The following is a 71,773-nucleotide window of genomic DNA, read 5'->3' as shown; positions in this document are numbered from 1 at the left end:
CAGTTAAAATCTACATCAGAAATTGTTTTCCTCAGGTTATTCAACATGTAAATGATGTGAACGAAAATTTACTGAAATGACTCCTTAGTTCTTTTCAGAATTCCAGTTCTGCCAGCTGTTTACTGCTTTCTGATCCTCCTCCACACACACAGGAATAAGTAAAGCTATTCCACATTCCTCTTTTTCCAAGTGTGTTGTACAGTCTGTAAGTTCACCAGAGAATTGAACAACCCCTTCAATGGTTAGCCACCAAATAGTGGTTTCAATTTAGGAGGCCAAGAAGAACAGCATGGACGAGTCAACAGTTGGCTTCTCCTTCCGCCCCAACTGCTTTCCTTCTCTACTTCAAACTTCTAAGCACAGGGATTCCCAACCCCTCCATCATATCCAGGAGAGAAGTTTTAATATTTATTCAAGAAAGTAACAAAACATTAGAGGTAGAGAATTTTATTTTGCAATAACCCTATGAGCCAATTAAAAAAAATCTCAGTCTTCACTAAGGTCATGTAATTGCGGAAGCTGCTATCGTCTCACAGAACTGGTGTGAGCTGAGCGTGATGGAAGGCGCATCTGAGGGGACTTTGGTCATGCTTAACTTCCTCCTGTATTCTGACTGGGTGGTCCTTTATGAGTCAACAGGTTTTCAAATGCCTTTGCCCAGCTAAAAGCTCTGAATTGGAGTGTTTCTCTTTTCTGCTCCTAATACCAATTGCTCTCTCATTCTTTTCTCTCTCCTCCTCCTGGGAACAACATAGGATATTTGGAGGAATTCATTAGCAGGGAATGGTTGCTGTTTACCAATTAAACTGGAGACAAAGTGTTCAGAAAATCCACTGAGGGCCCTTGAATCTCTCACCCAAGATATGTCTTCCTGTTCCATCTTCCTCCTCCAACTTTGCTGGAGGATAACGATGAAGCAGTGATTGCGATTCTTCCAACCCTAAAGCACTTATCAATTTATATTTAAATTACATCTTGGGGAGTAAACTCTTAACTAGAAGCAACCCTGAATTATCATAAACTTCCCAGAGTCTGATGCTGTCACATATATACATGCACTGATGATGAAATTAAAATGCAGAATAAGAGATATGAGTGTCAGGAATAAAACAAAAGAAACCTATGGTCAGTAAAGACCAATTGTTTTTCTGGGGAGCTGTTTTTAGTGTGTCCTCACACCGATGGCTGCTGACCAGCTGCTCAACAGTCTACTTACTCCCTACCAGGAACATTTCACATTTAACTCAAGTTAACATGCAGAGGTAGGGACAGGTGCTAGTGTCCCATGCCTGTAATCCTAGCTACTCAAGAGACTGAAATTTAAGGATCTGGGTTTAAGGCCAGCCTAGGCAGGAAAATATGTGAGATTCTTAGCTCCAGTTACCTACAAAAAGCCAAAAGTGGAGCAGTGGTTCAAATGGAAGAGCACTAGCCTTGAGCATAAAATTTCAGGGACAGCACCCAGGACCAGCACACACACATGTGTACACACACACACACACACACACACACACACACACACACACAAACACACACAATAGAGTTAGGGTAAATTTTCTTTTCCTCCCCCCCCTTTTCTTTTCTTTTTCCTGGTCTTCAGGCCTGGGCACTATCCCAAGGCTTTTGTTTGTTCAAGGTTAGAACTCTACCACTTGAGCCACAGCTCCACTTTTGGCTTCCTTTGGTGGTTAATTGGAGATAAGAGTCTCATGGAGTTTCCTATCTGGGCGGGCTTGGAACTGAGATTCTCAGATCTCAGTCTCCTGAGTAACAATCCAGAATAAGCCATCAGCGTCTAGCTGGTAGATTTTCTATTGCTCATATTTGGAAATGAACTGTGATCTTAAATAAGGCCAATTGTTTGATCAATTTGAGGCTGTATGGGAGCAGAGATAACTGAATGGAGATCTCAAAATTTTGTTGTCCAGCAGAAACTACAAGAAAACTCAATCTCTTCACTGAACTGTAAGCGATAGAAAAGTGAATATGTTCTCAAATGTAACAGGCATTCCTAACAGCCAAGTTCAAATTGTATTTTAATTGATATTAATTATATCACTCTGCACACATGCATATAACACACATTAAAGTTGGTGTGATGATTTGGGAAACGTGTTCTTCTTAAAGAGAAAGAAAATCTATGATTTATAAGTCTACTTATCAGACTTATATGGGCTAGACATTTTATTTTTCTCATTCTGAAAATGGCATCTTCTCTTCATAAGCCAATAAAGAAGTGACAGAACCAGGTACATAAGCTATGTTTCTAAGTCTTGTATTCATAATGACACGTGATTTGTTGTTACGAGAACACTGATATAATGAATAGGAGACTTGAGTAAACTACTAAAGAGCACAGCGGAAATCTTTTGTAAATGAATGCAAACTAGAGGCACAAGGAGAAGTGATTGAGATAATGTTGCTTTAGAAAGAATTATTCTATTTTATCCTTCACTTTCTTCTTCTCAATAACATCAGACAGTTCCCATCTACCAAGAACTACAGTGGGGTTCTGACACTAACAAGGTAAAAACCAAACTAGGGAGAAAGAGAGGACTTAGAAGAAAGAGGACTTAGAAGCAGCCATTGTTCATTTCTTACTTGGCTGGACTCATGAGTTTGATCAAGACTATATAAGGTTTCTTGAAAACTCTACTTCACTAGCGGCTGAACTATCATGGACTTCTGAAACCTGTCTGTCTGACCTTAGCACATAGGTGAACAATTAATTCTAAATTGCCTTTAGAATATTTTTGTTACCTTCAATCTATTTGGACCTTGAGAGCTTGTTTGGAGGGTCTAGCAGGGGAGCGCAGCTACTGGTATACCCTTGACCGAAGACCGGTCCTCCTCTATCGGGGATGGTCGTCCTCTTCGACCTGCACATGGAGCGGTAAGGGAGGAAGGGGACACCCGCCTAGCCAGCCAGCTCAGCCGAATCAACCCTGGCGATCAATGGGGTGACAGATGTCGCAGCCAGATCGCCCTCACATCCACCTTCCATCTATTTGGAAGGTACCATTGAAGTATATGTATCATGAACTTTCTCCAGTCATTGTCTCCATATCATATGACTCCTTCCCCAAACTATTTACAGACTTCACAGGAAGGGTCAGAAATATGTTAAGCTTAGAAACTAGGGGTCCGAAGTCATTTGGACTCCAAGAAGAGTGAGAACCCTATCTTCTTAGCAGCTCATAATGCCTTGTAGGTGTAGGAAGATTTTAAAAACTCGTTTTTAATTTTTCTCTCTCAGATGAGGTAGAGTAGAAGAAAGGAATTTGTGAGCAGTTTGGGTGCCAGTGGCTCATGCCTGTAATCCTAGTAGCTTGGAAGGGTGAGATTGTTGAGCCTGTGGTTTGAGGCCAGCCTTAATAGGAAAAGATTTGCAAGACCCTTTGTCAATGAAGTGGAAGGCATGGTGGCAACCCCCTGTTATCTTAGCCACAGGGGTGGACTAACCCACTCATTCCCTAGAAAAGAAGCAAAACCTTACTTCAAAAGTAATCAGCCGAGAACTAACAATAACAATTGTTGGAGGGGATGTGGCCAAAAGGGAACCCTACTTCATTGTTGGTGGGAATGTAAACTGGTTCAGCCACTCTGGCAAGCAGTATGGAGATTCCTCAGAAGGCTAAATATAGAACTCCCCTATGACCCAGCAGCCCCACTTTTGGGTATCTATCCGAAAGACCAAAAACAAAATCACAGTAATGCCACCAGCACAACAATGTTCATCGCAGCACAATTTGTCATAGCTAGAATCTGGAACCAACCCAGATGCCCCTCAGTAGACGAATGGATTAGGAAAATGTGGTACATATACACAATGGAATTTTATGCCTCTATCAGAAAGAATGACATTGTCCCATTTGTAAGGAAATGGAAGGACTTGGAAAAAATTATACTAAGTGAAGTGAGCCAGACCCAAAGAAACATGGAGTCTATGGTCTCCCTTATTGGGAATAATTAGTACAGGTTTAGGCAAGTCATAGCAGAGCATCACAAGGCCCAATAGCTACACCCTTATGAACACATACGATGATGCTAAGTGAAATGAACTCCATGTTATGGAGACAATTGTTACATCACAGTTGTAACTACTTTCAACGTCCCATGTGTATCTGTAGCTTCTATTATTGATGATGTTCTTGTATCACCTTCCTGTGGTTGTACCTACACTATGTCTGTAATCTTATCTGAGTATATTGGAAACCGTGTATACTGGTATTGGAAGTAGGAAATTGAAAGGGAATACCAAAATTGACAGACACAGGGTAAAGAAAAAGACAAACAACTACAAAAGCAATACTTGCAAAACTGTTTGGTGTAAGTGAACTGAAGACCTCAGGGGGGAAAAGGGTAAAGGGGAGGGGGGAGGGGGGTATGAGGGACAAGGTAACAAACAGTACAAGAAATATATCAATGCCTAACGTATGAAACTGTAACCTCTCTGTACATCAGTTTGATAATAAAAAGTGGAAAAAAAACAAAAATAATCAACCAAAGTCAAGGCTGGAGATGTGGTTTAACAGTAAAAGCATCAGTCTAACGAGTACAAAGACCAGAGTTCAAATCACAGTACTGCCAAAAAAGAAAAAAAAAAAAGGAACGAGAAAGTAACTTGTGCAAAGACGTGACAGTAATTCATCATCACATATGGGAAACAATCGAGAAAATGAAAAAGGCTCTTACACAATGGGAGAGCATTTCTACAAGTCACATATGTAATCAGATTAGTATCCTCAATAATGCGAGGAACTCACACATCTCAATATTCTCCCCCCAAATCAACCAAACAATAACAAAACACAAAAATCCAATAAAGTATACACCCCCCCCCATAATTCTATTTAAGAATGGGCAAAGGACTTGAATTGACATCCTCCACCAAAGAAAAGATGGCCAACGGATATGTGAAAAGGTACTCAATATTATTATTACCAGAGAATTATAAATCAAACCCAGTGAAATATCATCTCATGTCTAGTAGGATGAGTATACATTGAAACTATGAGCAATAACTATTGGTTAGAATGCAAAGGGGAGGAGAGGGTAAGCTGTTGGTAGAGAAGTGTTAATTAGTAAACCCATCATGGAAAACAGTATGGAAGTTCCTTAAAAACTTGAAACTAAGGGTTGGGGATATGGCCTAGTGGCAGGAGTGCTTGCCTTGTATACATGAGGCCCTGTGTTCGATTCCCCAGCACCACATATACAGAAAACGGCCAGAAGTGGCGCTGTGGCTCAAGTGGCAGAGTGCTAACCTTGAGCAAAAAGAAGCCAGGGACAGTGCTCAGACCTTGAGTTCAAGGCCCAGGACTGGACAAAAAAAAAACACACACACACAAAAAAAAAACTTGAAACTAAGCTGGGAGCTGGTGGTTCAGACCCATAATACAACTTCTCAAGAGGTTGAGATCTGAGAATAGCAGTTTGAATCTAGTTGGGTCAGGAAAGTCCTTGAATCTCTCTCTCTCTCTCTCTCTCTCTCTCTCTCTCTCTCTCTCTCTCTCTCTCTCTCTCTCTCTCACTCTCTCTCTCTCTCTCTCTCTCTCTGGCCTTGGACTTAGGGCCTGAGCACTGTCCCTGGCTTCTTTTTGCTCAAGGCTAGCACTCTGCCACTTGAGCCACAGCTCCACTTCTGGCCATTTTCTATATATGTGGTGCTGGGGAATCAAAGCCAGGGCTTCATGTATACAAGTCAATCACTCTTGCCACTAGGGCGTATTCCCAGCCCTAAAACTCTTATCTCCAATTACATCCCAGAACAGTCAGAAGTGGAGCTGTTGCTCAAATGGGAAAAGTGCTAGCCTTGAGCATAAAAGCTCATGGACAGTGCCCATGTCTTATGTTCGAGCAAAGAAAAAAGTGTGTTTTTTTTTTTAATAAAGGCCAGAATACTCATCCAAATAAAATTTAATATGAGTCTCTTATTCTTTCAATTGAGCCTAATCCTACAAGCCCTATCTTTGATTGCGTTTAGCAGGCTCTGTGTTCCCAGAACCTCATAGCTGTTGTTCAAAACTTTCCTTCAGAGGTTGGCGTTGTAGTTCATGGGTCCAGTGTGTACTAGCATGCAAGAGGCTTTAACTTCAATCCCAGTACACAAAGCCCAAACTCTTCCTTCATCCTATTCTAGAATGACATCTGTTCACTTTTTCCTTCATTTGTTTCTTCCTCTCTTCCTTTTCATTCGTTCATTTTAAGATAAAGTCTTGCTATCAAGCCCAAACTGGCTTCAAACCCTCAATCTTTCTACCTCAGCCTCTCAAGTGCCAGGACTATAGCATGTTCCATCAACTCTGGCTATTCTCATATTTCTTCATGTACCAAAACTTGGGGCCCTCGGACCACGCCCCAGAAACCTGCTAAGCTTCATCCTCCAGCCATCACATTCTGGTCTTGGAAGTTTTTAAGTCATATTTTACAGGGCAGTGCCCACCTTTACCAAACTCTTAGACTTTCTGCAAAGGATTTTAGTTTCAGAACTCCTCCTCTGTGTACAGAGTATTCCTTAACTAGTTGGAAGTGAAGTTAAAAAAAAAAAAAACATTCCCATAGGTTCATATTGCCTAAAGCTTCTTCTTCTTTTTGTCTGTCATGGGGCTTGAACTCTGGACCTGGGCACTGTCTCTGAGCTTTTATGCTCAAGGCTAACACTCTACCACTTTGAACCAGCAATTCATTCCCAGTTTTCTGGTGGTTAATTAGAGATAAGAGTCTCAAGGACTTTGCTGCCCTAGTTGGATTCGAACCATAATCTTCAGATCTTAGCCTTCTGAATAGCTGAGATTACAAGCCTGAGCCACTAGCACCCAGCTCTGAAGTTGCAACTTCTAATTCAAGAGTGCATAATTACTCCCATCTCATTGGTTAAAGCAATATGCATGAACCAAGCTTTATATCTATAGGCAGATACAGGCAGTGGCGATCTTAAATAATACAATCTATGACAGTCATGTTTTTAAATCTTAGCAGTTAAATATATGAATACTTACAATGCTAATTATTTCGTTAAACTTGTATTTGTGATATGTCTCTATCACAAAGAGGAGAATGACCATCACCCAGCTTTACAAACAGAATGACACTTGAACATGCCATGAGCAGTGACCATAGGAATGAGCAAGAACAGTGAGTTTACCTCTTAAGTCAAGAGCTGTTCCTGTGAAGACTATTCTGCCATGACATCGTCAGTAAACTTTTATTTATTTATTTATTTTGCTAGTTCAGGGCCTTGGATTCAGGGCCTGAGCACTGTCCCTGGCTTCTTTTTGCTCAAGGCTAGCACTCTGCCACTTGAGCCACAGTGCCACTTCTGGCCTTTTCTATATATGTGGTGCTGGGGAATCGAACCCAGGGCTTCATGTATACTAGGTGAGCACTCTTGCCACTAGGCCATATTCCCAGCCCCTTCAGTATACTTTTATTATTTATTTATTTATTTTTGGCCAGTCCTGGGGCTTGTACTCAGGGCCTGAGCACTGTCCCTGGCTTCTTTTTGCTCAAGGCTAGCACTCTACCACTTGAGCCACAGCGCCACTTCTGGCTGTTTTCTGTATATGTGGTGCTGAGGAATCAAACCCAGAGCTTCATGTATACGAGGCAAGCACTCTTGCCACTAGGCCATATCCTCAGTCCCTCAGTATACTTTTAAAAAGCAAGCTGGATGCTGGTGGCTCATGCCTGAAATCCTAGCTACTCAGGAGGCTGAGATCTGAGGATTACAATTTGAACCCAGCCCGGGCAGAAAAGTCTGTGAGACTTTATCTCAAATAAACTACACTGAAAAATCTGGAAGTGCTGCTGTGGCTCAAGTGGTAGAACACTACCCCTGAGCACAAAGAGGCTCCGAGACAGCACTCAGGCCGCGAGTTCAAGCTCCAGGTCTGGCAAAAAGAAAAAAAAAAGACCAAAAATTAGGTGGGTGCTAGTGGCTCATGCCTGTGAGCCTAGCTATTCAGAAGACTGAGATCTAAGGATAATAGCTCGAAGCTAGCCCCAGAAGGAAAATCCATGAGATTCCTATCTCCAATTAGCTACCCAAAAAGCTGAAGTGCAGCTCTGGCTCAAATGGTAGTGCAATAACCTTGAGCATAAAAAGCCCAGGGACAGTGCCAGGCTCTGAATCCGAGTCCCAGGACCAGCACAAAGCAAAAACAAAAACACTTCAAGGACTCACCTGCCTTTTTATTACTTATCATTTTAGGTAGTTCAGAATGGTGTTAGAACAATGCAAGGGTAAGCAAGTATAACATGAAATGTCAGTAAATTTGTCCGTCTAGCTCTCAAATCAAACCACAGAACAGCGAGCGTCATGTAAAACCCAATTGATAACACACAGCCCCAAAGGCTGTGTTTAATTTAGGAACATAACTCATTTAATCAAGTCTCAAATGACAAATTTTTATAATTATATAATTTTTGCTATATGAAATATTGAAATAAAATTCTCATAGGTATTATGCATTTTATAATGCATACAATATTTACATACAATATACATGGGGAATTGAGCCAGGGCTTCATCCCTACTAGAGAAGTGCTTGAGCACTTGAGCTATGTGCCCCTCCCCCTTTTTCTGAACTCCAAAGGTTGTGCAAGGGATTATAATTTAGCATGTCTATCTGATCCAGATCATACTTCTATCATTCTCCCCATCCCAGCTGTTCCTTCCCTCTAGATTAATTTCCCATTTCCTTGATCACATATGTACATTGAATATTTTTTTGAACCCTACAGCTTCCTGGTACTATTTTTTAACTGTCTGTTAATTGCTTAAAAGGTTTATTCCATGCAATTTCACCCATATATACATTACACTTTAGTCATCTAAATTGTATATGCAGCAGGTCTCTTTTGTTTTTGAGATGATATCTGGCTATTTTTTCCTGGGCTGACCTGACCTCAAACTCACGATCCTTCTGTCTCTGCCTCCAACTAAGCTGGATTTCAAGCAGGCAACATCATTCCAAATATTTCATAATTAAATAGAATTGTTCACTGAAGTGCTATATACACCTTTAAGGCTTTTTTTTTTTTTTTTGGTACTAGTTCTAGAGTCTGAACTCAGGACCTGGGTGCTGTCCCTGAGGTTGTTTTGTTGTTGTTGTTGTTTTGTTTTTGTTTGCTAAAGGCTAGTGCTCTACCACTTGAGCCACAGCTCAAGTAAATTGGAGATAAGAGTCTCACAGGCTTTCCTGCTTAGGCTGGCTTTAAACTGAGATTCGCAGTTCTCAGCCTCCTGAGTAACTAGGATTACAGGCATGAGCCACTGGTACCTGGCTCTTTAAGGCCTTTGTTAAATTAAATTCACTATCTCCTAATTCGTAAATGCTCACTTACCTCCTTACCCAACTTAGGTTCTATAAGTCATTATAAAAGCTGCCTAGACAAGCCTTTAGTCCCATAACCCCTTCTTACATCACCGTGCTTGTGGCAAAATTATACATCTTATTAAACTCAACTCTTCCCACGACTCTGCCCTTCAATCAGGCAATACAACATGGCTAGAGAAACACCCACATTGGTTAGTCTCACTTGAACTTGCAACACGTCTTCAATATTACCAGACCATCATCGGCCTAGATGGCTGGAGACTTTTTCTCACTATCCTCTTGGACTATTTTACACCAGTTAATTTCTTCTCAATCCTCCTCTTCATCCTTCTCAGGTTTCTATCTCACTGTGAAAACTAATGCAACTAGAAGATGGAATTTTTGCAGGCTCTGCTGCTGCATTACTGTCTTGACAGTTTTGATAATGTGAAGTCATGTGAACAACCACCAAAATGAAAACATAGAACATTTCTATCACTCCCAAAAGGTGCCATTTATTATCAGTTCCCTCTCCTTGGGCCCAGCTTTGGTGATCACTCATCCTCTTTCTGTAACTGTACTTCTGCTCCCCCACCCCCACCCCGATTTTTATTCAAATGGAATCACAAGACACGTAGTCTTTTTGTAAGACTTCTTTCAGTCAGTATAATACTTTGTGATTTATTTATGTGGTTTACCCCATTTTAATTGCAGAGGATTATTCTACTGTGTTGCTGGGGTACAATTTGCTTTTCAGTTCACTAGTTCATAGGTATTTGAGTCATTACCAGTTTTTAGCTATTATGAATAAAGCTTCAATGAACATTCAAAAACAAGTCTTTGACTGTACACATGCTTCTGTTTCTCTTGGGTAAATGTTTACAAATGCAATTGGTGGGTCATATAAGTATCCATTTAATTATAAAAGAAACCTCTAAGCTGTTTTCCCATTTGACAGTACCATTTTGTATTTCTGGTACAAATAAAAACTAGAATGATAGTTATTCATGCTCTTCATACTCAATAACATCAAGATTGACAATTTTTAAAAATTGTATCTATTCTAGGAAGTGATATATCTCATAATGCTTTCTTTTTCATTCAGCTACTGAGTAATGATTTTTTGGGCTTATTCAGCATAACACACTTTCTTTGGTTAAATGTCTCTTCAAACCCTATCAGCATTAAAAAGTGTTGCCTTATTGTTCTTCAATGATTAAAATTTTATGAGGTATGGACTAAAATCCTCTCATCAGACATGAGATTTTGTAGCTATCTTCTCTCAATAACTTATATTTTCACTTTCTTAGTGACATATTTTTAAATTGTTCATATGTTTAAATGTTTGTGAAGTCTAATTTATGGATCATTTCATTTTATTCAACCTTATTATGCTCTAAGAAAATTTTTATTAACTCTAAGGTCATGAAAATATTCTTCTGGAAGCTTCATGGTTTTAGCCTACAATTTTAAGTCTAGAATTCATTTAATTTTTGTTGAGAAATAAGAGTTGTGGTTCTCTTTTTCATCTATATATTGAGTTGCTTTATCAGTGTTACTTCCAAACATACCACAATTTACTATTAAACATTATCATTTCTTTTTTAATATCTTAGTAACTTTGGTATTAAAGTTTAAAATGATAATACTTGTAGATCTGTTATTGGACAGGATGCATACTTCTGTATTTGGACCAATACTATGCTTCTTTGATAATCTGGCTTTACAGTAAGACATACAGTTAGGTAATAGAAATCCTAAAATTTGATTTGATTTTCTCACAAATGTTTTTTATACAGGTAAATTCTAGTTAATTTTTTCTTTTAAAAATACATTTTAGAATAAATTTGTATTTTTAAAAGTGTATTAAGACTTTGACTGAGATGACTTTGAATTTATAGAACAAATCAGAAGAATTGGGATAGTGATAATAATACAGTGATAATAGTGATGATAATCCAGTATGCTTGTTTGAATATGTTTTCAACAACTTTGCAATGAAGGTAAAGGCACAGAGATTTCCTCAAGATACCAATTTCATTTTCTTCAGCTATAAAAGTCAAAGTGGAATGGCTGGATCATATATTTTAAATTTTTGAGGAAATTTTGTACTATTTTCCATAATGACTATATTAATTTATAGTCCTACCAATAGTGCACAAGAGTTCCCTTTCCCCATCTTTGCCTACTCTTGGTTTCTCTTGTGCAGTTGACAATAGCCATCTTATCAGGTGGTAGCTCACTGTGGTTGATTAGCAGTTCCCTGATGATTTTATCAGTACCATTTATTTATTAGCTATGTGCATTTTGTCTTTCTAAAAACGGTGGTTTTCACATACATTTTAAACTTATTTCAGTCTACTTCTTTCCTGTATAATTTAGAAGTTCACAACAGTATATATCTAAATCCCCCTTTTGCTTTATGCTATTGTTCTCAGACATTTTGCTTTTTTGTTGTTCTTGTTGTTGGTTGTGGGGCTTGAACTCCAGGCCTGGGTATGGTCCCTGAGCCTCTTTGTGCTCAGAACTAGTGCTCTACTACTTGAGCCACAGCACTCTTTCTGGTTTGTGAGTGGCTAATTGGAGGAAAGGGTCTCATGGGAACTTTCTGCTCCAGCTGGCTTTGACCCTTGATCCTCAGATCTCAGCCTCCTGAATAGATAGGATTACAGGTGTGAGCCACCAGACCCCAATTCTTTATATGCTACAAACTATGTTTTCAGTTTTACTTTAAATAATCAATTATCTTTTAGACATGTTTTCTAGATGGAAAAAAATCTTCCACACTTACCTACATAATTACCAGTTCTTCATTTTGTGTATGTCTAAATTCAGATAATTCTTTATTATTTATCATATGGTGCTACTGACAATAACCTTTCTCACTTTTAAAAAAATTGTGGTAACGTTACTTAACACAGGATCTACCACCATCTTTACATAAAATTTTAAGTGTACACTGTACTATTGTTCTCTGTAGGCACACAACTGTACAACTAAACTCTAGATCTTCATTTTTCATAACTCATTTTATACTCTTTGGATAGGGTTGCTTTCCCTTCCTTCTTGATGGTCTTATTGGATTTTATAACAGTTTATTTTTGTTTTAAAATATATTTGTATTATAGACTCTATGGTTTCCCTTATTGGTATATATCTAGGATAGTCCTAGCAGAGGATCACAATAGCTCAATAACTATGTACATATGATCACATAAGATGATTCTAAGTGAAATGAACTCCAAGTTAAGGAAATAAGTGGTTTATCATTGTTGTTGTTAGTTTCAATGTATTATGTGAAATTATGCGTTTTCCTTTTGTTTTTCTTCTCTATGATTTTTCCCCTGTTGTCACTGTATTCAATTTTGGTAACCTGGTATTGTATATATGTTTCTTGGAACTAGGAAAGGGAAGGGGAACATCAAAATGGTGAGTCAAAGGGTAAAATGTGAACCAATGCAACAGCAATACTTAACACTTACAAGACAATATGCTGTAAACCAACTGTAAACCAAACTTGGGGTGGGGGGGACATTGGAGGAGGAGAGAAGGTGGGAGAAAAATGAGAGAGGAGGTAACAAGTTTGACAAGAAATGTACTCACTGCCTTACACACATAAATGTAACCCCTCTGTACCCCACCTTTTTTTTTTTTTTTGGCAGTCCTGAGGCTTGGACTCAGGGCCTGAGCGCTGTCCCTGGCTTCTTTTTGCTCAAGGCTAGCACTCTGCCACTTGAGCCACAGCACCACTTCTGGCCGTTTTCTATATATGTGGTGCTGGGGAATCGAACCCAGGGCTTCATGTATAGGAGGCGAGCACTCTTGCCACTAGGCCATATTCCCAGCCCTCTGTACCCCACCTTGACAATAAAAAAATCTTTAAAAAAATCACAGAAGTAACATTCGATCAAGTAAATTATTCCATGATTATACCTCAGAGTTGAGTGTTAGTGAGACTTTTCATGTTTCTTTGATCTTGACTGTTTCTTTTTCATTATACTACCTTCTTCCAAAAGCCAAATACAAGACTGTAATCCTCTATTTAAAAAGTAAATAAAATATTATGGAGCTGAAATACACACACACACACACACACACACACACACACACATAGACAGACATACATACATGTATATATTTACATGGGCATGGGACTCTGGATTAACAGGATTTTTAAAAATTTTATCATGTTAAGGATGCTCAATAATCTTCTGACTATGATTACTAATACATCTGTTGTCATCAATAGGTTTCACTAATTTGATTATGGTGTGCCTAAAGTTGTTCAATTTATACTTATTCTGTTTGGGGATTTCTAAGACACTTGGACTCGTTGGTCATTTGGGGAAGGTGTACCAGGCTCATCTCAAACAGATGCTTCGTCCTGCTTCGTCCTCGTGATTACCTGCACCTGCCACCACAGCTGGCGCCAATTCTTCAACTGTATTTTATGTTCTTTTTCTCAAAGTCTCCTCTCTCACTAGAACTCCAGTTATATGCACTTAAACACTTTAGTGCTCACAAGTTGTGAGATGCAGCTTGTTTGAAAATGTACCTGGGATTATTATTATTAATTCATCTATCTAGGGCGAAGATAGGAACATATCGGGAAACAATTGCCATTGAAAAGGCAGTTTGTTCCTCACAATTTCCAAGAGGAGTCCAGTTCTACCACCCAGGGCTATGGGAGGAAGCACGGGAGTGATAGGAAAGAATGAGCAGGACCCTTCATTGTGCTCTTTGTGAGTAGGAATGAGAGAGGAAGGGTAAGTGGCTCTCCAGGATAATAAATGGATATGTTTGTAATTGCAGTGGCTGTTGACTTTTGGGGGGGTAGTTCCTAGTGGCCCACTACATAGCCCTGGGGTTATTAGGGTAGACAATATTGTTCTCTGGAGTATACAGTCCAAATAGAGAAGGTGGTTTGGAGTACTTCGGCTGGTTTGCATATAAGAGATATGCTCGCAGGCCTTAAAGCATCATAAAATACAGATGAAAAAAGATGCAAATACATACACAACTGCAACAAAAACCTCTGCATCTCACAGAGATTTGTCTTCAGCAGGGAATGAAAAAGAGAGATGTGGTGATTCTTGAAGGCTTGGTCCAGCCATGGTCCATGCGTCCTGCCTCTTCTCGGCTGGGGTGTTGCAGTCTCCTCCTTGCTTCTAGTTTTACTGTCCCTCCCCACACTGCAGTCACAGTGATGTTTCTATAATGCATGCCCAATGTGTCATTTGCTTGCCCAAACCCAGCGGTGGCTCCCTACTACTTGGAGAATCAAGTAGGGAATAGAGCTGCTAGTTCATTGCTGCTTACAAGTCTCTCAGCTAAACAAGAAGTTCTCCTTCTTCACAGATTTACTAAATGTAGTTTTCACCAAGCATGGTCAAAGAATAAACAAACATTTAAAACAAAATTATCCAGGAGCCTGTAATCCTAGCTACTCAGGAGGCTAAGATCTGAGGATTCTAGTATGAAGGTAGGACAGGCAGGAAAATCTGTGAGCTTCTTTTCTCCAATTAGCTACCAAAAAGCCAAAACTAGAGGTATGGTTCCAGTGGTAGAATGCTAACATTGAACAAAAAGACTCAGGGACAGTGCCCAGGACACACACACACACACACACACACACACACACACACACACACACACACACACGCGCAAATTCAAATTCCCATGGAGCTCAGTTGATGCCTAGAAGTTAGTTGTCATCTCAGCTGGAATCATTTTGTGATCTCCTAAGTGTCTCTCTGCTCTTTATCTTGTGAAAATCTGCTTCCCAAAAAGCAAGTGGTAAACCCCAAAGTAAGATAAAAGTGATTGTGCTTAAAGTGATACAAACTTTGCAAATTCTAGATTTGTTCAAGGTGATGTGTGGTTAGCAGAAGTTGGGTGGTGCTATGGGAAAAATTATTCTCCCATTTGCGGTACAGCACTGAACTCTGGATCCTGAGCCTTTTTGGATTTCCTTGGTGGTGGACTCCTTGAAGTCTTATACCTGTGGATATCAAGAGTCTACTGTGGTTCCCCATTTCTTTCAAAATATCAAGCTTTCCTTCCCAGTTTTTCACACTTATTCCATCTTGTCCTAACTTCAAAGGTCCTTTAGATCAGATTCTACTGTGTGCTGCTATGGTCAGAGAAATTTGATTGACTTTCTCCAAGCAGGCCAACATCAGGAGACCCCCGCCCCCCACCCCCAGTCCCCACATGGCACTCTCTTGTGTCCCTGGCCTGGCACTTTGCACTCTTCTATCATTGCCTATTTATGTCTCTCATTTGCCATAATGACAAGGACCATGGAAGTAATACACATACTCACCTCTGTGTTACGAGGGAGAGAAAGAATAAGAAAAAATTTTTTTCATTTTCTTGGGAAATATCCTCTAAGTAAGTTCATTCTGGGTCATTTGGTTCTTTACTGTTATTATTATTGTTATTATTACTACTATTATTTGGTGTCTGTCCTGGGGCTTGAACTCAGGGCCTGGGTGCTGTCCCTGAGGTTTTCAGTTGCTTTCTTTCTTTTCTTTCTTTTTTCCCCCTCAAGGCCGGTGATCCTAAGTGAAATGAACTCCATGTTATGGAAACGATTGTTATATCACAGTTGTAACTACTTTCAACGTCCTATCTGTATCTGTAGCTTCTATTATTGATGATGTTCTTGTATCACCTTCCTGTGATTGTATATACACTATCTCTGTAATCTTATCTGAGTATTTTGGAAACCGTGTATACTGGTATTAGAAGTAGGAAATTGAAAGGGAATACCAAAATTGAGAGACACAGGGTAAAAAAAGACAAACAACTACAAAAGCAATACTTGCAAAACTGTTTGGTGTAAGTGAACTGAACACCTCAGGGGGGGAAAAGGAAAGGGGGAGGAGGGAGGGGGGGTATGAGGGACAAGGTAACAAACAGTACAAGAAATGTATCCAATGCCTAATGTATGAAACTGTAACCTCTCTGTATATCAGTTTGATAATAAAATTTTGAAAAAAAAAAAAAAAAAGGCCAGTGCTCTGCCACTTGAGCCACAGCTTCACTTGATTAATTGAAGATAAGAATCTCAGACTTTCTTGCCTGGGTTGTCTTTGAACCATGATCCTCAGATCTCAGCCTCCTGAGTGGCTAGGATTACAGGCGTGAGCCAATGATGCCAGGCTTACTTCTTTATTCTTAAACAAGTTATGATGCCCATCAGTATTAATGAGTGCTCTGATTTTCAGTTGATATACAAGGAAAGTAGGGATGACTACAGTTGACAAACGAGTTAAAAGAAATCCATTGTTCAATCCTATTATATACCACAAATATCTTTATGGATGCTGTGATGTTTCGTTTTATTTTCAGTATTAGATAGAGGTGACAACTATCACATCCTCATCTTTCTGAATTTATAACTGAAGCCATATTTTCAGAAGAAAAATTAAATGTATTTGATTATCATTATGATGGATGATTCTCGAAGCTCAGGATTGAACCTGGGGACTTGGGAAAACACCCAACCATTCCCTTGGGCCTTTTAGTTTTTGAGATCTTGGGTTTCCCTAACTTTGCCTGGACTTCAAACGGTCCTCCTGCCTTACTTCATGAGTAGTTGAGATTATAGGCTCACACCAGCACTTCTGGCCTAAGGAGCAACTGTGTGAAAGACTTCAGACAGAAACCTTGACAGTCTAAAGGATTAGAAAGGAAGTTTCCTCAGAAAACGACAAAGGAACCAGAAGGAAGAGGTGTGGAGGGGCTGAGTAACCGTGACACATGTTCACTGAGGGCTGAGCTAGAAAATGGACTGACATAGAAGCAGGATACACTTGGTTAGGGAGCAGGAAAAGTGAGCTTGGCAATCATGGCTGTTGCAGACCCGTGTCCTGTCTGTGTCTGTGGCCTCTGTCTCTCTAGTTCTCTCTCCTCTCCCTACTGTTCTCTCTTCTCCCCTTTCTCCTTTTTCCTCTCTCTTCTTTCATCTCTCTCCTTTCCTGTCTCTCCTCTCTTTTTCTCTTACACACACACCCAAACACACACCACACCACCACCACCCCTATCACCATTACCACCACCACCACCACCACCACCACCAATAAATTTGTACATTTTTGGCGGTAGGAGTTGGTTGGTCATGGATCTTGAACTCAGGGCTTGGGTGCTGTCCCTGAGCTTTTGTGCTCAAGGCGAGTGGACCACTATTTTGAGCCACACCTCCATATCAGGTTTTCCTGGTGGCTAATTGGAGATTCGAGTCTCGTGGACTTGTCTCCTGGCTTCAAACTGCAATCCTCAGATCTCAGCCTCCTGAGTAGCTAGGATTACAGGTGTGAGCCACCAGGGCCCGCCCAGCTCTACACTGTTGTTTTAAGAGCACCCCCTATTCAAAGAGCCACTTGACACTTTTGAGACAACTTGAAGCAACTCACAATGTGTTTTTCTCCCTCCTTCCAGTAGTTTCTTATTCAGAAGAAGGGGATCTTACACTTTAGGATTCATGCTCTCTGGAGCCTTCTCAGCACTGCTTCACTGCACTAAGGACGCATTTCCAGAAAATGCCAACCTCACTGGTGACATCAGCTCTCACCAGAAGAGCATGCACGCTGGCACGCACGCACTGGACACGTGGGGTGAGCATGGAAAGAATCTATGGTGGAGGGGAGGAGGATCACCCCCAAGTGTGGGAGGAGGTCTAATGAACCAGAATTTAAGGAAGTTTTAAGTAACCAGCTAGCACAGGAACTAGTAGGTGTGGAGGAGAGGGCCGATTTAAGAGAATGGAATCAGCAAGAACTTGCTAAAAGTCAGAGATTGCTAGGAAATTCTTTTTTCATATAAATTTATTTTTATTGTATTCATTTATTTTGCCAGTCCTGGGGCTTGAACTCAGGGCCTGAGCACTGTCCCTGGCTTCCTTTTGCTCAAGGCTAGCACTCTACCACTTGAGCCACAGCGCCACTTCTGGCCTGTTTTCTGTATATGTGGTGCTGGGGAATTGAACCCAGGGCTTCATGTATGGGAGGCGAGCACTCTTGCCACTAGGCCATCTTCCCAGCCCTGCTAGGAAATTCTTTTTGGATGGTTCTATTTCAAAACCCGTTGGGCAAGTCCTTTTCAAGGTGAAGACTCCGCCATGCTGTTTGTTATTTACTCGTGTGGGCTGCCGACAGTGTGTCAAGCGACAGCTGCGGCTGTTTGCTCCTCTGAGCATGGCTTCTGTCCCCTGAGCCCTGCCTTCCTCTCTCTGCATTCTGTCCCGAAACAGCATCGGCAGCAGCAGAGGGCTTTGCAGCCTTCCCTGCCCTTTGGGTGGTGCTGGACATTGTTCTGGGGAGGGAGGCAAGAGGACAGGCAGGGGACTGTTAGTAACACTCTCCAGGGAGAGAACATCCTACCTAGAAAGATCCAGAATGTTCTCATCGGTCCTCCAGTGGTGTATAAAGCACCTGGCTGCAGGGGTCTCATTGCCTTATTTATTTTATGTCACCTTTTGTAGTTTGCCCTGTGTTTCCAGTTTTATTTTTCTGTGATAGTAAATTTTTGTTTTATCACTAGACTAGGGAGGAGTGTGTATTTGTGCTTGTGTGTGTGTGTGTGTGTGTGTGCCAGTCCTGAGTCTTGAACTTAGGCCCTGGATCCCTTAGCTTTTTTCCCCTCAAGGCTAGCACTCTGCTACTTGAGCTACAGCTCCACTTCTGGTTTGGGGGTAGTTAATTGGAGGTAAGAGTCTTTAAGACTTGAATTTGTCTCTAGTGCTTGGTCTTTGCTACAGATCTAATGTTTGTATTTGGTTTTCTCTCTTGGGTAGGTTAACAAAGTTGAAAATTAGGAGTATGTGTTGACAAATATTAAAATGCATGGTCATTACGTGTATTTTTTATCTATGAAACCTTTCATTTATTTTTTAAAAACATGAGATCATGACTTATGTACAAAATCTGAAGCATTCAGTGGAAAGAAATAGGCAGTCATTTAAAAAGCTTTGTAATAGCCACTTTGTTTTTCTAGAGGCAAAATGGAAAGTGCACTGACTCTGGAATAAGGAAAACAAAGCTCAAACCCTGCCCCTGCATTTGCTGGCTTTGTGGTTTTTAACAGTAAGCCATAGAAATAGTTAGAAAGCTAAAAAAAAAAAAAAAAACCAGCCATAGACCCCACTCCAGCATGGGTATCAGCAAAAGAGTTCGAAAGGTCAAGAGTTTGTGGACAGCGTCCTATTTCTTCAGGCACCCAAGTGAAATAAATCGAATCAGAAAGCATCAATCTAGTGAGATGCAGGATGAAGGAAGGTTTGTTATTGTGATATACTAGTTCCTGATTGAATGTCAAGTGCTTTCCATTTATTCACATAAAAAAACCCTCTGTAAACTGGAGGCAACAGTTCAATGTAGCATGCACCTGGAAGAGCCTCCTGGAACTAGCCACCCAATAACGGTTAAGAAATTGTGAGCTGGACTCCAGTGACTCAGACCTGTAATCTTAGCTACTGAAGAGCTAAGGGCCAGAAGATCATGGTTCAAGGCCATCTCTGGCAGGAAAGTCTTTGAGGTTCCATCTCCAAAATAACTAGCAAAAAGCTGGTCTGGAGGCATGGTTCAAGAATCCAGAGTTCAGGCTGGGAATATGGCCTAGTGGCAAGAGTGCTTGCCTCCTACACATGAAGCTCTAGGTTCGATTCCCCAGCACCACATATATGGAAAACGGCAAGAAGGGGCGCTGTGGCTCAGGTGGCAGAGTGCTAGCCTTGAGCAGGAAGAAGCCAGGGAAGGTGCTCAGGCCCTGAGTCCAAGGCCCAGGACTGGCCAAAAAAAAAAAAAAAATAGAATCCAGAGTTCAAATATTGATACAGAGGAAGGAAGGAAGGAAGGAAGGAAGGAAGGAAGGAAGGAAGGAAGGAAGGAAGGAAGGAAGGAAGGAAGGAAGGAAGGAAAGGGAAATTATTGTAACTGTTGTTGCTGTAGTTGCACTGAATAGTCAGGAATTGAAGGTACTGGCTTTTGAAATGTCTGTGCATTGTCACGCAGTCCCTATTCTACCTTGTAATAGATTCATTGGTTGCTTTGTTGGTTTGTTTCTGTGGTGCTGGAGGTCTGACTAGAACCTCTTACACACTGGGCAAGCACTCTGGAGTTACATCCCTAGCCTTACTTGGCAGACCTTAAGAAGAGAAAAAAGTAGCAAGGCAATAGTGGCTCACACCTATAATCCTAGTTATTCAGGAGCCATCTGGGCAGGAAAGTCTGTGAGACTCTTATCCTCAATTAACCACTAAAAAGCCAAGTGGTCAAGTACCAGCTTTGAGCACAAAAAAAGCTCAGAGCCAGCACCCATGCTTTTAGTTCAAGTCCCAGGACTGGCATGGATGGCGGGGGGGAGAATATACTGATACGTTGATACATATTAAGTTGATATGCCAGGTGCTGGTGGCTCATGTCTGTAATTCTAGCTACTCAGGAAGCTGAGATTTGAGGATCATGGTTCAAAGCCAACCTGGGCAGGAAAGTCTCCAATTAACCACCAGAAAACCTGAAGTGGTGCTGTGGTAGAGGGGTAGTGTAGCCCAGGCCCTGAGTTCAAAATCTACCACTGACAAAATACAAACAAACAAAAAACAACAACAAAGAGAATAGTTGATACTTTCTATGAAACAATTATTATTCAACAGAGTTGAACTTCCATTGGCTAAATGATTGAACCATTTTTGTAAATAAGCAAACAAGTCTGGGAAACTGCTTTCTTCTGTCCAAGGACCTCCTTCCCACCTCTTCTGAAATCCTCTGCTCCGCTCTTTGCTTCGACCCCTAGAGGGCAGCATGCCCTCAAAGAACCGCACCAAGGGCCCCAGGAGAACCCATCCCAATTGCCATTTACTAACAGCCAATTGTTTTCCATCCTCCCTAAAAAAAAAAAAAAAAAAAAGACCCTAGAAAATCTGATTAAGGCATATTGTCAGAGATTTAAGACAGTACTCCTGTAACTTCTAGTAACTACCACTGTACTGTTTCATTGAGACTATCAAACAAATTGTATTAAACACGGGAAATGAAGAAACTTGGTGAATATATATTGTGCTATGGAAAGAATTCTGCTCCAGAAGCAGGAAATGACATCTCAGGTGAACTTGTGCCTTCCAAAGTTGTTTGCAGTCATAACCTCTCCTTTCCAGACTCTCCTCAAACTCCCGAGTGTCAAGGCCAGAAGCCAGAGACCCCTGCTCTTCCTACCCAACTCACCAGCTTCCTTGGCTTCCCTTCATTCTTGGCCCGTGAAGCATAAGGTCTTATGGAACCTTGACTGCTGGTTTTCATTTGTTTGTTGGTTTCTAGAATCAACTCCTCCTTCCTTCCTAGCACTGCAGTAACTACATCATACATAATGGAAAAGACACAGACCCACCCAAACCCAGACCACAATGCCACCCCCACCAGGATACAAGGAAACCCTCTGTACACACAATGCCTTGGGATCCCCACCCCAGTTCTTCTTCCAGGCTTTCTGGACTTTCACCATGGATCTTACCCCTGAGTCTCCATTCTGCTTCCTCTGGGTTTGCTTTCTTCAAGAGCTTCAGCATTGCAAGCTAGGCTCAACTGCTAATTCGATGTTTGTAGTTCTAATAGGTCAAAAGTTGGGGCTGGGAATATGGCCTAGTGGCAAGAGTGCTTGCCTCCTACACATGAAGCTCTTGGTTCGATTCTCCAGCACCACATATATGGAAAACGGCCAGAAGGGGCGCTGTGGCTCAGGTGGCAGAGTGCTAGCCTTGAGCGGGAAGAAGCCAGGGACAGTGCTCAGGCCCTGAGTCCAAGGCCCAGGACTGGCAAAAAAAAAAAAAAAAAAAAAAAGTAAAGGATGCCAAGTGCCTTTGCAACCACATGGTAGTGTGGCAGAAAAAGGGTTGTCAGGCACTTGGATGCTAAAAGGGTTGTGCGCAAATCTAACACCATTTTTTCTATTCATCCAGACCTGCTACTGAGGTTTCTATCCTAATTCTGGTTGACTTGGAATTCCAGTGACTCCTGTCTTTCTCAGACGATATCTGGGATTAGATGGATAAAACAGCTTTCATCTATATATGAGTTGTTGTCAAAACAGGACACTAGAGGGATTTTTTAATGAAAAATAAGTTTTCCGATATTGAAAGGCAGTATCCATTAATTCGATCGAACATTATTTTCATAAGCAAGAATGTTTGAAAAAATTAGCAAGTAAATGCACAAATAAATTCCCTGCACTGAAAGCTGTTACTGGCAGATATGATAGCATGTTTCCTATTAACTAGTTTACATTTCTTTTGAAGTGAACTTCTGGCTGGCAGTGTTTATGTCCCAGATGCTACCCTCACCTGCTTCATTAAGGCCTGTTTAGAATACACTTCTAATGTAGGTTTCATTCCATGTAAAGCCACCTCGAGATAATTTTAAATGATCATATCGACTAACAAACACGTAATCAAGAAGCTCTTAAAGTTTTATTAAAATTCAGGTCTTTCACCATTAGCAAACCTGTTTCATTAGCATATTAATAGGTCAGGATCTTGCTCATCATTATGGCGTATTTGCTTTGCATCATTGTAGTTGAAAGAATTCAGGTGGAGTTTGATAGAAAAGTTGTTTTTCTTTAATTTTTTTTTTTTTTTTGCCAAGAAAGCACTCGGGGGACTTGGGCAGCTGCTGGCGACCATTTGAGTCCTAAGCAGCGCTTCCTCCTCGGCAAAGATTTTATCTCCCTGAAGTCTATTTTATAATTATGTCTCCCCTGTTCAGCCGGGTATGAATTATAGGCACAATAAGCTACAAACCACATGTAGATGGCTGAGAATTTGGCCCCTTACCCAAAGATGATTTCTACCTGTGAGCAAAACTTGAGGCACAAAAACATTCTCATCCACAGTTTGAGAAAAGATGGCACGTAGGACTGAGAAAACTCATCCTTTTCTTGGAAATAATGCTTTTAAAACCCCAGTTGTTCCAACGGCGAATGAATAGAACAGAGAATAGGGTCCATGTCTATACTTTTATGAAAAGATATCCTTCAGGGAGGGGCTATTTTATTTTGTTTTTTCAATGACCATTACATTAAAGTATGTCTATAATGGGAGTCCTCAGAATTAAGCCATAGAGTTATTTTGAAATATTTTCATGTAAATGATGTTCTAGTTGTGACTTTTTAGAAACAAGACTACAATTGGTATTATCCATCCCAGGGGACAATCAGATAAAACATAAATTATATTTATAATATTTTGCATTTGTCTTCTAATATATTGGTCTTCCTTCCATCGCCAATTTTGTTTACCACAACCATTCTGATACCACATTTTCTGTGACTTTGGAGTTCATGTTGTCAGGAAACACAAGTTGCTGATAGGATTGTGGAAATTACACCTAATAAGAGCAAGAGGTAGATTTTACTTATAAGAAGCCAGGAGCTGATGGTTCCTGCTTATAATGCTAGGTACTCAGGAGACTGAGATCTGAGGATTGCAGGTTCAAAGCCAGCCCAGAAAGAAAAGTCTATGAGACTGGTATCTCCAATGAACCACCCAAAAGCCAGAAGTGGAGCTGTGGTCAAATAGTAGAGCACTAGCATGGAGTATAAAAGTTCAGAGACATAGTATCCAGGCCGTGGGTTCAAGCCCCAGGACCAACACACACACACACACACACACACACACACACACACACACACACTGTATATCCAGGAGCAAATACAGACCTAGAGAAGTTCATCAACTCTATGTTTATCAGCTTGTTCGGGGCACAGTTGACAGGGTAAGGCTTGATTTCTCTTTTTCTTTCAGCTCATCTCTTTCTTACAATTTTCCAGCTCCAGTTTTCTCAGGAAAAGGGAAATGACATGAGACACATAAATTATTAGAACAAAGTGATATACTGATTCTGAAGCGAGATTAAGTTGGATATAACCACAAAGAAGGTTCTCCTCAACCACAGCACACATGTGGACGAAGAGAGAACTTCAACATAGTACTGGAGAGGGGCTGTCTCTTTATCCTTTCCACACTGTGATCCTCAACTACCCTCTATACTTACGAATTCAATTTAGAGCATGTAGTTCAGCAGCATGACCACTCCAGCCTGCTGGCAGTGATGAAAACATTATCCAATATAGGAGCCACTAGCTATGTGTATGTGTGGCTATTGAACATGCAAAATGTGGTTAGAGCAACTGAGAAACTAAAATTTTAATTTAATCTTAACTAAAATTTAAGTAACCACCTGTGGCTAGCTAGTGGCTTCTGTAGTGGACAGCATCCATTTAGCATATTCCATGGACGTTAGATTCAGGTAATGTCAGGGAGCTAGAGACCTCTAGTGGAAGGGACTGTGAACTACAAGAGAATTCTCATACTGTAGTGCTAATACCACCACTGGGACAGGCAAATTCTCTAGGTACTAAAGGAGGTTATAATGGAGAATATAGGGACTAATTACACTGATTAATGTGCACTGTGGTGCTATCAAGTTTCTGTCATTAGGTTTATGAACAGGACACTAAGAAGACAGTTAAATCTGATTTAAAGCACTGTGTTTTGCTTCTCTGGCACAAGTATTGGACTGTCATACAGTCCCCCAGAAGATCATCTTCAGGATAGGAGATGGTCTCAAGGCATAATCGTTCATTTTGGAGACTGGCTGAAATCGGCACTAATTTTAAGACATGAGCTATTTGATGACCTAGCTGCAAAAGAAAAGAAAACACCAGGACTCCCCCTCCTCGTTGACGCAAAGGTGCCTCCGACACACTAAGTAGCCTGGTGTTCTTACATTGGGTTAAAAGAAGGGATGTTTCCTTTCTCAAATCATTCACTGATTTAAAATAAAGTTCACAGATACTTTGGGTTCCTTTCTGACCTCACTGCTCTCTCGCATCATTCAAACTCTAAGTGCTCAACCTACAGCTATACATTCATTCTCCAGGGGATGTGGGTGAGGATTCCTGTTTTCAACCCTTCCCTTCCCCTCCCTTTTTTTCTTCCCTTCTATTCCCAACTTCCCGTCTTCCTTCTTGCTTTTTTGTTTGGACTGGGGATTAAATATAGGTCAAGCACACTCTAACACGAAGCTACATCTCTAGCCCTTCTTGGTTTTTGTTTGCTCTGAGTCAGTCTTGCTATACAGCCCAGGCTAGGCTTGAGCCATAAGATCCTCCTGTCTCAGCTTCGCAAGTAACTAGGATTACAGTCAAACACCATGATGTCCACGTTCTCACCTCCCCCTAAATTCTGTATTTGCTGCCTGTGTCCTAAGACTCAGCATCCATGATTGAAAATTCCCAAAGTAGGAAGACTGCCGGCTGACTCCATTGTCAATTTCTAGTTAGCATATCTCTAACACATTCTAAGTACACTTTTTAAAATTGCTCAGTGTAAAAAATGCTCAATGTATCTACTTATTATTATTACTTGGAAATGAAAATAATTGTATGTTGTAAAATGCAGCATTTATGGCTTCTGAGTTCCTAAATCACCTAAGAAGTTCGTCCTACCTTAAAGTAGCCAAATATATTCCTAATACCTGTTGATTACATACTTAGAAACATATATAAATATATTTTTAAATGAAAAAATAGCATCAACTAATTAGAACTGGAAATAACTTATACTGTTTAATCTCAATTTAAATTCAAATGGTCACATGTGACTGTTGTACTGGACAAGACAGATTTAGTCCTATGCAACAGTTAAATTCAATGATGTGAACCATACATAGAGCTCAAACAAAATGAGCCTATAGATAAAATCTCAGCATTTTATTACTGGGCATAAATAAGATATAAATAAATGTAAATGTAGGGTGTCTTAATGGGTACATGGCATAATAAATATGTCACTTTTCAACATCTAATTCGATTTCACTCAAAATCCCAATAAGGGTTTCTGGGAACTAAAAAAACATGAAGCTGCTACTTTTTAGGGGCATGGGGAGATGGGCTTCTGATATGAAGTCATTAACAACTTGAGAAATGTCTAATACTCTCAGTAATTTGCCATACTATGTAAAAATATTGAATATTAGTCCTACTAGAGGAACCCTAGTTAAGTTTTATATGAAATTACCATATTAATGGACAGGGATATGTGACAAGTGGCAATATAAAGCCAACAAACGCTGCCTCTTTGTAAATACTGAAGCTTAGTGAGTGTACCCATTATTTCACTGCCTCTACACAATGCTAAATTGCTGGAGGCTAGCTAAAAGGATGATAGATCATCTCATGTATAATTTTTTTTTGTCAGTCACGGAGCTTGAATTCAGGGCCTAGGCACTGTTCCTAAACGTTTTTGCTTAAGGCTAGTGCTCTACCACTTTGAGCCATAGTTCCACTTCTAGTTTCCTGTTGACTAATTACAGACAAGGGTTTGACAGACTTTCTTACTGGGGCTGGCTTTGAGCCACAGTTCTCAGATCTCAGGCCCCTGAATAGCTGGGATTCCAGACATGAGCCACCAATACCCAGTCATCTCATGTATAATTTTGAAGAAAAAGAAAACACTTATTGACAACAAAGAGTTTTATTTCTGATTTCCCGTAACAGTTTAAGATTAGAAAATGACTTTATAGCATCACAAGACCCTTCAGCCTAAAAAGTGGAATTAAATTCAACCACGCTGTGCAATGGCTTATTCTTTCCACTTGTCTGAGAATACAAGTCTGAGAAGAGTGCACTTACTTTACTTACTTCAATGGATGGATGATGGTAGAGAAGGGGGAAAACTATCATAGAGCACTTAGTTCACATGATTTTTCTTCTGAAACTGGACGTACCTCATCTCTCTTTCTAAACAGAACAAGACAGCGCATGCAGTAGACTATAGACATGTTCATTTCTTCTGTCTCTCACCCATCAAAATTTTTAGTTGTTAATATTTGATATAATTAAATATAACCCAATGTATCCAAACAGATAGTTTAATAGTAGAAATTTAATGTCCTGTCTTAGCAATTGGAATACTCACTAGACAAACTCCGTGCCTCACAGGCACAGCAGGGAGCTTCCCACAACTCAACACTAGCAATCACACACTAGCAGCCATTCGCTCTCCAGCTGTACTGGTTTCTGAATGGAGATGGGAAAGACAACTCCCTTTCCTATGATCCTTACAAAAGACCAGGTGGATGGATGTTACCTAAAGGACTGCAACTTCCTAAAAGCAGATACCCTGAAAACATTACAGGAAGGAATAGGAGAAACACTAGGGCTCCTTGGCACAGGTTAAACCTTTCTTAATAATGACCTAGAAACACAACAAATCAAAGATTGGCCAAATGGGATTGCATTAAATTGCATGGCAAAGGACATAGCTAGCAAAATGAATAGAAGGTCCACAGATTGGGAGAAGCTCTTCACTAGCCATACAACAGTCAAGGGACTCATATCTAAAATATACTTAGAATTCAAAAAATTAAGTCCTCCCAAAACAAATCCCCAGAGCAACAACTGCCCCATAATAAGTGGGCTAAAGACTTAAAGAAAGACTTCTCTGAAGAGGAAATAAACACATGAAGAAATAAACACAAGAAGAAATGCTCAGCATTTCTGGCCATGAAAGAAATGCAAATCAAAACAACATTGAGATTCCACCTCACCCCAGTAAGAATGGCCATTATCAAGAACACTAAATACCAACAGATGCTGGTAGGGATGTGGCCTAAAGGGAACCCTACTACACTGTTGGTGGGAGTGTAAACTTTTCAGCCACTCTGGAAAGCAGTATGGAAGTTCCACAAAAAGCTAAACATAGATCTCCCTTGTGACCCAGCAACCCTGCTTTTGGGAATTTACCCTAAGGATCACAAACAAGATAATACTAAAGCTACCAGCACAACCATATTCATTGCAGCACTATTTAGCATAGCAAAAATATGGAACCAACCCAGATGCTGCTCAGTAAATTAATGGATCAAGAAATTGTGGTATATACACACAATGGAATTCTATGCTTCCATCAGAAAGAATGACATTGCCCCATTTGTAAGGAAATGGAAAGATGTGGAAAAAATTATGCTAAATGAAGTGAGCCAGACCCAAAGAAACATAAACTCTGCTTTCCCTCATTGGTAATAATTAGTATATGTCTAGGATAGTCCTAGCAGAGGATCACAATAGTTCAATCTATTTATGATCATATAAGATAATGCTAAGTGAAATGAACTTCAAGATATGGAAACAAGAGGTTTTTCATTGTTGTTATTTTTAATATACTATGTGAACTTATTTCTTTCATTTTTTTCCTATGGTTTATCCCCTGTTGTCACTGTAGCTGATTTTGGTACTCTGGGTATTGTATATACGTTTATCTGAATTAGGAAAGAGAAGAGGAACATTAAAATGGTGAGTCAAAGGATAAAAGGCAAACTAATGCAACAGCGATACAAGACAATATGTTAGAAATTAACTATACCACTCAAGGGTAGGGGGGATTAGGGAGGAGGGAAGGCAGGAAAAATGAAGGAGGAGGTAACAAGTTTGACAAAAAATGTACTCACTACTTTAACTATGCAACTGTAGCCCCTCTGCACATCACCTTGGCAATAAAATTAAATTTAAAAAAAAAAAAGACTACAATGCCATGCTTGGAATTCACTGAATACTTGAGTGGGGGGTGGACAGGAGTCTCAGGGCACCAAATAAGCCACAGAGCCACAAGCCCCTGTTGATAGTTGCTTACTATTCTCAGCCTGAGACACAAAGAGGAAAGTGGCCAACACTGACCATCCCTGCAGTATCTAATAGCAAACAGAGGTCACCACACCACCCCCAGACCCACCCCTTTGATATCATTGTATGGCGAGAAAACAGAGAAGCCATATTTTGAGAGGTCCAATTGGGAATCTTTATTAGAAGGCCAGTGGATGCAGGCAGATTCTTGTCCCAAAAACCTGCAGCACCATGAATACACTCAACACTGTCAGAAAACAGCTGTGAGAGCCAGAGCGGGAAGAAAGAGCAGAAAAACAATACCAGCAAACCAGATCAGCTCCAATGGAGAGCTGAAGTAGGACACCGTGGTATCCATAGAAGAGCCAGAAGCAGAAAACAGGAGACAGGACACGTGGATTGGGGCAATGGCGCCTGAGCTGGGCCAGGCCTAAATAGGGTCAGGTCAGGGAATGGGTCACTGGGAGCTTGAGAGTTCACCACCCAAGACTGGCAGGTCCAGTTACCTATCGTCCAAGTTCCTAGCCCCTGCCCCAATTCAGGCATGCCCACAACCTTGGAGGTAGGACTTCCCTGCCCCCACCACGAAGACTGAAGACAAGATGGTGCAGGTTAAACCCAATAGCCTATCCTCCACCACGTGGCCAAGATTAGGTTTAGCATCCCTACTTCAGTATGACCAATTTGGAGGAAACAGAAGCCTTGGGAGAGGTAGGAGCTTGTGTGAGCAGAAGTCCTCAAGCCTCTGACACAGACTCCATCAGAAGTCCTTTAAAAACAGAACTCAAAGGGAAAATTGTTAAGAGTTTTAAGATAAAGTCACAGAGCATGAAATCCCAAGTGGAGATGAAATTTAACCCAGGGAACGGTGCTGGCGGCAGGCCCGGAGGCCACTCTGGTGGCTTGGTCCCCAGTGTGACCTTTGCGCTAGCTTTGCATCCTCTTGACTAGCTCTAGAGACTGCTTTTAGTTTGGCACTTGGACTTTGTTGTTTGCTACTTGCTTTTCTAAGAGCTAGACACTTCATACATGGCTTCAAAACTGATGAAAGGTCAGCAGAGTTTGTATTTACAACATAGCAGACCAATCCTGAAGATTTGGGCTACTGTTTTGCTTCAGGTCACAGAAAAGCCCAAGCAAATCCACCAACTTCACAGTTGCTTTTATTTAGAAAAACAAGAGGTCCTCAATGATCAATGCTGCTGCTCCAAGTCCCACCGCGCAGGAGCAAGGAACACAAATTGTAGCCGACTACAGCTGATTACCATGTATACTGTGCTATACTTTTGCTACTAAATTATCTGGTTCAGGAATTATTGAGTGGATTAACCCATATGATGAATCCTTGTGACATTTGATTTATCCCCGAAGGACTTCTGTGCCCTCTGGCTTTTGCTGATGTGACCTGGTCACTCAGGTGAGAGGGCGCAATCAACATTCCATCCTTGGGTTCTAGACCCATTCAGGTCCTCCCTTAGACGTGACCACTGCATCTCTTCTGACTTGGTAGCTATGGAATAGCATTTACAACCAAGCACACCAAGGACTTTGTTCCTGTTGACTGCCACCACAGACCCTGGCTGAGCACTGAGGAAGTTCAGTGCTCTCTGTCATAATGAGTTTTTCTGTTTTGTTCTTTTTTCAATTAATTAATTGTCAAAGTGATGTACAGAGGGATTACTGTGTCATACATAAGGCAGTTGAGTACATTTCTTATCCAACTTGTTACCTCCTCCCTCATTTTTCTTGTTTTGTTTTTTTTGGAGGGGCTCTTCCTCTAACTCTCCCAGTAAGTTGTGCCATTGTTAATGTGATTATCTGAACGTTGCCCCAGAAATAAGTAGGTTGCTTTGGGAACTGAGTTTTTAAATGTGGCGTATTCAGTTTTTAGAATGAAATGTTTTGAAGTAAAATGTTTTGAAACCATATTAGAAATAGTTGTAGTATTCACACGCATACACACACACACACACATAAATACAGACGAAACTTTCCCTTGCAACAAACTCTACCTTACAGTACCTATACACTTCCAAATTAACAGTAATTTCTTAGGATTCATATTGTCTTTTACAGATGTTGAAAATATAAATATGCATGGGTGATGTGGCGAGAGAGGGAGGATGGGATGTAGCCACTAGTGGACATGAGGTTGCTTTCTCAGCTGATGGACGTGTTTTAAAAATTAGATTACACCCAGTGGTTCACGCCTGTGATCCTGGCTACTTAGGAGGCTGAGATCTAAGGACCAATGTTTGAAGCCAGCCTAGGCAGAAAAGTCCATGAAACTGTTAGTGGCAATTAACCACCAAAAATCTGGAAGCAGATCTGTGGCTCAAGTGGTAGAGCATCAGCCTTGAGCACAAAAAGTAAAGGAGAGTGCCCAGGCTCTGAGTTCAAGCTTCAGTACTGGCACAGAAATAAATTAGATTATGATGACTGCACAATTCTGAAAATATACCACAGCCATTTAATTATGAATATATAGTGTCAAAATTTTATAGTGCATAAATTATACCCCAATAAAGTAGTTTAAAAAAAACCTCAGTTCGGGTGCCAGTGACTCGGCTGTAATCCTAGCTGTTAAGGAAGCTGAGATCTGAAGATTGCAGTTTAAAGCCAGCCCAGGCAGAAAAGTCCCTGTGAGACTCTTATCTCCAATTAACAACCACTCACAAAACAGAAATGACTCTGTGGCTTAAAGCAATAGAGCCCTAGCCTTGAGCAAAAGAACTCAGGGACATTGCTCAGGCCCTGAGTTCAAGCCCAACAACAGACCTAAAGCAAAGGAAAACAGAAAAAAAAAAAAAAAAACAACTCTACACATATAGTTCCAGCTTTTTTCTTATCTCTTCCTTCTTTTTTACTGTCACTTAAAAAATTCCTTCTAAAGTAGCCCTTTAAGCCTCAACTTCTTGCATTAGAACCAAGAATGTCCCAAGCTGTGTTTAAAAATGCACTAAATAAGCTAGGGGCCAGTGGTTCATGACTGTAATCATAGCTAGATAGGATGCTGAGATCTGAGGGGTACAGTTTGAAGCCAGCCCACACATGAAAGCCTGTGAGACTGTTTTCTCCAACTACCAAAAAACGAAGAGGAGGATCAAGGTTCGAACCAAGCCTGGGCAGAAAAATCCGTGAGACTCTTATCTCCAAGGGGCCACCAAAAAGCTAGAAGTGAAACTGTGGTTCATAGAGCCCTGAGCCTTGAGCAGAAAAATTCAGAGACAGTATCAGACCCTGAGTTCAAGTCCCAGGACCAGCACACAAAAGAAAAAGAAACAAAATGCATTAAGTATATGAGAAAAACAAACAGTACAAGAAATGTATCCAATGCCTAACGTATGAAACTGTAACCTCTCTGTACATCAGTTTGATAATAAAAATTTGAATAAAAAAATAAAAATAAAAAATAAAGTGGAGGAAAACAGGAAGCTATCACAGTCATAAAGTTATGATTTGTTTCATGAAATCTTCCTTAGTTTTTGTAAACTGGTAATTTATCTGATGAAAATTTCATTATGCCTGTTTCTGTGAAAGATTGATTTGAGTTCTTATGAAAATGTACTTGTTCTATAAAACACATCCAGGCAGGATATCTTAATGTACTTTGCGCTGTTAGAAAGTGATACATGAAACTAGGTAATTTCTAAGAGTGGAGACTTATTCTTACAATTTGGGAGGCTCCAAATTCAAGGTGTCCACATCTGTCTAAGCCTTTAAAGGCAGAAGAGAAGACAACACTGTACGGTTAAAGGTAGAGACTTGGGCAAAGGAGACCAAAACTCATTGCTTTATCAGGAACTCAGGAGCTCATGATAAATAACCCACTCCCGAGAACAGCATGAAGCCATCAGGAGGGATGAGTCGTCTGACACCTTTAGGAGGTATCAAAAGCATCTGTACTAAGCAATTCCTTTTATTTTTTATTTTTTATTTTTTTTTTTTTTGCCAGTTCTGGGCCTTGGACTCAGGGCCTGAGCACTGTCCCTGGCTTCTTTTTGCTCTAGGCTAGCACTCTGCCACTTGAGCCACAGTGCCACCTCTGGCCATATATGTGGTGCTGGGGAATCGAACCCACGGCTTCATGTATACGAGGCAAGCACTCTTGCCACTAGGCCATGTTCCCAGCCCCGGTACTAAGCAATTCCTAAACACATAGTACTTGTATGGCTGCAGACACAGAAGTGGAAAGAAGCAGTAGGGAAAAGCAAAATGTTAGCTAATAATATCAACTGCCATTATGACTCATTATATTCCAGGCGCTGCATACATGCCACACACACAGTCAGTGAATCCACACAGTCATTCTGGTGGAGTCTTGTCTCTGACAGTCAGGCAATAAAACTGAGGCCTATAGAAGTTAAGTGCCTGCCCCAAAGCTCAGAGCTAGCTAGTGGAGATCCCGATCTATCTATTGCTTATGAGACGTGCAGTGACTTAATGCAATGTGATATCACATGTAGTAAATGTATGTCTTGTCAAGAAGGTATCAGACAATTAATATGGGGAAAAAATCCCAGAAAACTACTTATGCAGACTGAACCCCAGAGAATTGGTATAAACTAAAGTTCTATTTTAGAGCCCAGTAGTAATGTGATCTTGAATTAGACTGGTTTTACCAATGAGGTAGCTTTTGTTTGTTTGTTTTTGTATGTGTATGTCAGAACTGGGGCTTGAACCTGAAGCCTAAGTATTGTCCCTTAGGTTTTCTGCTCAAGGCTAGCACTCTACTATGAGCAACCTCCAGCTTTTTGGTGGTTAATTGGAGACAAGATTCTCATGAACTTTTCTTCCCAGACTGTCTTTGAACCACAGTCATCAAATTGCCTCTTGAGTAGCTAGAATTACAGGCATAGGCCAGCAGTGCCTAGCACTATTTCAAAATATTTATTTACATGTTTCGTTCCAAAGAGTCAAATCTCTTCCCTTGAGACTATAAAAATCCACCATAGAGCTTAACTCATAACTTGTCATATTGCTACAACTTATTTTAAGTCACCCTCTGGAGTGATCTTTGATCAAAGCTTCTCAAGAAGGCTGATTTTATGAATTTTCTAGAACTGTGTTAAGCAGCAGCATCGCATTAGCATCTGCGTGAATGAGGAGGAAGGGGCGGGCTTGTCCCAAAAGCATGACCTCTTATTAGTTGCTATTCTAATACTTTATTTGTCAGCACTGATTGGGCGGCAGGGAGAGAAGCCTCGTGGGAGATGATGTAGAAAGGCAATGCTACGCTCACAGCCTTTCTCAAGCCATGGGGCTAAAGAATTGACTGCCTTACACGTCTATAATTATGGGTGGCATTTTGGCTCTGTAATTAAATTCAAAATAAATCACATGCAGCAATTGGTTAAATTTCTTTTTTTTTTTTTTTTTTTTTGGCCAGTCCTGGGCCTTGGACTCAGGGCCTGAGCACTGTCCCTGGCTTCTTCCCGCTCAAGGCTAGCACTCCGCCACTTGAGCCACAGCGCCGCTTCTGGCCGTTTTTCTGTATATGTGGTGCTGGGGAATCGAACCTAGGGCCTCGTGTATCCGAGGCAGGCACTCTTGCCACTAGGCTATCTCCCCAGCCCCTATTGGTTAAATTTCAATACTGTTACAAAAAGAGTAAAAAGATCAGTGAATAAAATGAGCTTCTGAACTTAGGGATATCATTTGAAGAAAGATCATCATTCACTCAAACTAGCAGGATATGTGGCTGCAAAAATAAACCCAGTAACATGGAAACTCTGCTGATTCTCAGATATGATGTGGCCATTAGAATTTGTGCCATGGAAATGGATGACATAGAAAATAATTGCAATAAACCCTCATGTACATGACTCAAAACCTTAATATGAGTACTAGTTATAGTCTGATCTCAATATAATTTCCAAGTAATCTATTATCCCTTAAAAATTTCAAAAACTACTCGGCATCGGTAGTTCACACGTTTAATCCTAGCTATTCAGGAAGCTGAGATCTGACGATTGGGGTTCGAAGCCAACCTAGGCAGGAAAGTCCATGAGATTCTTATCTCCAAATTAGCTACCAGAAAAAAAAAGTCTGAGCTATGGCTCAAGTGTCAAAACACTAGCCTGAAAAAAAAAACCAAAAACCTAGGGGTAGCATCCAAGCCTTGAGTTCAAGCCCCAGGACCGAAACACACACACACACACACACACACACACACACACACACACACACACACACACTGCAATACTGTTTATTAAGAGCTAGGAGGAGGGGCTGGGGATATAGCCTAGTGGCAAGAGTGCCTGCCTCGGATACATGAAGCCCTAGGTTCGATTCCCCAGCACCACATATACAGAAAACGGCCAGAAGCGGCGCTGTGGCTCAAGTGGCAGAGTGCTAGCCTTGAGCAGGAAGAAGCCAGGGACAGTGCTCAGGCCCTGAGTCCAAGGCCCAGGACTGGCCAAAAAATAAAAAAATAAAAAAAAAATAAGAGCTAGGAGGAGCTGGGTGCCAGTGGTTAATGCCTATCATCCTAGCAACTTGGGAGGTTGAGATTTGAGAAACTGAGTTCAAAGCCAGCCCAGGCAGGAATGTCTTTGAGACTCATCGCCAATTAACCAACAAAAATCCAGAAGTGAAACTGTGGTTCAAGTGCAAGAAAGCCAGCCTTGAGTGAAAAATCTGAGGATCAGTGCCCAAGCCCTGAGTTCAAGCCTCAAAACAAAACAAAACAACAACAATAAAAAGCTAGTGGGTGTTTTCCTTAGCTTTCTGAAGACAGATTTCATTAAATCAGTAGTCATACTATGTGGTATAACAAGGACATTTCAGGCTTATTGAACATTTTGTTAAAAAGTGCTTTCCTTGCTGGGCGTCAGTGGCTCAGGTCTGTAACCCTAGCTACTCAGAAGGCTGAGATCTGAGGATCATGGTTCAAAGCCAGCCAGGGTAGGAAACCCCATGAGACTCATCTCCATTTAACCACGAGAAAACCCCCAGTGGTGCTCTGACTCAAGTGGTAGGGCACTAGCCTTGAGCTGAAGAGCTCAGGGACAATGGCCAGACCCAGAGTTCAAACCCCATGATCGAAATGAAAAAGGAAAAAAAAATAGGTAAGCTCTAAAATATTTAGAAAAAGTCTTTTGATTTATGATCACCTTACGGTACTCACTGTTGTTGGAGCTGTGGCTTTAGAAGTAGAGCATCTGCCTAGCAAGTGCAAAGCCTTGAGTTCAAAACCGAAGAAGGACAAGAGGGGTGGTGGAGAGGAAGAGAAAGGGGAATTGGAATCCTCAATGTAAGAGGGGGGGCGGTAGTAGACCCCAGGACTAAACTTATGTAGGGACTTCGACTGTAGAACAGGAGTTAATAAGAGATTTCCACCCCTGGTTTTATGATTGAAAAAGATCTTTGGAGGTGGGGGGAAGAGGGAGGGTGGTAGAGGATGATTATGATCAAGAAGCAATGGTACACATCAAAGGCCCTGTAAAATGAGACCCTCTTGTACACTAAGTGATGTCAATTTAATAAAGAAAGGATTTAAGGCTCAGAACCTGGACATTATCCATGAATGATGTCCAGAATGATTGCCTTGTGGAGGGATAAAGTGTGTGCTGGTTTGTGTGGCTGATGGTATATATACAATCTGAGTGAAGCATCTAACTCTAGGCCACTTACCAAGAGGATGTCTAGTGTCTCTCCCAGAGCAAACCATATTTGCCTGCCTACATCTTTATTACATACATAAACTTTGTTCCTCTTACTGGCTGCTTGAGGAAAAAAATCAAAATAAAACCAACATTGATTGACGCAAGATTGTTATTGTCCTTGCCCATCTTTGAAGCTGAACCAAACTTGGTGGTCTGCTGAATATGTTGTAGTCAGGCTTCCATGGGCCAAAAGCAGGCTCCCTCAAATCTTTTCTATCTAAATTTGAAATTTGAAAATAACTAAATATAATCCTCCAGCTTATTATGGGAACAATTCACTAAGGTAGGTGCCTGGTGCAATGAGACTTGAAAATGTCTGTTTTACCTGAGAAAACCTGGCAGATAGTTACATTTTTTTGGTACAAAGGATTGATCCTGACTATTCCAAAAGTGAAAAGGCTTGTTAATAAGGTTAATTATCAGCTGGGCACCAGGAGCTTATGTCATCCTAACTACTTAGGAGCTTGAAATCTGAAGATCCTGGTTCAAAGCCAGCCTGCGCAACAAAGTCTTTGAGACTCTTACGTCCAATTAACTACCTCAAAAAATCCAGAAGTGGGACTGTGGTTCAAGTGGTAGAATTCTAGCTTTGAGTACAAAAGCTCAGAGACCGTGCCTTGGTCCCTTTTAAAAAAAAATATTATTAAATTTTGTTGATTTTTATTTTTAAAATTATCTTTAATTGTGCTAAGGGGTTTCAAGTCAACATATCAGTTTGTGAGTACAATGCATCTTTTTGCCCTGTCGTGAACATGAATTTATGGGCTTTCTATTGGCTTAACTTTAGTTCTGCTTAAGTTCTGTGTTGTGTTTTTATTTTGCTGAAAATTGGTGTTGGGGAGGGGTTTTTGGAAATTTTATAGGAATGTTTGCTTTGTCCAGGAATGCAGTTATTTTATATTGTAATTTAAAAACATTGAGGAATCTCAAAACTGCTTTCCATAGTTCATAGTGGCACTAGTTTAAACTTTTTTCTTTTTGCAGAGTGGGAGAAGGAAGAAAGACCCTATGCTTGAGAGTGTGCTCCTCCTCCTCCTCCTCCTTCTCCTCCTCCTCCCTCCTCCTTCTCCCCCTCCCTCTTCCTCCTCCTTCCCCTCCTCCCCCTTTCCTTCCTCCTCCTTCCCCTCCTCCCCCTCCCTCCCCCTCCCCCTCCTCCTACTCCTCCTCTTCCTCCTCCTCTCTCCTCTTCCTCCTCCCCCCCCCCTTTCTGTTTTTCTTTTCTTTCTTTCTTTTCACAATAGTGCTATTTTCTGTTACAGGTTAGCTTCAGGGCCTTTAATAATGTACAGATAACATCAGTGGATGAACACGTAGGAAGCATCCTTCACTATTTACAACGGAAGGAAATGGCATCACATGTGACTATGAGGATGAATCTTTCCCTTTTTTTGATGATGTATGCATGAAATCTTATTTATACTAATCACTTGTTGGACTTGAATCATATCATATAATCAACATATTAATAAAGGGAATAGCTATTTCTGAAATTTATTTAAAGGCAAGCTATTCCCATTTCTGAATTGCATATAATTCATAGTTTTTTATATTTAAAGGAATATTATTTTGTGCACGTCTGTACCTGAATTATTTTATCTAAGATCAGATACTAATATCTTTTATTTATTCAGTAAATGTAACATACAGGTGATATATTGAAATAATTATTATATTGTATATTAAATATTATATATTTAATTAAAATAAATTAAATATTTTAAACATTAAGTATTATATATTAAAGTAATTACTGGAAGCGTCAATCAATTCAACAATAACCCAAAATAGAATGCAAACTTTGGATGGATCTTGATTTTTTGATCCAATCTGCTGTTTTTCTTCTTTTGATTAGAGAATTGAGTCCATTAATGTTTAGGGCTATTATAGAGAGATGTGTCATGTTTTTACTATGATGTGTCTAGAAGTGTTTCTTCTTGGGTCCAGTTTTCTGGACCCAAGGGTAAGATTTTCTTAAGAGTGTGGCAGTTCTCACCTATTATTTTATTGAATAGGTTTTCAGTGCCTTTGCTATTAAATTCTTCCCCCTCACTGATCCCAATTATGCATAGGTTTGATTTCCTAGATAAGCCTACCAATTTCTGGACTTCTCTTTTGTAGGTTCTGAGTGTTTTTTCTTTGGACTTTTGTTCTAGCTCCTCTGTTTTATCCTCAACTTCTGAAGTTCTGTGTTTCATTTCACTTATTCTGTTACCTATGGATTCCACTGTGGTTTGCACTGTGGTTCCAAATCAATTCTCATAGTGTCCATTTCATCTTTTATGAGGTGTAGAGTATGCCTATTTTTCTCTCCATATCTTTCTGGAAGTCTTGGGTTTTCTTTGAAGTTGTTTTTTGCATCTCCTCTTTTATTGAAAAATTCTGTCATATTTCTTTAATAGTTCTTTTACCTTCCTTCTCTTCATTCTGTGAGAATGAAAAAGAGGTGGAAGACAAAATGCATCTTGATCAATGTCATTCCTTGCATCGTTCTGCCTCATTTCTCCTATTGGTTATTTTTGAGGTAGGGTTTAGCTTTATTCCAAGCCCACTTGAGCTTTCAACCTTGTGCTTCCCCCGTCACTGAGGTGACTTGAACATACCACTGTGCCCAGCCATTGGTTGAGATGGAGTCTCAAAAACATCTTTTGGCCTGCCTAGCCACAAACCAATCCCCTCCCATATCCACCTGTCAAGGAGCTAGAATTGCAGATTTGTGCCACCATGGCCAGCGACTTTGCAGTATGCTTGTGTTAATTCCAAGAGTTATCCTCTAGAGGTCTGTTTGTATTGACTGAACTCTCTTTTGATCTCGAGGATTATCTCCTATGTCTTCATATACCTAATAAGTTCACCAATTAATGCATTTTGGAACATCTGGGCTCCTCTGTTCTATTGCCTAAATCTTTGACACATTTTTCCAGCCCCTATCATTATGCTTTGATATCTCAAATCACAAACAGTGGCCATCTTGGCTTGCCTTCCCTCTCATGTGCTGTGTAGTGTAAGAGGTGTTCAGAACAGCCTTGTACACTTGACTCTCATCTGGTTAGTGGTTCCATTGAAGTCAAAAGCTTCCTCAGTCTCTGCCTGCTTTTGACCACTTCCTGGTGCCTTCAAGTAATTGTGTGTATGTGTTTGCAAGTGCATGTGTGGGTGTGTGTTGTCTAAGGTTTGTAATTGTCATCTGGGAAAGGCATAGTCTGATATAAGGTATTGTCTATTACTGTAATCAGAACTCCCATTCAAGAATATGCTCTTCAAACAAGCTTTTTGGGTAATTCTTATGTACTCTAAAGCTTGAGAGCTGCTGTCTTAGATGAAATTTTGTGCTTAACTTTGGCTTTTGAGAAGTCATTTTTTCTTTATTGCAAAGAATTTAAACTCTTCAAGTACATTAGTCACGCCGCTTTAAAGCTGAAAGCAAAGTCTTATAAACTTGTCAGCCCTGCTCTATTTCTCAATGTTTTCCTATTGCTAGGTTTTCCTAGTGGAATGGAGACGATTGCAAGTCAGATACACCTTGTAATGATAATTGTAATAATAAGTCTAATCCTATAGCACCCTGGTTTTAAAAGTGATACTGGCCAAGATCAAAATCTAATAATATCAAAACATAAAATAGTGACAGCATCTGTGGATATAATTTGACAGAGCAATTTTTTGTGTATACTAAAGTTTGCAATCTATGATTCTAGGGGGAAAAAAGGAAATAATACAAAGATGCATGGATGTTCAAGTCATTTATCTGTCAAAATAACCAAGATAAAAATCAATATTACAAGATGCGAATGGTGGACAGGTAAAGAATACTTTTGGTCACTTGTTTGTTTTGTTTTGCTTTGCTTTGCCACAGTATAAATACTGGGATTACAAGCATGGACCATCATTCCCAGCTGAGAATTCTATTTTTTTTTTTTAGGAATGATTTCTCTTGTGTTTTAGGATACAGGTTGGCAAACAAAAATTGGTATAATAATTACTAGCGATATAATATAATATTCAGAGATTAACTTAAACTTTCTGAGTCTCAGTTGCATCCAAAAGACTGAAAACCATTACCTCTTTCTCTTGTAATATGAATGCCAGAAATGCGTGTCATATTTCCTAGAACACATGAAAAGGAAGAGTGGATCAGGAGCCGGTGGCTAACACCTGTAATCCTAGTTACTCAGGAGGCTGAGGCTTGGAGGATAAAGATTCAAAGTCAGCCTAGGCAGAAAAGTTTGCAAGACTCCATCTCCAATCAGACATAAAATGCTGGGCTGGAGTGTGGCTCAGGTGGTAGAGAGCCAACCATAAGCAAGCCACCTGAGCAAGGACCTAAGCCCTGAGTTCAAGCAAGGAGCCCAACACACAAAAAAATAATAATTCTTTAACCTTTATCTAAGACTATCACATAAACTTGGATCTCAAAGAACCCAAGAAAATGTATTTATTATAATTAGTTTGGAATTCAATCTATCTAATACTTTTTTAGTAAAGGAGGCTAGGCTTCAATGAACCATTTCCATTTATTGAAGCACAAGGCAATCTTTTGAAAACTTATATTGTAATTTCCTCCACATCATGGTTAAAATAATCTTGAGAATAATTTCTATGAGCAAGGTAAGAGAAAGCTAATGTGCTAATAATAATTACTAGGGACTTAAAAGAGGGATTATAAAGAATGCCCGAGTCTGGAATTTGTACACAGAAATACATTGCTGCTGCTCTGGACACAACTAGAAGTTCCACCTTCATCTACTCTGAGGCCAAAGTTCAAAAAATCCAATCACATTGTCTCTGGATGGATGGGTAGCAGAGTTATGAAACAATACCAACACTGACACTGACAGGCACTGGTGGCTCACACCTATAATCCTAGCTACTCAGGAGGCTGAGATCTGAGGATAAAGGTTCAAAGCCAGCCCTAGCAGGAAAGTCTGTAAGACTTTTATCTCCAATTAAATACCAAAAACCCAGAAGTGGATCTGTGGCTCAAGTGGCAAAAGAGTGCTAGCCTTGAGCGTAAAAGTTCAGCAACAGCACCCAGGACTAGCAGAAAAAAAATAAACAATAAACTTTCCATATCAGAGTCTGGAAGTAGTGGGAAAAGCTGAAGACTTTGGTGCTGTCCCTGGAAATGAGAAAACAAGACAATGGAACGTCTTTAAACTGCTGAAAGGCTTTAAAAAAATACATTGTCAACCTATAATCTTATACCTAATGAAAATGCCTTTGAAAAATGAAAACGAAATAGACATTTTCGAACATGCAAAAGCAAAAAAGAACTCATCACCACTCGACCTGAGCTACAAGAAATGCTTGAAAGACATTCTTTTGACAGAAGGAAAATAATACCAGAGAGAAATAAGGATCTACACAAAGGAATGTAAAGCACCAGAAATAGAAGCTATGAAATATGAAGGACTTTTTTTCTTTAGCATTTACGTCTCTTTGAGAGATAGCTACATGAAATAAAGGTTTATAATATGTTTAGAAGCATGATACGTGAGAACAGTACAAAAACCAGGGAGAAGGAAGCGATAGAAGCATACACGAGTACTTTGACAGCGCTAAGTTAGACAGACAATGATAAGTTAAATCTCAAAGCAACTACTGAAATAACACAATCATACCTAATAGTTGTTTCTAAGAGCAACTCAGAAAAACAAAATTCAGGTAGATTGTTGGACAACATTGTTTCACAATGTTCATACATCAAATGGACATAAATAAATAAACCACAACTTCATACAAAAACAAAAGAAAAAAAGAAACCAAAGACTTTGTCTTGGGCCTTTGTAATTATCCCATACACACGGACTATTTTATAGTACAATTAAGTATACACACAACAAGGTTCCTGGAATACTTGCAATGAAATCGTGTTTTGTGTTGTTGCCTTTGGGTGTTTGTTTTTTTTCTTAAACAAGTTTCTGTGTTGTCCTTTGAGTTGATAATAACATGGCCACACCACGAGCCAAGTATGGCAGAGGGGCCGGGCGCTCGGAAGGCTGCTCTGCTCATTCACCATCATTACAAATGACTCCTTAGCAATATGTACACAATCAAAAAATGGACAGAAAATGCAAACAAGTTTTCCCTTTTAAACTGCTTTTAAGAACAAAAGAGCCGGGGCCTTGGAAGTCCTGTGTGTTTTCTTTTCCTCCCACATGGTGGTTTGGGTGGCTGGTGGAGGGCTTGAGCCCTTCTGCCTGCAGCCCGGTGACCAGGCCCTACAAGAGGCAGGGAGGGCGGGGCGAACACATCACTGTTTCTTGGTTTAACTTTTCTTCTTTCTCTCCCTTCCTTCCTTCCTTCCTTCCTCCCTTCCTCCCTTCCTCCCTCCCCCCCTCTCTTTTTCTTTTTTTCCTGTCCAGTCATCCTTATTTGTCTTGTGTATCCTCCTCCTCCTCCCCCCCTCCCTTCCCCTCCTCCTCCTCCCTGCTTGCTTCTCATGCCTTAGCCTCCACAGCTCTATCTCTCTCCTCTTCCTCACCATCCCCTTCCTCCTCCTCCCCTCCTCCTCCTGCAACCTCCCCTTTCTTCACCTACTCCATCTGCCTCATTCTCAGCCTCTGGTCCTGAGCATTCACTTGGGCAGAGGCGTCTGGTCCATTCCCTGCCTCCTCTACAACTTCCTTCTTCTCCCTCAGGCCCTTGGTGAGGGGGAGCTGGTGATTGGTACAGAGATGGGGGGGGCAATGAAAGAACTGCCCAAGTCTGAGGGGGGAGAAGAAAGAAAGAAATGGCGGCCTGCCCACAGACCCACAGATCAATGCAAAGATGGCTTTTCACAGCAGCCCCGGGATGCTAACAAGGTTTTAAGAGATTAAAGGAATTGTAGAAAACACTTAATCCAAAAAGAGGTAAAAAGAAAAAAGGAAAAGAGGCCAGGTGAAATGCCTCCAACAGAATACCAACAGCAGATGGCAGGTTTCAACTCAACAGTGACTAGGCAAGGAATGCAGCTCAATGGTAGAGCTCTGTGTGTAGCTAGTGTGAGGTACTGGCTTAGACTTCTAGTAACACACACACACACACACACACACATAAACTCAACAATATCAGTGATGATATTCACAAATGGGATTAGACTAAAAATCTTAATTATAAGAAATGATTGTCAAACAGACCAAAAATAAAAATAAGACACAACCATCTGCTGTTTATAAGAATCCACCTTCATCACGTAGCCTAAGCGTAAAAGGAGGCTGCAGACATCCCAAGTGAAGGTGTAAAAGACAAGCTGTGTCTGTGTTAGGAAAAGAAGAAGGCTGCTGACAGCAGCATGCCAGCAAAGACAACAGCGGGATCATTTCCTAATAGTAAAATGTTGACTGCAAAAGGTAGTAACAATTCTAAATGTTTATAAACTTAACATGGCTTCAAAAGAGATAAATCAAAAAATGATACAACTGTAAAGAGAGCCAAGAAACTCCCAACAGAGCAAATGATTTTGATGTTTGTTTTTCAATAATTGACAGAAAAAGTACACAGAACTGTAATAAGTGTGTAGACTTCTTGAATGATACTATGAAATAAGTTGACCCAAATAATATTTATAGAATAATCCACTCAACAACAGAAAAACAAACAAACATTCTTTTCAAATGTGCAGACACATTTACCAAGATAGACCAAAATTTGGAACATTAAACAAGGCTCTATACATTTGAAAGGATTCCAGTCATACCAAGAAAGTATTCTAACTACAATAGGATCAAATCAATTATAATACCAAGATCTCTAGAAACATTTAGAAATTAAAGAACATAAAGAAATTAAAGAAGATAACATATATAAATATTAAAAGGTCAGCAAAAGAATAGTTTGAAAATATTTTAACTGGTGTGAAATGAAATCTTGGCATGATGACAAAGAACTGTATGCAATAATATTGATGTGCAATATTACTGATGAATCTTGAAATAATGATACTAAGTGGAAAAGGCCAGAAAGAATCATAGTTTGCTTCTATTTTCAGAAAGTTCTAGAAAATGTAATCTACAGTGATCAAAAGCATGTCAGTGATTGCCTAGTGATGGGAATAGGTTCAGGGAAGAAAAGGAAAGAAGGATTACAAAGGAGCAGGAGAATTCCTGCAATATTAGACATACTCATTATCTTAATTGTGATCCTATTTTCATGAGTATATACACAGAACAAAATTTACCAAATTTCACACTGTCAACGTGTATAGTTTCATGCATATCAGGAATACGAGATGAAAAGAAAAAACCAGAGAGAAATTTATAGCAGCTGGAGGATAGGTAGAAGCCTGGGGAGAATTCGTTTGGAAAAATAAATTAGATTCTGCCTGGTGAGCTGATTTGTGGACTTGAGAGCAGAAAGTCCAATAATAGAAACCAGGGTTAAATAATAAAGCAATAGATGATGTATGGCCATGGTAAGAGCAATGAAAGGAAAGAACTGATGTGAGGAAGTAGGACTGGATTTGGAAGATGTTGAAGATGTGGAATTGAAAGGAGTTTAGTGGAGGAGAAGTGTTTGTCTTGATAGCTGCTATGAGCTGAATTGTGTTCTCTGAAAATCCTAACACCATGACTGTATTTGTAGAGAGACCTTTAAAACGCATCTTAGTCCATTTGCATTAGTATAGTAGAATAACGGAGACCACGTCCTTTGAGAAAAAAAATGTCTCACAGAAGTAGGAGCAATGAAATCCAAAGCCATGTGTCAACGTCTGGTGAGGGCTTTGCTGCATCCTCCAGAAGGGAGAGACCCGTGTGGCAGACAAGAGTTCACTGGCCAAATGATGCCCCAGCTCTCTTTTATGAGGAATTTAGCTCCACTAATTAGAGAGAAGCCCTTGCCTTATAAGCTCTTCAAGGTTCCATCTTCTAGCAAGGTGCCAGTGGCTGTAATACTAGCTACTCAAGAGGCTGGGATCAGAGGATCATGGTTCAAAACCAGCTCAGGCAGAAAAGTCCATAAGACACTTATCTCCAGTTAGGTACCCCCAAAAAGCCAGAAGTAGAGCTGTGGCTCAACTGGTACAATGCTAGCCTTCAGCAAAAAAAAAAAGTTCAAGCACAGTGCACAGATCTTAATTTCAAGCCTTAGGAGGTTAATCAGTTCCATCTCTTAATGCTATCACATTGGTAGCATCTGAATTTTGGACAGAGGAAACCATAGCAGGAGGTGAGTAAGGTTAAATGGAGTCATAAGCATGGGGATCTAATCTGATTTGGTTTCATAACAAGATTTTCCTCACTTCACTGTGTGAAGAACTTGGCCATGTACAAATCAGGAAGAGTTCTCACCAGAAAAATGAAGCTTGCTGGACCTTGAGCTTAGACTTGTCAGACTCTAGAACTGCAAACTCTAGAGAGAAGATGGGCTGGGAACAAGAATGTGGACACCACCATGAACAGATAACACTGGAAGAGTCGTGGCACAACAGTGTAGGATGGAAGTCCAACCACAGATGCTGAGAAGTCAGGAGACAGAGGAAGAACCCCAGGACAGTCTGGTGACTCTAGAGCTTACAATCTCCCTGAAAGAAAACAAGTGCATGTGCCACCAATAGTAAATTAATCAGTAGGAATGATTTGTGCTAAGAATGTAATAGGTAAGTGTCCTGGAGATTCAGTCATTTATTCTGCAAATGTCCATTGAACTCCTACAATGTGGCAAACATTTAGTTGTTGAAAGGGGCTATTGGGCTCAAAAAGAAGAAGGGTATGATTTACTGCTAAGGATAGAAGGAATGATGCTCAGGATAAATGGAAAGGACCAAAAAGCACAGTCGTTTAGGTATATGGTGTGGGATGGGCGAAGGAAAGAATTGTATCTTGAGAAGAGTTCAAAGAGGGCAGGGAGAAGAATTGAAGGGGAAAGCTACCTGGCTAAGTTGGTGTCCGAGATGAATGGCTGAAAAGTATCCTGCAGAATATAGCTAGTCCTAGAACTTTTCTTACTGTCGTGTTTTCTGGGGCTACTCCTCTCCAGCTTACATGCAAGGCTGCCAAGAAAGGATTGCGCCTTTCACCCTGGCTTTGGAAACACAGACGAAAGTTATTCTATCACCCTACACGTGTCCCATTGCCCTCAGACCTGGAGAGAACATTTCTCATCACAAAGTTCCAAGACTTCATTAGATAAGGATTGTCAGTAGCACAACATTTCTTAAGGCTGTGATCTACACATGGGCTTGTTCAAGTAGCGCAGTGCAGGAGGCTTGGTAATTCGAAGTCAACCATAACTTATATTGAAGTGGATTTGTTTAGACCTTTAGAAAGCTCGACGTGTGTGGTAGGACACAGATATATGGTGAGTAGTTAAGGTGAGTAAATGCAGGAGTAAAACTTAACTATCATCTTTTGCTCCCCAATCTAGCTGCAGAGCTTGCCGGGCCGGCCCTGAGCCTGCAGTTCCGCGGATGACCGGGAGAGGGTGCTGTGGATCTCCTCCTCTCCAGGGCTTGAGCTTGGGCGGAGCTGGGGACCCCAGCCTGAGTCTTTGAGATTCCCCAAGCAGGGAAGGGGTGAAAAAGAGCAAGGGGAAGGTTACCGAGAAAGTAACTGAGGAGGGACCCCCCCCCATCACCCCGCGCGCCGTTGCGACCCCGAGGAACATGCAGATGCCAACATCCAAGCCCGTGGCGCACGGCTTGGGTCTGATGAGGGCTGGGGGGGGGGGGGGGGGGGGGAAGCAGGTTGTGATCATCTGAAGTTGAGGAGAGGGGCCAGACCTATGACACAGCTTTGCCTGACGTGCAGGGGAGCCTGGGTGGGGTCCCTAAAACCCTAAACAATACCAAGTTAAACGAAGCGGCCGGGCACACGCGCTGCGCCCCTCGTTTAGGGCTCCAGAGCACGTGTGCAACTTTCTCCAGGGCCGCCCTCGCGTGGCAGCGCCCCCGTGCAGCTCCCCGCCGGTCGGGATGGGGGGGTTCCTTTCTCCCCTCAGCCCACGATCGCCCCACCCCACGCCGGGCTTCGAGGCAGGTCTCCCCGCAGCTCGGACTGCGCGCGCATCCCTCCCCGTCCTGCCCCTCGCACGCGGCTCCGCTGGCCCCCTCGGGTCGCGGGGGGGGGGGCATCATTGCTGAATCGCCCCTTCTCGGGGGGGGGGGGCGCTTTGTAACACCCCTGGGCCTCCACACACAGCCAGGGGCTGCAGACTCCAGCCCTGGCCCGCCGGGGGCGTCCCGGGAGGCCCTGCGGAACCCGCCCTCCCCCCCCCCCCCCCGCAATGTCACTGGGGACAACTTGGATGGAGGTTTGAACTGTGGGGAACCGTGCAAAAAAGGCAGGCACCCCAAGTGTCAGCCTTAAGGAGGGCTCGGCGCGACGGAAAATGGAGTTCTGCCACCCGAGGACCCCATCTCCCCGCAGGGCCACGCAGCTGCCCTCCAAGATCCCCGTGCAATCCCCGCCACAACACCCCCTGCACCCCATTCCATGCATGGTCTACCCCGAGGCCACAACTTGAGGAAACCTTCCTCACAGGTCCCCCATGGTCAGAGCAAGGGGCGAGGGGGCCGTTCCGGGGTTCTCAAGCCGCCCGGCTGGACGTCTAGTGCGGCCTGGGCCCTGCGGAGGGCTTCGTCTCAATGCGGGTGCCCGAGTGCGTCGGTGGGGGGGACCCCGAGAGGGCTCCGGGGAAGCCCACGCTGGGGAGATCCCGTTCAAAGGCATTCCTCCGGGCTGGGGTGGGGAGCAGCGCCCCCCAGCGTTGGGTTTCCTCCCTGCGTTCCTGGCCCTGGGCAAGGGTGCCTCGACGGCACTGTCAGCCCCGGGCCCCTACAGCCCCTGGAGCCTGGGAGAGGTTCCAGTGCCTTCCACAGAGAGCCAGAAGGTTCTGCAAAGTCACAATACAGAATGGGAAGTAAAATAACTCCTGCTCACTAGCGATGTAAGATTCAGAGCTCACGCACACGGCTGCACCCCATTACCTGACACGCTCACGCATACAGCTGCACCCCATTACCTAACACGCTCACGCATACAGCTGCACCCCATTACCTGACACGCTCGCAGGCGATCCACAGGCGCGCTACACAGGCCGTGTGCGCAGGGCCGAGGCTGGGTTTGCTGGGGGTTGTTGCAGCTGTGATGGGGGCACCCACACCGCCCCCAGGGGAACCGCAAAGCTGGGGCCCAAACTCCAGGACACTGCCTGGCACCAGGGGAAGAAGGTTCAGACGTGGCGGCCAGGCGCACAGGCAGAACTTCATCCGCCCTCTCCCCCCACGGGCGCCGGAGTAACGAGGCTCACCACCCAGGCACTAATCATTGCAGCGAGTTGTTGTTACTATATAAATCGCGGGTAGAGAGGAGCAGCATTTAGGTTGTTGAAGGCTGAAACGTGGCCCTTCCAACAGAACCGGATACAGTCCCGTCCAATAAACACTTGCTGAACGGATCGCACACTGCGATAGAACTTGGGGCAAAAGGACACACCAAGAAACTCATCCAATGCCCTGGGGAGGAGTGAAGGCCATTAGGGGACTTAGGACAAAAGCAGGCCAGCGGAGGAGGAGGAGGAGGAGGAGGAGGAGGAGGAGGAGGAGGAGGAGGAGGAGGAGGAGGAGGAGGAGAAGGAGGAGGAGGAGGAGGAGGGGAGGGAGGAGGGGAGGGAGGAGGGGAGGGAGGAGGAGGAGGGAGGAGGGGAGGGAGGAGGGGAGGGAGGAGGGGAGGGAGGAGGGAGGAGGGGAGAGGAGGAGGAGGAGGAGGAGAAGAGGAGGAGGAAGAGGAGAGGAGGAGGAGGGGAGGAGGAGGAGAAGGGGGAGGAGAGGAGGAGGAGGAAGAGGAAGAGGAGGAGGAAGAGGAAGAGGAGGAGAGAAGAGGAGGAGAGGAGGAGGAGGAAGAGGAGGAGGAGGGGAGGAGGAGGAAGAGGAGGAGGAGGGGAGGAGGAGGAAGAGGAGGAGGAGGAGGAAGAGGAGGAAGGGGAGGAGGAGGAGGAAGAGGAGGGGGGAGGAGGGGGAGGAGGGGGAGGAGGGGGAGGAGGGGAGGAGAGGAGGAGGAGGAGGGGAGGAGGAGGAGGAGGAGGGGGGAGGAGGAAGAGGGAGACGGGTACCCTCTACTCAATATCCCATTCTGCCAAGCTACACCGTGGGCCTAACGTTAGCCTTCCGTGCGAGCTCTGTGACCTTGGCTCTCCAAGTGACCCCAGAGGGAAAGAAGGGGTTTGCCTGTGGCCACACAGCGTGCCTGGAGGCTACCGGCGCCCGCGGTTGTCTGGGGCCGGGCCTGCGGCTCGGCACCCCGATTCCCAGCGCGGGGTTGGGGTGGTGCTGGGGGCCGCGCCCAGGGGCCCGCTCGCCGCGGAGAGCCAGTGAGCTGCGGGCTAAAGGGGAGCGCGAGGCCGCGAGAGGAGGACGGGGAGTTTGGAGTGGGACCCGCGCGAGGGAGCACTCGCTGGTTCAGCCCCAGCGGCCCCGTGGCGGATGAGCCAGGGAGGGAGCGGGGAGAAGGGGTGCTCTTCTCTTTAGGAGGCCTTTGCCACCCCCTTCCCCCCACAGGCCGCCGGGGTCCCCGGGCTGATTCTCGGCAAGGTGGCAGATCTGGAAGAGAAGGCCGAGGGCTGGGAATTGGTGCGGGAGGCAGGGCCGGGCCTGACCGCGGGAGCCGCAGAGGCCCAGGCGCAGGGACTGGAGCTGGTGCTGGTGACCCGGGTGGAGACTGAGGTACAGCCTTCGTGTGGGCAACGAGGGAAACCGGGTCCTATCCGGGTTCCGGCTTAGCGCGCCCAGCCCTCCTCGGCCCTGGGGTTCGAATCCTGGTCCAGGGAGATAACCCGGATTGTTCGCAGCCTTGCCACCCGAGGCCCGGGGCTGCCAGTCACGTGTGCCAAGATGCAAGTCTTCCCTCAGGTCTGGGCGAGCTAAAGCAGGGGAAAATATATTCATGAAAATAACTACAGAGCCCTCAAGTCTGCCCGGGAATTGGATGTGTGTACAAGGCATGGAGGCGTTTGCAGATGCCCGATCGGAATCTTCCAGAAAAACCTGGCGAAGAATGATCTCCATCTGGAGAGAGTGTTGAGGCTCTAGGAGCGACACACGCCATTCTGCACTGGGTGTTTCTTACGTCTAGCAGCCAGTAGGAAATAATGGAGAGGGAGAGAGAGAGGGAGACGAGTGGCTGGGGGGGGGGGTGTCTATCCCGCCTTCTCAGGATCACCCCACTGGAGATGCAGGCTGGCCTGGTCGCCCCTCCACACAAGGTCTGCATTCAGCCTTGCCAGCGCTTTCTTATGGTTCACTTGAACCCGGGGTCGCCCATCCCTCTCCGCTCCCCGGCTAGCACAATGGATAAAGCGGGGCGGATGGGGTCAGCGAGCCCCCAGACAGCGCCCCCCCCCAGCAGCCCCGGGGAGGGGGGACCCAGCCCGGCGAGCGCGCAGCTCACCTGGCCTCCGTCCCCGCGGGGCTGCCTGGCCCCGGGCAGCCGAGCGAGCCCGCCGGGGAGGAGTGGGGTGCGCCCCGCGCTTCCCCTCCCCTGGCAGTTGAGGCCCACGGTGAGGAGTGGGAAGGTGGAGACGTCGGTTGGGTGTAGAGCAAGTGCGAAGCGCGCTTCCAGCTGAGGGTGGAAACGCTTCCAGGCGAGGAACAGCGCAACTTTCCATTCTGTAATTGCGCTTCCCGTCTTCCAAGCCCGTCCTGCTGAATCCCAGAGTTCAAAACTGCCCGGGTAGCCCAGGGTGCTACCTCACTCTAAAGAAGGGGGGGGGGACGTATGAAAACAAACCCCCACATCAGGAAGCCTCCAGGCTGGGCCGCTCGGGGCCCCCGGGCGCTGCGGGCCCCGCGCTCCGCCCTCCGCCCGCGGGCGGCGGGGCAGCGGAACCGCCCGGGAGAACGGAGCTCCCCGCAGCCAACGCCACGAAGCCAGGGGAAACAGAGCCCTCCATGCTCTCCGAACCTGCGCCCCGCAGGAGCCCGCGGGGTCGGCCCGGCCCGGCGCCCCCCGCGCCCCCCGCTCCCCCTCCGCGGGCGCCCAAGGACCCTCGAGGAGCGGGGCTCACACTTGAAGCCTGGCAAGGCGCGCGCAGGAAGCCCACTTCCTCCTAAGCGGTTTCTTGCTCGCGGGATGAGAGGCGCCCAATTGAAGCCGAGTGATCCTCATCTCCTAATATCCAGCGCGGCCACAAAGCGCCTGGCCATTTACGCCGCCACTTTACACAAAGATATTTGGTTATTCCCGGGGAAGCGAGTGCACTTTTGCATGGCGGAGCTGCGGGGGGAGGCGAGGCTCCGCGCAGCCTCCCGCCCGAGGGCTGTGGGGCTCGGGTTCCCGCCCCGCCCGGGGTCAGGCTCGGGGGCTGCGGGCCGTGGACGGGCGGCCACCGCCTGCCGGACGCCTCCGAGGGGGAACCGGCGGGGCTCCGGGCCCGGGGCTGGGGCGGTGGTGTCCTGGGAGAGCTCCCGCCCCGGGGCACGGGGCAGGGGTCGGGGGCAGCAGGTTTGTGGGAGCTGGGGGGGGGGGGGCTGCAGGGCAGGACTCTCATATGAATCACCCCCCCCACACACACACACCCTTCCTGCAGCTTAGCAGACTGAATGTGGCATTCGCCTGGGCCGAGGAAGGGGTGGGGACAGGAGCGTGGGGTGTGCGGGTGTTGCGGGGAGGGGGGTACCTGGCCCCGCTGAGCAGCCCAGATCTGACGCGGGAGGGGGCGCGGGGATCCGCGACAGCCTCCCCGCGGCAGTCCTTCCCTTCCTCAGCCTCCCCTCCGCCCGCGGGGAGTCTCTCTGGTAAGGGGGAAGGGGGCGGGGAGCAGAGGTGTCCCCTTCTGACGGAGGCGGCCCGGGAGGCAGACGGACCGACAGACTCGGAGCCACCGCGCGGTCCGCGGGTTCCTCCCCAGCCTCGCCCGCTCCGGTGCTGGCGGCCGGGGCTCGGCGCGGGGAAGCCCCGATGTGGTCCGGAGGCGGTGGGAAGGCGCGGGGCTGGGAGGCCTCGGCGGGAGGGAGGAGCAGCCCCAGCAGGCTCAGGTGAACCCCCCCCCCTCCCACCCCATCCCTTTGGCTCCCCTCTTCCTAAAAGACCTGTCCTTGCCCGGGGAACCCCGACTGGAAGGGCAAAGTGGTTCCACTTTGTAACTCCTCAAGTTGCTTGCAAAGCACCGTGCACCTTCTTCTCTCCACCCCATCCCTCCCCGGCTACTCTTCACCCCACCTCCGGCCCTCCCCGCTCTCGGTTCCCTCCTCCTTCTCCTCCCCTGCCCCCTCCCCGCGCGCCCACGGCACCCCACAAAAATGGGGGGGTGGGGGGTGTGCAGGACAGGGAGAAAGTAATGCTTTGGGTCTCTCTCTCTCTCTCTCTCTCTCTCTCTCTCTCTCTCTCTCTCTCTCTCTCTCTCTCTCTCTCTCCTCTCTCTGAGACCTAAAAATCCTGACAAGTGAAACTTAAAGGTGTTTACCTTGTCATCAGCATGTAAGCTAATTATCTCGGGCAAGATGTAGGCTTCCATTGTCTTGTTGCTTTAGCGCTTACGCCCCGCCTCTGGTGGCTGCCTAAAACCTGGCGCCGGGCTAAAACAAACGCGAGGCAGCCCCCGAGCCGCCACTCAAGCCAATTAAGGCGGACTCGGTCCACTCCGTTACGTGGACATCCAACACGATCGGCGTTAAGGTAACACCAGAATATTTGGCAAAGGGAGAGGAAAAAAAAAAAAAGTAGCGAGGCTTCGCCTTCCCCCTCTCCTTTTTTTTTTTTTTTTTTTTCCTCCTCTTCCTTCCTCCTCCAGCCGCCGCCGAATCATGTCGATGAGTCCAAAGCACACGACTCCGTTCTCAGTGTCTGACATCTTGAGTCCCCTGGAGGAAAGCTACAAGAAAGTGGGCATGGAGGGCGGCGGCCTCGGGGCTCCGCTGGCGGCGTACAGGCAAGGCCAGGCGGCGCCGCCGGCCGCGGCCATGCAGCAGCACGCCGTGGGGCACCACGGCGCAGTCACCGCCGCCTACCACATGACGGCGGCGGGGGTGCCCCAGCTCTCGCACTCCGCCGTGGGGGGCTACTGCAACGGCAACCTGGGCAACATGAGCGAGCTTCCACCCTACCAGGACACCATGCGAAACAGCGCCTCGGGCCCCGGATGGTACGGCGCCAACCCAGACCCGCGCTTCCCCGCCAGTAAGTGAGGCCGCCCCCACCGCGGGGCCGCGGGTTCGGCGCCCGGGGGGCGCAGTCCGTACCGCCGGCTTCGGGGTGGGCACCCGGGCCAGCGGCGCCTGGGAGTTCGGGTGCGGGCGTTGGGGGTGCTGCCTCTCTGGCTGGGCTGGGCTGGGGGGGGAAGGTGGGGGGCCGAGGTCAGGTGCTGACGGGACTGGGCATCTCCAGGCGCGGCCAACGCCGCACTCTGCTCCGCGCCGCCGCAGCCCTCGGGCAGCCGAGGGAGGCCACCCCCGGGCCGGGCGGGGAGCGGCCTGGCCGGGCCTGGCCGGAGCTCAGGCGGCCCTGCTGGGACGCGGTCCTGGCCTGCGGGGCGGGCCGGCGGGAGGGCGCCCAGCTCCGGAGGGGCCCGGATCCTGGCGCCGAACAGGTGCCCTCCTGGGTGGGGACCAACCGGACGGAAACCGAGGGACGTCGCGTGGGCGGCTGGGGTTTTCCAAAGTGAACCCCTTCCCTCCCGAACCTCCCAAAGTTAGGGGCTACCGTCGGAACCCCAACTCCCGCCCCGAGCTCAGCTCGCTGCCTGTGGCCGGCTCACTCCGGGGCCTCTGAGTGGCCTTTCTCCCACTTGGATTCCGGGGTCCAGAGAGGGTGTTGAAACTCCGGGGGTGCAGGCGGGGTCGAAGCGGGGGGCACGCTCTCCGGGACGTTCCTCGGCCGCGGGGCAGGCACAGGCGCTAGCGATCCCCCCCCCCCCACCCACCCACCAGCAAGGCCTAGGGAGGCCGGGTGCCGTCGGGGGCGGGCCGGGCGCGCAGGCAGGGCTGGCGTGGCCCGGCTCCGGCCCGACGCTGTGCGTTTGTCGCTTTCAGTCTCCCGCTTCATGGGCCCGGCGAGCGGCATGAACATGAGCGGCATGGGCGGCCTGGGCTCGCTGGGGGACGTGGGCAAGACCATGACCCCGCTGCCCAGCGCGCCGCGCCGGAAGCGCCGCGTGCTCTTCTCGCAGGCGCAGGTGTACGAGCTGGAGCGGCGCTTCAAGCAGCAGAAGTACCTGTCGGCGCCCGAGCGCGAGCACCTGGCCAGCATGATCCACCTGACCCCCACGCAGGTCAAGATCTGGTTCCAGAACCACCGCTACAAGATGAAGCGCCAAGCCAAGGACAAGGCGGCCCAGCAGCAGCTGCAGCAGGACAGCGGCGGCGGCGGCGGGGGAGGCGGGGGCGCCGGCTGCCCGCAGCAGCAACAGGCGCAGCAGCAATCGCCCCGCCGCGTGGCGGTGCCGGTCCTGGTGAAAGACGGCAAACCGTGCCAGGCGGGCGCCTCGGCTCCCGGGGCGGCCGGCCTCCCCGGCCACGCGCAGCAGCAGGCCCAGCAGCAGGCGCAGGCCGCGCAGGCGGCGGCGGCGGCGATCTCCGTGGGCAGCGGGGGCGCCGGCTTGGGCGCACACCCGGCTCACCAGCCCGGCAGCGCCGGCCAATCTCCGGACCTGGCGCACCACGCCGCCAGCCCCGCCGCGCTGCAGGGCCAGGTGTCCAGCCTGTCCCACCTGAACTCCTCGGGCTCGGACTACGGCACCATGTCCTGCTCCACCTTGCTATACGGTCGGACCTGGTGAGGCGACGCGGGGCGGCCCTCGCCCTGCGCCACGCCACGCTCACCGCTTCCCTTCCACCCGCCACGGCCCACCGGCCACCCGCTGCACCGCGCGCTTCGAGTTCCTCCCCCCGTCAGAACCTGCCCTCGAGTAAACCAAGGAAAAAAACACGCCAAGGCCAAACTGCTGGGAATCTTTTCCTTCCCGCCCCCCCCTATCTAAAATGTGTTGGGTTTTTTGTTTTTGTTTTTATTTTTTAGAAAAGAGAAAAAGGAAATAAAAACAGCCAAACCAATCCAATTCCTTCTGGAGTCTTTAAACAGTGAAGGACATAGAAAGAACAGCTTTAGGGGTGTCTCTGGGGGTTTCCACGCTGGGGTGTGGGTGCAGAGTTTGGGAAGGGCTCTGTGCTGTCATGGCTTTGGACTTTAACCACCTCAAACTTCACTCTGGTCCACTCTGCCAGCCAAGTGGACTCGCTTGTAAATACCAGGATTTTTTTTTTTTTTTAAAGAAAGGATGGGAGCCAGGGAGAAGAAAGATTCTTCGACATAACCCACTAGTCCCTGTCACAAAGGACATGCCCCTTCCAGGCGGCCTCTGGCCATAAAGGTTGAGCCTGGAATGTCCCCTCAGAATATTGTTTTATGTTTGATGTGAACTTGTAGCTGTAAAATGCTGTCAAAAGTTGGACTAAATGCCTAGTTTTTAGTAATTTGTACATTTTACTGTAAAAAGAAATCCACACCCCGTCCCCTGCCCCTCACATTTTTTATGGGCATTGACAAATCTGTGTATATTATTTGGCAGTTTGGTATTTGCAGCATCAGTCTTTTTTTCTGTTGTAACTTATGTAGATATTTGGCTTAAATATAGTTCCTAAGAAGCTTCTAATAAATTATACAAATTAAAAAGATTCTTTTTCTGATTAAAAACATTTCTTTTGGTTTGGTTTTGATTTGGCTTTCAAAGGCTCCCCCCTCCCTACCGTTGGGAGGGTTCCTCCTTGGCCTGGTGGGGTTGGAATTGTCTGGGTTTGCATTTAAAGGCTCAAGAGGCTGGGCTCAGAGGAAGCAGGGAATTTTGTTCTGCTGGTGGTTTCAGTGGAACCAAATCTTGAGCCATTCTGGAAATCAGTAGCTGAAAGAGAAAAGACTAAACCACTTCTATAAGAGAGAGGGAACAAGGAAAAAAAAAAAACCCTCCCTTTAATATGATTCCTTTTTTAGAACCAGGCTTCTGTTTTTAGAGATCTCAAAAACTGGTCTTCTTAGACTGAGCCAAGTTTTAAAAGAGTGAACTAGGACATTTCATTTAAAATAACCAAGTAGGTTACTGTGTTACAGCAGAGAAGATTTCTATAAATTTGAACACCAAACTTATCGTTTCTAGTTTCCAGCCAAGCATATTCCCAATTAGAATGGAGCAGGGGGAAGGGTTGTTTTCAAAAGTGAACTTGCTGTGGGTTTTTAAGCTTTGCTCTGGACTAGCAATTCCTGCAATGGGACCAGCGGCCCTTATCTCTACCGCAGATGTGGCCTCTCAGTCCTCAGGGGCTTGTGGGACTGGGTGGCCTGCCTGGGGATGCCTCCAGCAGGACTTTCCAGCACAGGTTTCTTTTTTTTTTTATTCCAGTATTTTCCATTTGTGGGTTCCTTAGTCTTTCCAGCATGAAAAAAAATTTTTTTCCTGCTCCGAACTCTCCATCTCTCTACTCCCCAGGAAAGAAAATCATCTTAAACTTTTTTCTTCAATCTCTAATTTTCTAATATCGTGTGTGTGTGTGTGTGTGTGTGTGTGTGTGTGTGTGTGTTGGAGAACTATTAAGGTTGTGGTGGGTGGCAGGTGGTGACTGTGGATAGAGATGAAAATTATGGCTGTCCCTTCTCTGTCGTCTTTTCCACAAGGCAGTGCAGCCGGTGGGCTGCCTACAGTGGTTCCTCTGGAAGTGTTACATGGGAAATGCTTTAGATTTGATACGTACTCACTTCTTCCATAAATGCCCAACTTTCTTGGATCCTTTACTGCCCTCTTTCTGTCTTCCATTTCATCCTGTCTGTAACTCCCTTTACCCGAAATGTCCCATGCACCCCTACCCTTAGGGCCTTGTGTTAGCAGTCCTTGCCTCAAACCTAGCCGTCTTTCCCCTTCATTTCCAGAGGGGCTTCTACCCTGTGGTGCCTGAGCACTCTGAGCTAGGACCAAGAAAGCCTTTCTCCCTCCACCCCTCAGTCTGTCTACTGAGCTAAGTCCAGAAGTGACTTGAATATTGCAAAAGCATAGGTGGGCTGGACTCTAATTGTGCTGCTTGAGGGAAGCTCACCGGGCCTTCTATTTTGGAAAGAAAAGCAGAAAGTTTGTCTCTAGAGTGGGAGTCAGTAGTTACCAAAGGAGTGTTGATGGCCTAATCCCACTAGGGTCTGGCCGGGGAGGTGAAGACCGGTGGCCGGCCTGGAGAGGTGACTCACATCTACCATTTGCTTCAGAGATGGGAGCTTCGTTCCACCAGGCCACTTCCTGGCCCAAGCCTGGATGGGACAGCGATTGATGATTATTATTTAAGTGTAGTGTGATGCTGAGCTCTCGGTCTTATCACTTGTGTGCTGGTAGAGTTCTAGCAAATGCACTCTTGTCCCGGCCAGCTTCGTTTGCAGTCTGTGTCCTGGTCCCGGGTGACGGTGGACTCGGCCGGGTCTGCGGTGGGGCGGAGGCCGCGGGCCGCCCACCCGTCACCCAGGCTCCGCGGGGCGCCTGCTCTGGGCTGGGGGACTGGGCGCCTGCAGGAAGCCACCTGGGAATGCAGTCTGAAGGGTGTCCTCTAAGGAAAGGGGTACCCCCCCCCCCAGCCCCGGCTACCTCGGGGGCGCCGACGGCCACCTTTCCGGAGTCCCCAATCTTAGATCTCCATCATCTCGTGCGCTGGTCGGTCCTGGCTTCCCAGCTGGAGAACTCAGTCTTGGGGGGCATCGGGGGGGATGCTCCTGGACGTGAGGTAGAAGAGCTACCCCCACGTGAGGGCGCAGAACAGCTCGTCTCGAGGTCCCCGAAGAAACTTTGCCCCCTCCAGACCGAGGCCCCCGCGCGCGGGCGGCGCCCCCCACACCTTTTCTTCTCTCCCCACCCCCACCCCGCCGTGTAAACACGAGGACGCGCTCGAGAGCCCTGGAGAGTCGCTCTAGTGGCTACGGGGCCTGAAACCCCGGGCTTGGCTTGTTTGATGTTTAGCATCCCAAAGCGGCTCCCCACCCCCGCCCCAGCCTGGGAACCCCGAGCTCGGGGGGCCGGAGACCGAGGCAAGCAGCTCAGCCGGCGGCCGGTGGACTGGGCCTGGCCGGGGCGGGGAGCGGGGGAGGCGATCGAGATGCCCAGAGCAGGAGAAGAGGGGTCCCCAGGTCACTGCCGCCACCCACGGGAACGCCAGTTGGGGTTCCCTCCGGGCCGCGAGGCGGGTGAGGGGAGGGACTGGCTCCGCAGCCCCGGACGGCGGCTCGGGGCAGGGGCGGCCCGGGTGGACGTGGGGCTCGAGACCCAAATCCAAGCCCGGTGGAGCGGGGCCACTGGGGCGAGAGTCGCTCTGGGAGCCACTCCTGGGGAGCCGGGAGACCCCAGCTTGCTCTCCCCCGGGGGCCTGGCTGGAGGCCGCGCGCCCCGGGGCCCGCTCCTCGCTGGCTGGGGGGCTTTCCTAGCGATTGCACGTCTCCCCGGGCCGGGCGAGCGGAGCCCCGGGGAAAGGGGTTCGCATCTGGCCTTGTAGTCTTTGATTTTGAGACACCCTCCCTCCCCCCGGAAGAACTCTCAGACTTTAGGGGCCGCGCCCCCCTCCAGCGCGCGCCCCCGGCGTCCGGGCCTCGCCGAGGGCCGATCTCAAGTCGCAAGTGCACAAAAGGTAGCACGAGTCTCTTCTCAGGCGATCCGAGATGAGAGGAAATGAGAGCAAGGTGCTCTGACTTCCACCTCATTAGGGACCAGGTAAGGTCAACGCTTTCTCTATTATGTCTTTATCTTAAAAGCGGGTCAATTTAAGATAAGGAAAAAAAGATCCAGGATCTGTGTGAACCGTGTTGATAAAGACTGACCCCTTTTCCTGAACGAAAGCCAGCCAGGCAGACATTCATTTTCTATAAACAAGAGAGTTGTGAGAAGCTGCCTGGAATTCTGATCGCTTGTCTCCAGTTCTCTCTAGGCAGAGCTCCCTCACCTCCCCCCCCACCTCACCCCCACCTCCATCCACCCCTCCACCCCAATTATGAGAATGAAGCGGAGTGAGCAGGCTGTGTTATTTGTGGAGAACTAGGAAGCCCTTTGGGAAATGTGGATCTGAGATGGTATGTTTCTTAGGTGGTTTACTGACTTGTTTATTGCAAACACTGCTTGCTGTCCTTGCCAATGGAAGTGACACGAGAGTGTTGGAAGGGTTTCGACCTCATGTTTTCTGTGCTTAAAGAGAGCTGGGTTAGGAGATGCTAGACACTTCCTCCCTCCCACCATCCTTGGCCATCTCGGCCAGTCCGGCTGCTGTGTGTTTTTGTGTGCAGTAGTGTGCCTGAGGCTACAGCCCACCCCGGTGTGGGGACCAATTTGGGACTCTGCCCTCAATTTGGCGGAGCATAGTTAAGTGTTCTGGTATCTCTTCTGTGAGTGGATTCTGGAAGGAGTAACTTCTCCTGCAAGCTTGTGTACGCAAGGAGTTCCTATGTGGATGTATGTGCTTTATGTAGCGGGGGGAGGGAATCGAGGACTGAATGAACCTCCACTCACCCCATAGGGTTGTATACCTGAACTTTTGATGAATCTTAAAGGAATGAAAGAAGAGGAGCCGCAATAACTTGACAGCCAGCACAGCTTCTGCCTAATCTGAAACTATAGCTGAAGAGGCCGGCTGCAGTTCCTTCAGAGAATGACCTAATACTCAAGTTGGAGAATATTTAGGCACAGTCCTAGGCTTCTGTGTCCTCTCCTCACCTGGTACCATTTCCCATCTCGTCTCTGCTTTCTAGACACCTTTACCTTTGTTATCATGGGCTGTCACAAAGTTTTGGAAAGGCTGAGGTTTTGTACATATTTCTGTTTAGTTTCTCCCCTTGCCCCCATTTTACTGCTTTTTCTTTGTTTTTCTTTTCAAGGCACTACAATATCAATTAATGACTGTAGTGCTTTGCCTAAAAGAGAAATAAAATGTAAGCATAACTGTTTCAGGCAGTAAAACTTGGTAAACTTTGTCCTCCAACATAATAGTCACATCTGACTCTGCTTTCTTTATATGTAGGAATAAATGATTCAATACAGACATCTAAATAAGTAATATAGAAGTCTATACACATCGGTATTTACCTTTTCCACATGCATATTTGCCATATATATAATTTTAAGATAATCCAAAGAAGGGTATCACAGAACCAGTTAGATGCCAGAAGTTGCCACATGAAGATGAGTTTAATAGTTATTTAGTGTTGCCCATTTTGAACTGGAATATTTATTTATTACTCTGGAGATACAATTATGTCTAAGGAAATATTAAAATTTGTTCTTAAAGAGATTGAACATAGGGTCCAACCTAAAAGGACAAAAACCATCATCCTTTGCTGCTGAATTTCCAGTATCCACTAGCAGACATTAGAAACAAATTAAATAAAGGGAAGGCTTCCTCTCTTCATTTGTTGAAAATGTCTTCTCCATCTCTGCCATCATAATGTGGAAATAAGAGAGACCGCTCACTATTCTCAAAGAAAAACTTTCCCGCACTCCTAATTTTCACATTTGAGGGAATCTCGTTTCTAACTATTATGTTGCAGTTGCCAGTTGTTGACTGTTGGGAGAGTGTTAAACATTGTATTTCTGAGGGCTTGGGTGTTTGTGGATAAATTCACTTCTACAATATCAGTGATGTCAAGCCATGAAAACTGCCTTTGCCTACCTCTCCCTTGTTGCTGATCCCTGAACTGTGGGGGGGGGGGGAGCGCGGTGTGGATCACAGACCAGAAGGCTTGCATCCTACTCCTAGAGCTGCTGCTGGAAGGTGCCCAAAGAGCTAGGAAAACAAAGGTTTATTGGACTCTCATGCTTCTGATTTATCTGATCTCCCAGGAACACATTGGGCTGGATGTGCATGCAACTGTAAACCTGGGAATTACTGTACTGACACGAAGGAGATGGCGGGCTGGGCCCTCCTAGTTGGCTGCTCCCTCTGCCTTCACTGAGGAGAAAGGGCAGTACTTAAGGAACTAACTGTGGTTGTGTGTACTGCAAACTTCAGAAAGTTAGGGTCCCCTGCAGAGTTGCCAGAGAACCTGCGTCTCTGAAGAGACTTACACTAGTAGACATTTTCCAAGGAGACTCAGAAGCCACCGAGGATTAAGGGCCTCTCCTAGCCCAGCCACTCCAAGGTGCCTTCAGGTCTGCAGGCCTGGGTGGGGACTAAGTGGTGTGGGAGGGCCGGGCAACAACAGATTCGCTTTTTCCTTCTGACTCTCCTTCAGAAAGAATTGCTACACAGCACAGGAGTGCACAAAGCACAGGTCTCTACCTCTTAGCCAGAGGAGATAGAAGTTGAGGCTGGTTCATCATTATCTCCCCACTTGTATTATTACCTGGAATGCTGGTTTTTGTGTCTGACAACACTGCTTCCTGACAAGACTGCCGTGGCAGAGGCCAAGATGTAGTAAATCTAAGAAGTACTGCCTTGTATCATATCTACATTTCCCATACCAGATTAAAGCTAAGATAACTCTCTCCACATCCACATAGGCTATTGGTTCGATATTAAAATGAAGCAAGATTTCAGGATGAAATAGGTTTAAAAATTTGTCATGTACAATTCACTTACCCACCCAAATCCTAGAATCTAGCCCTGGATAGGGCTCAAGAGAAAATCGGTGTGATCTATGGCAACATACAAGCATCTTGACCATTGAACTTTTCTCTAGGAACCATTTTCTACCAATTGCAATGGCACACCAAACACAAAATTAGTAATCAACAATTCTTGACAGGACTAAACACTGGGATTCAGTTAATTGTGTGTTTCTAAAAGTTAGGCTATTAAAGGGACCCAGGGATCCTGGGAAAGAAAGAAGAGAAGAGAGGAAAGGAACAGGGACTGGAATAGAGGGGAGGAAAGAGGAGAGGAAGACTTCTTTCAGGTAAGTAAAAGGAAAAGGAAGTGTGGGGTTCTGTTGGTGGTTGTGGCACCTGGGAAGTGCCGGCTCTTGCTGGGGTGCAAGTGTTGGGGTGCTTTGGATGGGTGTACGTAGGGAGTGCTGGTGTGTTTGTGGTTTAAGAGATAGCGGTGGTGAGGGCCTGGGAGATGGCTGGGAGGTGTGTGTACCACGTCTGGGCTTTGGGTCAGCAACACAATGGTAATGTAATTATCTGGCTGAAATAGGCTCAAATGGCAAAAAGTTGCAAAATAGATCGACCTCCCCGAGAAGCGAGGGAGCTGGTTACGAGGTCTGCAAGCCATCATCCTTTTTTCAATACATTTTAAACAAGAGGATCTAGCGAGTGATTCTGATTCAATACACATAATCAGTTTGCAAGTCTTATTTCCATTTGAAAACAGGGCCATTTGCAATCATAAGAGCCGGACACGCTGAAAGATTCAGAGTGTGCATTCCGAGCAGATGATGGGTGACAGAATCTGTAGGCAAGCACTAAATATTTTCTTCTAGCCTCAGACCTTGTGTGTCTGGTGTGTCTTTAGTCCCAACGTATTTTGAATGGAATATTCCTGTTGAATATATTACTTAATTGCTTAAAACTGGGACTCTGCGGTTGGGGAGAGAAAACTGCCCAGAAAGGTAACAGAGAAACTGTATCGATTATGCGATTTGGTTTGCTTGACTGTTATGCCATACCTTTTACTGGGTAAAAAATAAGTCAACTAAAAATGTGAATTTCTTTGTAAAGAATGGCTCCAGGAGATGTTGTTTGGGTTGAAGTTTGCAGGTTGGGGCCAAGCAGTCCTTTGGTAGTGCATGGGCAGAGGTGCAGAGCCTGGAACAAAGTCAGGGAGCGACTAGGGGACCCTGCCACTACATCGCTCAAGACAGGGGGGTTCTTTCTGGCCTGGTGCTTCCAAATTGGTTTTCAGGAGTCTCAAGAACCATGTGGGCACTTGCCATCTGGAGCTAATTTTTTCCCCTCTGGTTGTAAGAAACTTTTGGTTTCTAGGACCAAGAAAAAGCAGCTGCTCTGGGCCTCCTCCCTCTTGCCTACATCCCTCTCTCCACCCCACCCCAACTTCCCCAGCCCTACCTGGGGCCACCCCTGCACCTCGCTGTTCGTGCCTGTGCAAGTTGCCCCACCCTGCCCTACTGGGCTGCAGTAGTGACTGCCCACCATGTCCTAAGTAGAGGTCTAACCTCTGCTGCATGTGGAACCTACACACACACACACACACACACACACACACACATTTGCTAACCCCTAGACCATGCCACTATTAGTTCATTGGAGTCCTGACAGTAATGTGAAATCTAACCCGAAGACATTTTGACACGTAAGATCTTAAAGCACCGTGTTTAAGAGAACCAGTACCAAAGCCAATAAGCTAGGGCAGTTTCCCTAAATTTTCTTAAGGAAACAACAACAACAAAAGGAAGTACTCTGTCCAGTGTTCTTTAGAAATAATACGACGTGCTTATTGTCAATTCCATTTTTATTCAAACAGGGATCATTTTGGAACCTCAAGTTGGTGCCTCTTTGGTAGGCATTGGGGTTTTAGTCCCTTAGGAAGTGTTTCTGCTCTGAGAAGATCTCCGGGGAACCAAGAGATGGAGTATGGGTGTGTATGGGGGACTGGACAGGACTCAGCACAGCTACTAGCCTGGCTTGCTTAGTTCCCTGCAAAACTCTTCTAAACAAAATAAAACGATCCAAGCTTTCTCTTTAACAGGTGCCCAGTGACAGGGACTCTGGGGGTCTAAGCAAATCTTGTAATGTCCTTCCCCCACCGCCCCCAAGCCCAGGGCTCCCTGCAGATGCCCCCGCCTGTCTAAAGTCTCCATCCAGTACCTGCGTTACCTAGGTAACTGGCATACTTAGAGGCAGCCACCTCCCCTTTACCTGGCCACACCTCCTCAGTTACCTAGGTTACGAAGGTACTGGGTGGAGACTTTAGACAGGCCGAGGGATCCGCACGGACCCCTTGCAGCTCCCAGAGGAGGACCTTACACATCCTTCCTTCCACCACCTCCTTCAGCATCCACTAAACCCTTTATGTTTGTGTCTCACAATCTATTCCTTGGATAATTGAGAGAGTTTGGAGGCATTCCACCTTGGTGAGAGAGATGAAGGGGGGAGGGACTAAGGCCTTCCGTACGTAGCTGAAAGCACCCAGGTTCCCCCAGTTCTGCTAACTGGCCAGACAAAGGTCCCACGGCTTTCAGGTCTTCAAGCGCAATTCCTGCCAGAGCTAAGAAACGGTAGCACACCTTCTTCAGGAGGCCATTTCCCCCTGCCTCCCAATGCAGACCGAGGAGACTCCATTAGAACCAGAAGTAGCATCCTATTCAAGTCTTTATAGCCCGGTATGCCTTTAATACATACTTGTTCCCTCATTCTCCCCCCACCCCCCCTTTTTTTCACGTCAATGCCTGTCTTACTTGCTTTGGTGTCCAACTCTAGCTTTATCGCTGTCTTCTTGCCATCTTAATTTTGTATGTAATTTGGAATTATCTTCCCCAATGCTGATTGTAAAAGGAAAGGTAGATAAAGCCTATCTAGGCTACACTGTAACGAATGAAACTCGGTAAAGTTCATATGGGAGGCGAATTGGGGAGTAAGAAGACTAAAGAATGGCCAAGGTCAGCCTATCAGAGGACTAGCAAGAAAAACGATGGAAGAAACAAGGAGAAGCCTCAGTCTGGAGAAATTCAATTAATGCCAGTAGATGGGGAGGAAGGAATAGGGCCAGGACAGAAATCACACACTTAGGCTGGCCAAGCATGGAGCCGATGAAGGGGAAGCAGATGTGTGTACAGCAGTCTATCTCTAGGCTGAGGGGCAAATCGAGAAAATACTGCTTTCCCTCCTGCCCGGCTTTAAGAATAGGGACCATCTTGCCAGAGCAAATTAAACAACTCCAAGGCTACAGCCTGGGGCTGCACAAATTAAGAGGGGGAGGGGGGAAGCTGTGGCCAGAAGGTGGAGTTGAGGATAGAGAAAATAGTAGCTTCTGGAAACTTCCATAGGAGCAGACAAAACTCCTTTCCTTTGGATAGACGTCCCAACCCTCTTCCCCGCAGCTGGGAGAAGGGGCTTTGGGAAACTGGGAGCTCTTTCTTTCTTCTGTTCTTTCCTTCTTCCTTCCCCCCCCCTTTTTTTTTCTTCTCTTTCTTTTCTTTTCCCCTTTTCTCCTGTGCTTTGAGCTGCGCCCCCTGTAGTCCCCGCGGGCGTAGCTTTGGAGGAGGCGTCACGTGGAGGGCGCCCCGGCGGCGGGGAGCTGGCTGGGGGATTCCATTGGGGCTGGGAGCACCCCCACCTTCCCGTCCCGCGGCTTTCCCAGATGAAAGGCGGGTCCTGCGAGGACGATCCTCACCGGAAACCTCGCCCAACTTCGTGTATTGGAAAGCTCCCCCGCCCCCCCTCCCCAGCACAGCGGCCTCCCGGGCTAGCCGGGCTCCCCGGGGCGCTCTCCCCTTCCGACGGCGGCGCCCGGGGAGGCGCGGGCCACGCAGCCCCGGGGTGGGCGGTGTGCGCCGCGCGGGGCAGGGCGCCCCCTCCCCCAGCCCGAGCCCGTCCAGGGGCTTCTCGGCGGTCGGGGGCCCCCCGGGCCCTCCCTGTGTGCGGGGGGGATGGGGCCCCCCCTCGCCGTGGTATCGTTGAGCAGCCCCACAACCCCCTCCACACCCCCGCAGGACGCCGCTGGCGCGCGTTCGGACCTCTCTGGGGCAGGGGCGGCCGACGTGCACGGTGAGCTGGGGGCGCAGGGCCGGCCCCGCGCGGCCCCGGGGCGGCGGGTGAGGCCGCGGGGGCGGCCGGCGGCCCCGAGCCGGCCGGGCAGTGCGGGGACGAGGGCTCCGCACGGTCCGCGCTCCGTCCGTGCCCTCGGCCAGCCGCCACCCGCACCCCGGCTCCCGCCCGCCCGCGACTCCGCCGCCGCCGGGGAGGCTTCGCGACCACAGCGGCGCCCCGCCAAGTCAGACGGCCGGGGGGGGGGGTCGATCACCCCCCTTCCTGCCCTTCTCCCCCTCCCACCCCAGCGCGTGGCCGCACCCGCGCCCTGCACCCGCGCGCGCGCTCCCCTTCCTTCCCGGGTTCCCAGCCTCGGATCCACACGGAGGCCGGGGGTCTCCATCTTTGGGGCGCATTTGTTTCATTTCTCTTAATTTCAGAAACGGAGTCTCCCCAAGTCTCGGTGCGCGTGTTTACTTGTTATTATTATTATTATTATTATTGTTTTCTAGCGGTCAAATGAATGCGACGCCACGGATGGAATCCCGGCCGTCTTTGGGGGGGCTGGCTGCTCCCGCTATTTCACACGGAACACAAAACCGGGGCCGTCTTATTTGCACTTGTCCTTAACCTTTGCGGCCGCGGCGTGGACGCCGCTCCGGCCATTGGCCCGGAGATGCCGCCCGGGGCTGGTGACAGAGAACTGATTTCTTTTCTATTAGGGTTTAGCACATCTTTGTGGAGTGAGCGCGGATTAGATTTGCATCTCTTAGCCGCCCTGTGTGGTCTTTGTGCGGAGCTTGTAACTGTTAGGAATGACTTGTTGGGGAGCGTGTGGGCTCTCGTCGCTCTCCTTTTGACAGAAGGATTGGGAGATTCAGATGGGCCCCGTAGGATTGAGCCCGCGGATCCCACCTGAACCCGAAGCAATTAGCCCCTAATCTCACGGCAATCATATTTGAGTTAGGATTTGTTGCACTTTGTTTACTTCAATTAAAAGCAGGGGGAATGGTTGCTCCCCGGCTTTTCAAGTGAAATGTCGAGGAATAAAAAAAACAACAACAACCACCTCAGGACTTTCTAGGGAAAAGGTTGGGTCGAGCTGGGGTTTGCTGGTCTTGGGTGGGTTCCTCCTAGTCCTCCCGTCTCCCCCACCTCCCCCCCCCACTCTTCAAATCACTCTCCCCCTTCCTCCCCCCGGGTTACTAGCTGATGGCAGGGTGGAAGAAGGGCGATCGTCAGGGGCGAATCGCGTGGAGGTTGACTGCCCTCATTTGGGGGGCGCCCCTGCTAAGTCCACAGCAGGGCACCCACATTCCACTGCCACGCTGGGCTTTCCGCTCCGTGCGTGCCTGCGGGCTGGTCCCCGCGTGGCCGGGCGGCGTGGGCAGCCCCGTGTCCGCGCGTGGGGTGATTGGGTTCCGCGTGGGAGAGTAGAACGTGAAGTGGCTTCTCCCACAGGTCTTTCTCTGGGTGGGCTTCCTGGCGCCGGCGGATCCCACAGGCCGAGATCGCCCGTGGCTGGGCCTGGTGTCCTCCCCGGCCCCACGCCTCTGGGTCACGCCTAGTGCCGGGCTGAGGAGGGCCAGCCGGTCGCCCGAGGCCTCCGGAGCTTCCGCCGCTTCATCCCCACCCCGGTGCGTGGCTCAAGGTCCCCGGCAGCTCGGGCAAGTCAGGTCACCTTGGTGAGGAGTTCTGATCTGTGGCGAGTTCTTCGCCTTCATTTGGCTCCGTGGGGCCCCTGGGACACTTCCACTCCACACTTCTCTTCACTGGGGAGAAAGGACCCAACACTGAGTTCTGGCTCCCTCCATTTTGATCCCTGAGCACTTTAGAGTTGTTGCCTCCATTCCACCGTTACCGCTTCACCTTTCCCAGTTAATGCTAAAGAGCCCAGCGACAACGGATGGAAAGACCTGGACTTTTCGACAAAGAGACTTCAACGCCTTCTATTTTGGAGGGAGAAGAGGGAGAGATCGCTACTTTAAGCTGCCCAGCAAACTTTGAAATAGTTCTTTCACAGGTCACTTGTCGTGGAGATTTTTTTTTTCCCCTTAGTGTCTAATCCCGTCAGAATGAGGAGTGAAAATCACCCCAACTTTACCTGCATTTGTAACTGAAAAATTACACAAGACACTCCGTGAAGGTAGAGAGAAAAAAAAGACTGAAAAAGAGAGCAAGTAATGCTCTCTTCCAATATTTTCTGGAAGATAAATAGGTCTATCTCTTGGATAATTCTCATTACTACTTATTATTGAAAAAATTTTAAGGATTCGAGGCAATAAATGAGCGTTCACATTTTGAGCTTGGATAGGGAAAAGTTGAAATGCAGTTGGGTGGGAAAGGAAGGAAACAGGCTACAACTGGGGTAATAATCTCTTTGAGATCTGTCAGAAGTCTTAGTCTACTGATTGAGGATCCCAGCTTTAAACCAGTTATGTGTGCAGTTTAGCGCACTCTTTCATTTGTGAATAGGAACTGTATCAAAACCCTAGTGTGACCATGACAATTGGGTAATCACACACAAGGCATCTTTGCTAATGGAGAGATTCTGTAAATACGTTTCTAGTGAATGCACAGATAACAGTCACAGTGGAAGGGTCAGGTGCCACAAATCATAGATTACTCTGCCAAGGGTTGCCAGCCATCTGAGAGGTTTGGAAGGACATTAACTGCCTTTGCATTCTCAGAATACACTCCTCAGTTCGTGATTTCACTTACTTGACCCTACTTCTGTTATTAAAAAGCTGGCAGGCACAATCAAGGGCAAGCAGGTTGGCTACCTACCCTTCTGGCAGCTCTCCAATATTCCCATTTAGCTGCCAGGAGACAGGGAGAGGAGTGAATCACTCATGTATTCCAGCAGTAGCATCTAGAAGGCACCAGGAAAACTTCAGGGGCACTGAGCAGGCCCACCTGTCAGCCCTGTGTATGCATGGAGTAGGCCTCCCAGGAATTCATTCCCAGAAAGAGCAAGGAGAGGGAAAAGTAACTTAAGTAGACTTTCCTTGGAAAGTTAGTTGTAAGTGCCTTCCTTACTTGATAGTTATAGTTTTGAAAGCTACCATAAACCAAAGGCGGTTTCTCCTGATCAATAGTGAGAAAAACTAGGACGTGTCCCTTTTCAGATCAAGGTGTGTGCGTGTGTATGGGGGAGGGGGATCAAGAGCTGTCTATACCCTTTGGAGGGAGTGAAACTTTGCAGCACAGCAGACTTCTGCTTTTAACATATACTTTCAGGACAAATGTGGAGTTGGGATTGTATGTCATTTCTCTGCTACTTCAAATTGAAACAGACAAGGAATTTTGGCATGGAGGGGCATTGTATTCCTTATCTCTTTTGGAGGCTGCAAAGTCTCAGAGTGTACTATAAAAGAATGCTGATGGTGAAATAAGAGTTTTTGGGTCCCTTTGTTGGGAAGATAGCCCCCCCCTCCTTATATTCTTGCTTTGGAAGTTGTTTGGGAATCGAAAATGACTTCTCACTAAAGGTAAAACTAAACTTTAGTAATGAAGTTTTCTCCAGAAAATTTGCTTGTGTGAGAGATCTTGTGGCACCTTTTGAGCAAAACCCTCCAAGTCACTAAAGTACAAGTATTCAGGAAGGCTAGCAAAATTTAGTCTTTTTTTGAAGACTGTGATATTTTCTAATATTACAAGGGTGCTTTTTAGATGTGAGACAGAAAAGAAACTAATTTATTTTTCTTCCAAGATTATATTACCATATTAGTGTATTCTTAAAGAAGAGAGAGAGAGAGAGATTAGTCATCTACATTACCAAAGAGGGGGGGATATTTTAAAACCAATGACAAATTTGTACCTTGTAATTTCCACAATAGTGAATGACAAACCATTTTCCAAGTTCATTTAAGCAGAAATGAGGATGTCTATAATAGGGAATAAAAAGACTTTATTGTACAAATATGTCTAACCTCACATTTATAAACTTATAATGCAAATCATTACTTGTCCTTGCTACTAAGAGTTATTTTAATGTAATGGGCTCATTCAAACTCTTAATAAAACCAAGCCCATAAGTTCACAAAGAACTTTCATATGGCCCACCCAAGTGAAAGACATTGTTATATTTTTTCCTTGCATATTAAGTTATAAAGTTGAAATTTATGCGGATGAACTTTTTGCATCACTAGTAATTCTGCATGTTAGGGAAGTTTTTCTTCCAAGAGAACAGAAAACAAGTAGAAAAGGGAAATTCTAAGCCAATAAGATTTGATAAGTGCTCATTTTTCATATTCCTAAATTCAGAGCTACAAGCCTTTTGTTCTTCTGTATGTCTGCCAGTAGTTTGTACCTCATACAATGCTTGGCATATAATATTTGCACAATCAATATTTTCAGATTGAATTTGGGAAAAAACTCATTATATCCCTTGTAATTCTTTCTGATAGGCAAAATATGAAAATAAGGGAGAATTACTGACATTCTTCTTTGTTGTGTCAGTTAAACATGGTTAAAATTCTAGATGAGTTTGAAATTTGATTCAAGATGGCAGAAAAAAAGGGCCTCATTCTTTGCTACTTTGCAAGAGAGAAGTCTATACATTTCCCTGCCCATTCAAACAAATCGTAAGAGGTGATGCTATGATGTTTAACATAAACACAATATTCCAGGTGCAATAACTACATGAATTTTGAGAAACAATAGCTAGGGAAAAAAAAAAACCTGGGAGTTAACTTCAGGCTTAACTGAGGTTAACTCTCAGGTTTGTTATGACATTTCAGAAGCAAACCTGTAGCTCATCCATTATGTAAGACCTTTACCATTCTAAAGGTTGACCCTCTAAGATCACAAATCCTATCATCCTTTTAGGGTTAGAAGTGTGAACAGGCTCTGTGGCTTCATCAACCAGAAAAGAATTAAAAACTAATGTTGGTTGTCAGTGGTACTTCCACATAAAGCTGCTATACGGGAGGTGGTTTGTTGAGCATGGTGAATGGCAGAATTACAGGAGCAATGTCTGTTATTATGGTACTTCTAACTTCTGACCCTTAGGGAGCACTCCTTACCTTGAATAGGGGCTGTAGCACTGGGAGTACGATGGAGCCAACAGAATGAAGTGTGTTGTGGGGATCATGAGACTAGAAGTGGCCCCAGTTTGGGATATGCTATATTTTCTGTTAGCTCAAAGAGCTACTGAAACATTTCTTCCTTAATTTAGGGCCTGCCTTAGGATCATTTACATATTTTGTTTTGTTTTTATGTCCATACTGGACTTGAACTCAGGATCTGGGCAATGTTCTTGAGCTTTTTAACTCAAAGCTGGAACTCTTCTACTTGTTCCACCTCTGGCTTTTTGCTGGTTATTTGGAGCTAAGAGTCTCCACCACTTATCTGTCCAGGCTGGCTTGGAACAACATTCCTCAGACCTCAGCCTTCTGAGCATCTAGGATTACAGGTATGAGGCAGCAGTGCCGGGCTCATTTTCATATTAAGGGAAGACTTTACTAGCAAATTCTTTTCTGTTCACAATACGAGTCCTTTTTTACCAATACATACAAGGATATCATTTCCAGTAGAAAGTATGCAGCCATG

General features: G+C 45.5%; 1 protein-coding gene across 2 annotated transcripts; it reads left to right on the top strand.

The window, feature by feature from the left end:
• Positions 1 to 52,533: 52,533 nt before the first annotated feature.
• Nkx2-1 (NK2 homeobox 1) lies at positions 52,534 to 55,348 on the top strand. 2 transcript variants are annotated; one of them, XM_048362510.1, is made up of 3 exons: positions 52,534 to 52,610; positions 53,366 to 53,751; positions 54,603 to 55,348. In XM_048362510.1, exons 1-3 carry the CDS (start codon positions 52,534 to 52,536, stop codon positions 55,346 to 55,348), a joined length of 1,209 nt encoding a protein of 402 aa, XP_048218467.1. The 2 variants fall into 2 exon arrangements, with proteins under 2 accessions (XP_048218467.1, XP_048218468.1); XM_048362511.1 differs by lacking the exon at positions 52,534 to 52,610 and adding an exon at positions 53,120 to 53,250.
• The last annotated feature ends 16,425 nt before the right edge of the window (positions 55,349 to 71,773 follow it).

This window comes from Perognathus longimembris, chromosome 14 (genome assembly GCF_023159225.1).
Source record: "Perognathus longimembris pacificus isolate PPM17 chromosome 14, ASM2315922v1, whole genome shotgun sequence".
In the NCBI taxonomy this organism is placed as follows: domain Eukaryota; kingdom Metazoa; phylum Chordata; class Mammalia; order Rodentia; family Heteromyidae; genus Perognathus; species Perognathus longimembris.
This window is presented reverse-complemented; position numbering and strand designations above follow the sequence as displayed.

Excerpts from the sequence above, each read along its gene's own strand:
- Nkx2-1 (XM_048362510.1), top strand. The coding sequence starts at position 52,534 with ATGTGGTCCGGAGGCGGTGGGAAGGCGCGGGGCTGGGAGGCCTCGGCG. Across the intron at positions 52,611-53,365 it reads AGCAGCCCCAGCAGGCTCAG|CCGCCGCCGAATCATGTCGA; the intron begins GTGAACCCCCCC and ends TTCCTCCTCCAG. Across the intron at positions 53,752-54,602 it reads AGACCCGCGCTTCCCCGCCA|TCTCCCGCTTCATGGGCCCG; the intron begins GTAAGTGAGGCC and ends TGTCGCTTTCAG.